At 40.3% G+C, this 72,089-nt stretch overlaps 1 pseudogene; it reads left to right on the forward strand.

Annotated features, from left to right (window-relative positions):
• Positions 1–4,763: 4,763 nt before the first annotated feature.
• Positions 4,764–49,770, forward strand: LOC101438281 (nucleophosmin pseudogene; annotated as a pseudogene).
• The last annotated feature ends 22,319 nt before the right edge of the window (positions 49,771–72,089 follow it).

The raw sequence follows: 72,089 nt of genomic DNA on the forward strand, positions 1-72,089 counted from the left end.
ATTTTTCAGGACTTTCTAGATATACAATCATAGCATCAGCTAAAGCAGAAGTTCTACTTCTTCCTTTTCGATTTGGGTGCCTTTCATTTCTTTATCAAGCCTAATTCCTCTAGCTAGAGCTTCTAGCACAATATTGAATAACAGTGGTGACAGTGGGCATCCATGTCTTGTCCCTGATCTCAGTCATTAACCATTGAATATAATACTAGTTGTAGATTTTTCATATATGCCCATTACCATACTGAGAGAGTTTCCTTCTCTTCCATATAGCAAGGATGCTATATGTTGTCAAATGCCTTTGCTGCATCAGTGGTGGGGGTCATGTGATTTTTCATCTTCAATTAATTAATGTGGTTTATTACACTAATGATTTTCTTATATCGAAAAACCCTAGCATACCTGGATAAAACCCAACTGATTGTGATGTATAATTCTTTTAATATGTTTTTGGATTCAGGTTACAAGTATTTTGTTGAGGATTTTTGCATCTATATTCATCAGGCATATTGGTTTATAATTTTCTTTTTCTGTAGTATGTCTAATCTGGTTTTGGTTTTAGGGTGATGTTGGCATCAGAGTATGAGTTTGATAGCATCCTTTCCTGTTCAATTTTTGGATAAGCTTGAGCATATATAAACAAAAAATATGTATAGTAAAAGTTGTGAATTTACAAAACAAACATGCATAACATCATTCAGGGTTCCTGTACATCACCCTACCACCAATACCTCATATTTTTGTGAAACATTTGTTACAAATTATGAAAGAATATTGTCAACATATTACTCTGACTGTAGTCCATACCTTATATTTGGAGTATTTTCCCCCAACCCACCCTATTATTATTATTTTTTTAAAGATTTATTTTATTTATTCCTCCCCACACCCCATTGTTTGCACTTGCTGTGTCTGTTGTCTTCCTTATTTCTTTAGGAGGCATCAGGAACTGAACCCAGGACCTCTAATGTGGAAGGGAGGTGCCTAATCACTTGAGCCACCTCTGTTTCCTGCTTTGTTGGGTCTCTCATTGTGTTTTTCTTCTTGTGTCTCTTGTGTGTCATCTTGTTGCATCAGCTTGCCATGCCTGCCCATCGCCAGCTCACTGTCTTGCTTTGCTCCTCTTCTTTTGGAGGCACCAAGAACCTCTGCTCCCTGCTTTGTTGGGTCTCTCATTATGTTTTTCTTCTTGTGTCTCTTGTTATATCATCTTGTTGTGTCAGTTTGCTGGCACCTGCCTTCATACCAGATCGCTGTCTTCTTTAGGAGGCACTGGGAACCGAACCATGGACCTCCCGTGTGGTAGGCAGGAGCTCAGTCATTTGAGCCACATCCACTTCCCTTATTATTATTTTTAAAATATTTATTTTATTACAAAAGTTGTGAACTTATAAAACAATCATGTGCATGTGTAGAATTCCCATATGACACCATATCTCCCTCTAGTTTTGCCAGATGTTTCCTCATGTATTTTGATACACTCTGGTTAGGTGCATAGATACTTACAATTATTATTTCTTCCTGGTGGACTGTCCCTTTTATTACTATATAATGGGCTTCAGTATCACCTATCACTTTTTGCATTTAATGTCTGATTTGTCTGATATTAGTGTAGCTACCCCTGCTTTTTTTTTTTGGTTACTCATTGCATGGAATATCTTTTTCCACCCTTTCACTTTCACCCGTTTTAAATCCCTGGGTCTAAGGTGAATCTCTGACAGACAGCATATCAATGGCTCATGTTTTTTCTTATCCTTGCTGTCTGTCTACATCTTTTGATTGGGAAGTCAAATCCATTCACATTCAATGATATTTCTGTAAATACATTATTTACTCCCCCCATTTCATCCTTTGACTTTCATATGTCATATCTTATTTTCGTCTTTTTACTCTTTTGGCTATCCTTTCTAATACTCTTCCCTTCTACACACTCCTCCAAGCCTCACCTTCCTGTCTTTTTCCTTTTAGTTGTAAAGCACACTTTAATGTTTCCTGCAAAGCCAAATTATTATTTTTTAATGAATTCTCTTAGTTTGTTTATTTGTGAATATTTTAAATTCACTTTCATATTTGAAGTACAATTTTGCTGGATAAAGAATTCTCGGTTGGCAATTTTTCTCTTTCAGTGTGCTGATCGTATCATACCACTATCTTGTATCCATAGTTTCTGATTAGAAATCTGCACTAAGTCTTACTTGGCATCCCTTGTATGTGGTGGTTTGCTTCTCCCTTTCTGCTCTCAGAATTTTCTTTTTATCTTTGGCATTTGACATTCTGAGTAGTATGTGTCTTGGAGTAGGACTATTGGGATTTATTCTGGTTGGGGTATGCTATGTTTCTTGGACAGGTAAATTCATTTCTTTCATAAAAAGTATGACATCTTATGCCATTGTTTCTCAAATACACTTTCTGCCCCTTGTTCCTTATCTTCTCCTTCTCTAACTCCCATGACTCTCATGTTGTTGTGCTTTGTGCTATATCGACCAACTTTCCCTGAGTCAATTTTTTCCACCCTTTTTTTTCCTACATAATTTTACTTTTAACATATCAAGTTTACTGATACATATTAACCAAGCATACAATTCATCTAGCGTGACAATCAGTAATATTTGGTGTGATCACATAGTTGTGCATTTATCACTTCAATCATTATTAGAACATTTTCATTATTTTGATAATATTAATAATAAACAAAAAAAGGACCAAAAAACAAGAAAATTCCTCACCTCTCTATTTTCCATTCTTTTGTCTCTCTGTTTTTACCTCTTCAATTTCAGCTGTTCTGTTTTCTGTATCACTTACTCATAACATTTCAAGTCTGCTGTTGTAAACCTCTAATGTGTTTTTTGTTTTTTCTTTTTAAGAGTTATTTAATTATTCCCCCCTTCCCCCTTTGTCTGCTCTCTATGTCTGTTTGTTGTGTGTTCTTCTGTGTCTGCTTGCCTTCTCTTTAGACAGCACTGGGAAGCAGTCCTGGGACCTTCTGGAGTGGGAAAGAGGTGCTCAATCTCTTGCACCACCTCAGCTCCCTGGTCTGCTGCATCTCTTATTGTCTCTCCTTTGTGACTCTTTTGGTTGCATCATCTTGCTGCTCCAGCTGTCTGCTCCGGCCAGCTTTGCTGCACAGGCCAGCACTCCTGCATGGGTGAGTACTCCGCTTGGGCCAGTTTGCTATGTGGTGTCACTCCGCATGGGCCAGCTCTCTGCTCAGGCCACCTGTCCACTCAGACCAGCTTGCTGCATGGGCCAGCTTCCCTTCACCAGGAGGCCCCGGGGATTGAACCCTGGACCTCCCATATGGGAGATGGGAACCCATCTCCTTCCCTCTAATGTGTTTTTTATCTCATTTATCGTGCCTTTCATTCCTATGAGCTATTATTTTCTATTCAGGTTTTCAAATTCTTCTTTGTGCTCCCTTAGTGTCTTCTTTTTTTGGGGGGGTTAAGATTGATTGATTGATTGGTTTCTCTCCCCTTCCCCCCCACCCTGGTTATCTGTTCTCTATGTCTATTTGCTGCGTCTTATTTGTTCACTTCTGTTGTTGTCATCAGCACAGGAATCTATATTTCTTTTTGTTGCGTCATCTTGTTGTGTCAGTTCTCCGTGTGTGCGGCACCATTCCTGGCAGGCTGCACTTTCTTTCGTGCTGGGTGGCTCTCCTTACGGGACGCACTCCTTGCACGTGGGGCTCCCCTACACGGGGGACAGCCCTGTGTGGCAGGGCACTCCTTGCGTGCATCAGCACTGCGCATGGGCCAGCTCCACACGGGTCAAGGAGGCCTGGGGTTTGAACTGCGGACCTCCCATGTGGTAGATGGATGCCCTATCCACTGGGCCAAGTCCGCCGCCCCTTAGTGTCTTCTTGGTGTCCTTTTTTTTTTTTTAAAGATTTATTTATTTATTTAATCCCCTCCCCTCCCCGGGTTGTCTGTTCTCTGTGTCTGTTTGCTGCGTCTTGTTTCTTTGTCCGCTTCTGTTGTTGTCAGCGGCACGGGAAGTGTGGGCGGCGCCATTCCTGGGCAGGCTGCATTTTCTTTTGCTCTGGGCGGCTCTCCTTACGGGGCGCAGTCCTTGCGTGTGGGGATCCCCTATGTGGGGGACACCCCTGCGTGGCAGGGCACTCCTTGCACGCATCAGCACTGCGCATGGGCCAGCTCCACACGGGTCAAGGAGGCCCGGGGTTTGAACCGCGGACCTCCCATGTGGTAGACGGACGCCCTAACCACTGGGCCAAGTCCGTTTCCTTTCTTGGTGTCCTTTGCTTCTTTAGCCATATTGTCTTTCAACTTGTTGATTTGATTTAGGAGATTTTTTATGAACCTCGTTGATTGGTTGTCTCAAACCCTGTGTCACTTCTGGTGCTTTGATATATTCCTTTGCTTGGGCCATATCTTCCATTTTCTTAGTATGGCTTGTACTTTTTTGCTGATGTCTAGGCATCTGATTATGGTGGTGAGTTTACTCTGATGCTCAATTTCTCTCTCTTAGGGAGTTAGTCATGGAAGGCTGTGTGTAATGTTGTCCTTTGATCCTTGGTTTAACCTGTTCTTTAATTGTCCCTGTTGGTTGCTCAAATCTGGATCCTTGGCCCAGTAATAGGGTGTGGACCCGCTTCTTAGGGCCTTGGGTAGAGAGGCCTCAAAGGCCAGAAAAAGCCTGGCTTATTTACTTTTAATTTCCTCACATGCACTTCTTTGGACTGCCAGCAGATGGCGTATCTTGGCAGCCCTCTCAGTTCAGTGCCTGGTTGGAGTGTGTGCTGCAACATGAAAGGATTCAGTGTGATAGAGGATCCTGCCTGGAGGCTATTCAAAGCCTCAGAAAAGCTGTTCTCCAGCCTTTACCAGCAGCCCCCTCCTTTTTCCCAGGTAGGAAATAATTCCACTCTCCTCTGTGTCCTCAACAACAGTCCTGCCTGTAGGGATGGTGTTTGCGAGAGCTGGATCTCCTTCATTCCCTGTGGCTCCGAGGACAAACAATGGTGTGGCCCCACCCGGCCTGGAGGGGCTTATGGGACACAGCAGACCAAACTTGCTGGCCAAAAGCTGAATCGGCCTTAGGCTGCATCCTTCTTTCTTTCCCCTTTCCTGGGGAGTTGGACCCCTACGGCCCCCTTTGTCTATAGCCACCAGCCAGAGGCAGAATTCAAAGCTGTCTATTCCAAGAATTAGGCTGCAGCTTTTACTCACAGAGTTTACCTGTCAAGATTCTTTTCCTGGGGAAGTGGATTTAGCTCAACTGATAGAGCGTCCACCTACCATATGGGAGGTCCAAGGTTCAAACCCAGGACTTCCTGACCCATGTGGTGAGCTGGCCCACGTGTAGTGCTGATGCCATGCAGGGGTGTCCCCCGTGTAGGGGAACCCCACAAGCAAGGAATGCACCCTGCTAGGAGAGCTGCCCAGAGTGAAGAAAGTGCAGCCTGCCCAGGAGTGGCGCCACACACGGAGAGCTGACACAGCAAGATGATGCAACAAAAAGAGACAGGTTCCTGGTGCCGCAGGCAGAATGCAAGCAGACACAGAAGAATACACAGCAAATGGACATAGAGAGCAGACAAGGGGAGGGGGAAAGAAAGAAATAGAAAATCTTTAAAAAAAAAAAAAAAGATTCTTTTACTTTGCCCCTCTCTTTCAGGCTGGTATCAGGCTTCCCCTAGTGTTCTAAACCCTAAATCATTTTTTCAGGCCATTTCTGCATGTCATCTGGCTATTTTTCTGGGAGAGAAGTGAGTTTTGTGTTTCTCTAATCTTCCATTTCCCAGAAGTTGATATTATTCTGAGGAGACATAGAATCTTTACCTTATAGGCAGATTATTCAGATGGTTAAGGAAAGTGTTTCATACTAGCAGCAGACCAATAATTCAAGAAATCTTCGTCATTTTAACAGAAAGGAAACCAATTTCTAATTTTACATGAAGATACTGTCTAATAAGAAAACTCTTAAATACTTTATAATCCCATCAAATCTTACCCACACTTGACCATGACAAATAAAATTCCCTTTCTGCAAACATTTTATATTCAGGTTTTGTCCTACATGTTCCTGTTTTTCATTCTATAACAACCAGTCATTTTTAGACAAAACTACTCTCTTTTCCCTTTACAAAAACATACCCCGCATATCTTACATACTTAAGTTACCAAAAAGATCTTGGAAATTGTCTTCAAGCTGACATCCTATAAAACATAATTATTCTTAAAATAAAGTTTGTCAGAAAAATAAATCAATTTGGTTAAACGCACATTTACATTTTTCATCATGGTAAAGATCTAGGAGACATAACGCTAGCTTATTTTATCAGTAAAGCTGTATAAATTTAGGGAGAACATACCCAAGCAGAGTTAAATTTTGCTTGTATTGTACATAACATTTATAACTCAGAATTCATAGCTGTTTTATTTAAACAACAGTATTAAAGTAATCCCATTTATCAAAGGTTTATCTCACTTAGGTGAGCTTGAATTTTTAAAAAACATTTGGATATAGTTCTAATGAATACTCTTCTTTTCATTGAAAATATTGAAAGTTTGGTTTCCTTCATTTCTAAGATTTCAGGAGTATTAGTTTATATATAAGTCCTTATTTATCTTTAAGGCAAGTTGAGTAGAGTTCTTTTAAGGAGTTTTATGTTAATTTGGTAATACCCTCAGAAGGTATGAAAATATACATCAAACATAGAGACAGACACAAATAGAGAGCTTATAGCTTCAGTTACATATTTTTCAGCCATGAGTTAGATGTAAAAACACAGAAACATAGGGATATAAAACTCACTAGTTTATATGCTATTTTAGAATCTTGCAATTTCTTAGTAGACTGAGTACCAATTAAAATTGGCATCACATTGGCCTAATACAGGAGGCCTGTTTCTCAAGTGCAATCTCTAAATTAAGTAAATTTGTCTAATTCAAGGGTTCTTAAACAGGTGTCAGTGAGCTTGAATTGAAAAAAATCAACTTTTTATTTTCTCTGACTTCTAACTGAAATCTAGTACTTCTAACTGAAATCTAGTACTTCCTTCACTTATGAATGTATGCAATAAATAAATTACAGTAGTATTCATTATACCTGACGTCATGGCAAAGGGGTCCATGTAACAAAAAAGGTTAAGAACTCCTGTGGAACATTCCCCATAATGGCTGTTGGAACGCTAGATCGTCTTTTGTGAGCTTTTGCTATTTGGTTAGATAGGCACAGTTTCTAGCCCCATAATTTTTGAACATGTGATTGCCAAAGTGCCATAGAATTTGAGAATCTAATTTTTCTCATTTCACTTGTTGCCTTGTGCACAGAATAAAGAAGCCAACCGTAGCAAAATGAAAGTGCGACTGAACCAAAGACTAGGGATGCAGACTCAAAATTTAAGCCTGTTTGTCAATAAGATTGGCCCATTAACCTGGGCAAAGCACTTTTTACTTTGTGCATGGGACAAAGACCTTCTTACCTTGTGCACAGAACAAAGTGACCAGCAGTAGTGAATGAAATTGCAAGAACCAAAAGAGTAGGGATTGCAGGCTCAAAATTGGAGCTGTCTCATCAACAAGAATGACCCACTAACCTTTGGACTAAAACTAGTGAAATCTGAAGCTCAAACACAAAGAGAACAGAACTGGAATCTGAGAGGCGCTCACCCAGGACACTTGGAGATGACAAAGAAGGCAGAAAACTCAAAGGGTTCATGGTGCATTTGCCTGTGTTTCTCACTGTCTCCAGAGCCATCACTAGTCACTTTCTGTCCTTGTCACCAAAACTGACAAAAGAAAGTCTTCTCATGCAATTTAGGATCTCATAACTTTATTGAGTGATTCATGAATTGGACAGCATCCTACTCAGAAAGCAGAAGGGAGCTCCACCAAGGGGGTGGGAAGGGAAAACTCATATAGCGCAGATATGGAAGCAAGTGAGGAAATGTTCTGACTGGCAAACAGTAAGCTTCCATACTACATGGGGGAGGGTTTCTTACAAAGTGGGGAGCAGATATACATTCATTGGCATGGTGTGCTGTTCCATTCTGATAAGCTCTTGCTACCAGACTGAAACTAGTTTTATCACCAGGTGACCCTGTTCTGTTTTCTCAAAAAACCCTTGTAGGTCAGTTGATTTTGTCGTTTAGAAAAGGGTCTTCTCCCAGCAATGCCCAATATAGGTGGCCATTTTATTTTACTTAACAGTGTTAAAAATGAAACTGTCTAAATCAAATCAGGATGGATGGTTGCCTTGGAAGCCCTCACTTTAACATACTACAGGAGGCTGTGAATTTGCCAACTACAATTTTTTCTGTAGTAATGAATATAAATTAGTAGAATGTGCATCAGTGACTAAAATGCTGGACCACTGGAAGAGCATTCAAAGAGAATCTGAACTACTAAAGACTACTAGAATATTCGTGACAGTATTTGATTTTTCCTCTTTAGTAGGTCATTGACCAGGAATATTAATACCTCTTAAGACAGGTCCCTGATCTAAAAGCAACAGTAGAAGTTGCTCAGATAATGCCTTTAGAAGTAAAAGGACAGATTAGAAAAACCAGAAGTATCATAGACACCAGGAGCAGCAGCACCAGAATCACCTGGGCCCTCATTACAAATGAAGGGACCCACCAGCTGAAGTGCTGATTAAGCACATGTGGGGTGGGGGTTGGGGACCACTGGGAGCTGCCTTTTTAACAGGCTCCCTATTGGATTCTGATGCAAATGACACCAAAACACTTTCTGGGAGACACTGCACTGGTTCTATCATCCACGTTTTTTTTTTTCTTTCTCCGTTTATATGTTTAATTTTCTAGCAATTCTGGTTGCTGGGTAAAATACAGGACACACAGTTTAATATAAATTTCTGATAAATAATGAGCAATTTTTTATAACTACATTCCATGGGAGCATATAATAAAATAACAACAATATAATATGCTTTATGTTAGAAGCTATTGTAATATGAATAATATTGTTATTTATGTTATTAGATTACATTAATATAAGATATTTTAATCACTATTATAATAAAATATACTTTGCATATATTAGGAAAATAAGGTATTCATTATTTTTCAGAAATACAAATTTTAATTTTATTTGCTGAAGCTGGCAGCCTTGATAGCAAGGGAATTTTCAGTCACATGCTGAAGTAGAAAGAATAGTAGAATAAACCCATATGTCACCATCACCTAATATGGGTTTGTCATTTTGCATGAATTATCTTCAATTTAAGTTTGGTAGCTAACATTATACTCCCCCTATAACACTGAGGGGAGGGGGATACAGGGGGAAAATTTCCCTTAATTAGCTTATCTCCAAGTTTGGGAATAAGGTACACATTCACAAAATAATTAGTGAAGAATTAAGTGATATAGTGTGTGATATGGAATGTAAGGTCCACAACAGTTTGCAGAAGGGAGGATTAGTGTTGACTGGAGTGATCTTGGATGAGGTGAGCTGGGAGTGGAGATTGTGTTAGGTCTTGTAAAGTCTGTAAAAGTAAAGAAGAGCTGAGAGACTTTCCAGGTAAGGTAACCAGCAGAGCTAACTTTTTTAATCACTCTGGCTCTATAAAAGTACTTCCAATTTGAAAGTACTCATGCCCGTTGCTTCATATTTTCATCATCAGGACCCAGAATAGTTGTGTCCCATCAGGCTATTATTACCAAGCACCATTACAAATTACTACTTCAAGACTGATTAGCCCTTTAACTAGTCAGCATAAAGACCGTTCAACTTTCTCTGGGTGACTCATTGGTTAACCTTTGGAATATGCTGTCTTTAATGTCATTGGGTGTTAAATATTTCCTTGATTGAAAGTAGCTCTGGGGTGAAACCAGGGGAACCAGGGGAACAGACTTGGCTCAACAGATAGAGCATTCGCCTGCCATATGGGAGGCCAGGATGCAAACCCAGGTTCTCCTGACCCGTTTGGTGAGCCCACACACAGTGCTGATGTGTGTAAGGAGTGCCAGCCATGCAGGGGTGTCCCCCGTGTAGGGGAGCCCCACACACAAGGAGTGTGCACCGCAAGGAGAGCCACCCTGCGTGAAAAAAAGTCCAGCCCGCCCAGGAGTGGTGCCACACACACGGAGAGCTGATACAGCAAGATGACACAACAAAAGGAGACACAGATTCCCAGTACTGCTGACAAGAATATAAGCGGACACAGAAGAACACACAGTGAATGGACACAGAGAGCAGACAACTGGGGTGGAGGGTAGGGGACAGAAAAAAAAAGAGAAACCAAAAGTATATTCAGTTGTCCACACTTATGCCAATGCTTATGAAAGGATATTGTCTTTTATACATATGTCAAAGAATTGAGAAAAATAAAGGATGATGCTATATCTCAACTCATAAACTGAACATTGAAAATGGTTTGTTTTTCAATTTGAGTGGCAATAACAATATATAGGGTCTTACACATTTAACAGGTTTTTACTTTTTCATTCTTCTGAACTATAAATGCAACCTTAAGTACTAAGAATGCAAACTTGAAAAATATTTTATTGAAATGTAATGTAGAATTATAGATACAAATCAAGAAACATTAAATGACCTGTATCCCCAGACACCAGCTTCATGTTTCTGTATTAGTCAGCCAAAGGGTTGCTGATACAAAATACTAGAAATCAGTTGATTTTTATAAAGGGTATTTATTTAGGGTAAGAGCTTACAGATAGCAGGCCATAAAGTATATAAGTTACTTCCCTTACCAAAGTCTATTTCCATGTGTTGGAGCAAGATGGTTGCCAACGTCTGCCAGGGTTCAAGCTTCCTGGGTTCCTCTCTTCCCAGGGCTTGCTTCTTTCTGGGCTCAGTATTCCTCTCTTTCCAGGGCTTGCTTCTCTTTCCTCTATGTACTTACTTCCTGGTCCTCCAGCTTAAGACTTCAGCATCGAACTCTGACATCAAAACTTCAACATTAAGACCCCTCAACTCTGTCCTTTTTGCCATGTATTTGATCAACTCCCTAAGGACATGGCCCAATCAAAGCCCTAATCATAACTTAATCACGCTCAGGTACAGACCAGATTACAAACATAACCTAATATTTATTTTTGGAGTTCATAACCATATCAAACTGCTACATGCTTCCTTTCAGTCACCCAACCCCCCACAGCTCCAAGGAAAACCAGTATTCTGATTCCTAATACCACAGAATAATTTTGCCCCAGTTTTTTTGCTTTATATAATCATACAATATGTACACTGTTTTGTGTTGGCTTCTTTCATTTGACTTTACATTTGTCAGTTTCAAGGGATGCTTAATTTTTAAAAAAACTCATCATCATGCAAGCAATATAAACTCATTAAAAATTTTCAAAGTATACTGTAATTTTTAATTACTTTTAAAATTGTATGCATGTTGAACCCAATTAATTTAAACAAGATTATAAGCTTTTCTAGAGGTGCTGTAATCAAAGTAAAGTTGCTGGTACTTTCTTTGATTTTTATTAATCATTCTGTCCTGACAATTTTATTATTTTTATTATTTATCCACTTTCTCAAAAACTTAATCCTTAGACAGCTACAGGTGCATTATAATCTTTACTGCATATATAATAAGAAGAGATATTTAAGAATAAGACAGAGGTAGTTTTATTTTCTGGCTGTTGAAGTAAGCAGAAAGGAGAAGGTGGGGCAGACTTTGAAATGGCCTCAACTCTGAGTGATCCCCTGCAACATAGACCTATTGGCAAAGCATAGAAGCTTTACTGGCTTTGGGTGGTGAGCTTATCCTCTTTGCAATTATTAACTTACTCTAACCTACCCAGACAGATACAGTGCCTAGGAAGCCAGGCTTAAAAATATAAATAATAATACCTATATACACATACATTGAAAGCTACATACACACGTACATATATTATGAACAAGAATTTTTTATAATATATATCTGTTTATATAGGTATATAAGTGCATAAATACATGCATATTGAGTAGAGACAGCAGCAATTGTACACTGCAGTGGAGACAGATTTCACAGATTTAGCCCAAGCAAGTTACTAAACAAAAATGGGAAGCGGACTTGGCCCAGTGGATAGGGCGTCCGTATACCACATGGGACGTCCGCGGTTCAAACCTCGGGCCTCCTTGACCTGTGTGGAGCTGGCCCATGCACAGTGCTGATGTGTGCAAGGGGTGCCCCCCACGTAGGGGAACCCCACGCACAAGGAGTGCACCCCATAAGGAGAACCACCCAGCGCAAAAGAAAGTGCAGCCTGCCCAGGAACGGTGCTGCACACACAGAGAGCTGACAAAGCAAGATGACGCAGCAAAAAAAAGAAACAGATTCCCGTGCTACTGACAACAACAGAAGCGGACGGAAAAAAAAAAAAAGAACAAGCGGCAAATGGACACAGAACAGACAACTGGGGCCGGGGGTAGGGAAGGGGAGAGAAATAAATGAAAAAAAAAAAAAAAAAAAAGAGATAGAGACTCCTGTGCCACCTGGGCCTGATGAGAATGCAAACAGACACAGAAGAACATGCAGCGAATTGACACAAGAGAGCAGACAATGGGAGTTGGGGGGAGGGGGGAGGGAAGGGGAGATAAATTTTTTAAAAACCGAAAAAAAAAAAGTAGTTTAAAAAGTGATTTATGAAAGTACTTAATAAACCACTCTGGCTTTCTGTTCTGTTAAGTATCTACCTCTGTATCTGTAACTAAATTATGGCTTGCACATAAAAAATCATTAGACATACTCAGCCCATGCTTAGCATTAAAAGTGTTTGCAGTTTGACAGAAATTAGGCAACGTGAAAACACTTGTCTTCCCATAGCAAACAGCTCCAAATTCCCCATACTCAAAATAACCAAACACAATGGGAATTATCTGATTTTTTTTCCACTGGGGATAAAATAAGCCAGAGCAGCATTGCTTTGATGGCTAGAATATAGTTATTTTCTATTGTAAAAAGAAACCTTTGTTCTTTGCAGCAATTTGATATTGCTTATGAATTACAAAAAGATATTGGATTATGTTTATAAACTGGTCTATTTCTCTGGGCATATTAGATTGTATTCAGTTCAGAAGTTTCACTTTTGCTGGAGAAAACCATATGGGAGAGGAAGGAGTTTGGAGTTTAATGCTGGAGCCCTGGGAAGTAAATACACCAAGAAGCAGATATGTGAGGAAAGAGAGAAGGCTACATTAGACACAGCAGAGGCCCCAAGAAGAGAGAGAAGCCATTTGCCTGATAGGTATAGCTGCCCTTGTTATATGGAGAAGTAGGAGCCTGTGACCACCCCCACCCGAGAGGAAAATTCCACAGCCCCTATATCTCACTCGACTATAAAACCTTATCTCAAGGCCTCCTCCTATAGAAAGTTTCGTCAGCCCCTGCCAAAAGACCAACCTGACCCAGACCCTCGTAAATAACAAGAACTCTCCGAACGCTTGTCTCCCCTGATAGAATTCCCAGCGCTTGATTAACCACAAACACCTGCTTCTGTATGCGCTTGCTTGCTGAGCTATTGCCCCCCGCCCTGAACCTAAAAGCCTATACAAGCAAACTCCCCCTGAGACTCGGGACTGCTCTCCCCTCTGCGTAGAACGAGGCAGTCGCTGCGTGGCTAATAAAGCTCTCAATTGGAACTTTATTCAGAGTCTGAGTCTGGTCGATATCGCTGGTCTATTACAGTTAAGAGAGCAGAGAAACTGAGGCCAGAGAGAAATGAGCCCCGGGAGAGAAATGAGACTTATCCCAGCATATAGCTGATAATGGAAGAAGCTGGGATCACAGAGCTTTAAGAGGAAGAGGAAGGCTGAAACTTTGTGGACATTGGCAGCCATATTGCTCCAACATGTAGCAACAGACTTTGACGAGAGAAATAACTTACACTTTATGGCCTGATAACTGTCAGCTTCTACCCCAAATAAATACCCTTTATAAAAGCCAACAGATTTCTGGTATTTTGTATCAGCACCCTTTTGGCTTTTGGCCTTACATGGCATGTGTCTCTTTTCTTACATTCCCTGCAATGGTAAGGAGTGGGCAGAGAAGCCTAGATGAAAAAGTTTGGAGTGCTTTGTCTTGTAAGTCAGCAAACTACTGAAGGAGCACACGGTCACAAAAGACTGATCCACATTTTCTGAAATATTTAATATGTTCAGAGAAATACATCAGGAATTCTATGATTGAAGTGAATATAAAATAGGAGTCTTTTGCAAATTATTCATCAAATAATATAAACTAAAAAAGAACTTTAAAATTGTATAGCACATATAGCCACATTGATGGTAACTGTAACAGCATTGAAATTACTTGAATATATTTTGTTAGTTCTTAGGTTCTTTTTGTAGTTGTTTAAGTTAATAATCTTAAACAAATCATGCATTTTTGGCACTAATTTTTGGCTCAAAAACTACAGAAATAGGAACCTTGTTTTTCGAAGTTCTATAATGTGTAGTATGCTCCCATAAACAGTAGGTTATTCAATAAATGTTGTCTGCTCTAATATCTCATACTAATATCTAATATCTATTTCATTGTATTATTTGTTGTGAGAATGTCTAACACTTGGAGTGGTTTCTTCTTTTCTTTTTCTCTTTGTCTATCATAATCTCACCTTCCTGCCTTTACTATACTAACTCATGTAATGCTCATTTGCTTAATCTTTTAATGTACTTACATTTAGGATTTGGCCATCAGATTCATTCAATTTTTGTATTCCAATTTCCTAGGTAGGTGTGGCAGTTTGATATTATTTATTATTTAACTTTGAGTTGGACTCTTTAGAGCCTTATAACTGCAAGTTTTTCCCCCAAATAAATACCCTTTATAAAAGCCAGCAAATTTCTGGTAGTTGCATCAGCACCCCTTTGACTGACTAATACAGCATTTGGTACCAAGAAGCGGGGTGGTGGTTTTGCAATTATCGAAATGCTGGAACGGTTTCTTTAAATGGGTGTTTTTGGAGGAATTCTGAGATACTTGATTGAAAGGGCCTAGATTGCATTGAAGAGGTTGTTGGTAGGAATATGGATGCTAAGAGAACTTTTATGAGGCCTTAGAAGTAAATGCTGAAACTATTATTGGAAACTGGAGAAAAGGTGATCTGAGTTTTAAAAGCACCGAGACCTTATCAAGATTAACTCCTGGTGTTTATGGAAGGCAGAATTTGAAAATGGTAAACCTGGATACTTAGCTATAGAACTTTCCAAAGTAAACTTGAAGAATGTGGCTTGGCTTCGCCTTGCAGCTTATAGTAAAATGCTAGATGAGAGAGATAAGCTGAGAACTGAATTGTTGTGCACAATGAAACCAGAAACTGATTCTAGAAACTCTAGTCCTCTGGAAATCAAACCCCCAGATGATAGTGCCCCATTTGAAGACTTAACTAAACGTGTAACTTGTTAATCAGGATTGAAAATGCAGTTATCTAGGAAAAACATTGAAAGTCTCACTGTCTGATGGCTTGGATCCCTGCTTCCTGCATGTTAAACCAACAAGCTTTAAGAAAAACCATAGAAGCTGAGGCCTGGAATTAAGATGTCTCTTTGCACCAAGAGAAGGGTCCCACCCTTATGTACAGAGAGAGTGAATTTCCCTGGCATTTTAATAAGGTGGATGTTCCAGTATGCTGTTCAGGGAGAGTTTTGCCACCCAAGGGTACAGAGAGCGTGCAGCACTTTCCCCAATGGTTGGGGAGATTAAGGTCAACACCTCATAGGTCTGAAAGAGGTGGGCTTGTCCCCCATGAGTTGAGGAAGGCCAGGTCATCAACTCATTGCTTTGAGAGGGTTGGACCTGTATGCCTGAGATGAGGGAGAATGTTGCTCTCACCTCACTGTACTAAGGGGGCTGAGACTGTACCTCAGGTATAGCGGAAGGTGTGGCCATCATCACATTGTTCTTGGAGGGCGAAGTCTGGAGCTCGGTTGCCACCCAGATGCTTGATGAGGATGGAACCAAGAAAATGGCCATTGGGCAACCCTGTGGAAAGGGCAGTTCCCCATGAGGCCCCAAGAATAAGAAGAAACCATGAATTTGAGAATGACTCTCAGAATATGAAATCTAACAAAGTATGCCCTGCAGGTTTTCGGAACTGTAGAGGACCAGTGTCTCATGTTTTCCTCCAAAATTCTCCTTTTGGTAATGCAAATGTTTATGCCTTGTCTGTCCCTTTGCATATTGGAAGCAGATAAATTGTTTTCTAAGAGTCACAGATCTAGTCCCAGAGGGGACTTTGCCCCAAGACAGGCTATATTTCTTTAAACTGATTGTGATAGATTTTATACTTAGCATTGTTACTGTTTTAAAGTTTTTAGAATATTGTAATATCATTTTTGGAATTTAGTGGGTGGAGTGTGGCAGTTTGATATCATTTATGAATTCCAAAAAGATATGGTTTGTAAAAGCAATCTCTTCCTTTGAGTATGAGACCCCTTTTTTCATATTCAATTCAGGGCTTTCACTTTCACTTTTACTTTATTGAATCAAGATTAGGGCTTTGATTCAACCATGTCATTAGAGTGCCACTCAGCATTGAGTCCCAGCCCCCTTGGTGGCCTGATAAAACAGACTCTCACATAGAAGTAGATATATAGAGAAGAAGAACACAGAGGAAGAGAGAACTCCAAAAACTAGGCAGAGGTCCTGGAAAGAGAGATGAGCTCGATAGTTTGCAGCTGAAGAGAACAGAGCAACTGAGAAGCCCTAAGAGATGAGTTTTATGCCAGCCTAAAGGTGAGATCAGAAAAAGCTGGGACCATGGAGCCTTAAGATGAAGAAGGCAGGCTGAAGCCTCACAGACATCATCCACCATCTTGATTCAACACTTGGCAACAGAGTTTGGTGAGGAAGAAACTTTTAGTTGGACTCTTTAGGGCTTTGGAACTGCATGTTTTTACAGCAAATAAATACCTTTTATAAAAACCTACAAATTTCTGGTATTTTGCATCAGCACCCCTTTTGGCTGACTATTATAGTAAGGGAATATTTAAATCAAAAGCAATGATTTTCCTAGGAAACTTTGTAGTTAAAAGCAAAATTAAAAGGGGCAATAGATTTTTGTGTAGCTATCTTATATGCAAGAAATAACCTATAAAATAAGCAGGTGTGAATTTTCCTATTTGACTAGGGTATTAAAATTATTTGCAGGTTTATGTTTTGTTGTATTGTTTTAATCTGCAATCTGAATGTGGAGTTGGAATACACATTTTTTTTTTTTAATGAAAAGGCTTTTATTTATTTATTTTATTGATGTTCCAGGCCAGGGATTGAACCCATGAGTGAGAAATCGGGGCTCAACCACATTGGCTCCTCTGAGTTGATTTTTCATTTCTTTGTTTTTATTTTGAGAAGGCACCAGGAACTCAACCCAGGACCTCCCATGTGGGAAGCAGGAGCTCAGCTGTTTGAGTCACATCCATTCCTCAGAATATGCCTTCTTGCTGTTTTGATTGGGGTTGGCAAATATTTTCAGTTTTTGAGAGCCATATATATGTATACCTCATTTTAGTGTGTTTGGCTTTATTGTGCTTCACATACATTGCGCTTTTACAAATTGAAGGATTGTGGCAACAGTCTTTGGCACTATTTTTCTAATAGCATGTTTCACTTTGTGTCTGTGAAGTTTTGGTAATTCTCAATATTTCAAACTTTTTCATTTATTATTAGATCTGTTATGGTGATATGTGATTAATGATCTTTGCTGTTACTATTGTAATTGTTTTAGGGTACCACAAACTATGCCCATATAAGATGATGCACTTAATAAATGTGTGTTCCAGCTGCTTCGCCAATGGGCCACACCCTGTCTTACTCCTTTTCCTTGGACCTCTCTATTCCATGACACATAACAGTTTTGGAATTAGGCCAATTAATAACCTTACAATGCCTCTAACTGTTCAAGTGAAAGGAAGCGTTATGCATCTCTCACTTCAAATCAAAAGCTAGAAATGATTAAGCTTAGTGAGGAAGGAATGTCGAAAGGTGAGACAGGTTGAAAGCTAGGCCCCTTATGTCAAACAGCCAAATTGGGAATGCAAAGGAAAAGTTCTTGAAGAAAATTAAAAGTGCTTTTACAGTGAACACATGAATGCTAAGAAAGTGAAACAGCCAAATTGCTGATATGGAAAGGTTTTAGTTGTCTACATATAAGATCAAACCAGCCACAACTTTCCCTTAAGCCAAAGCCTGATACAGAGCCCAGAGCAAGGCCCTAACTCTCTTCAAGTCTGTGAAGGCTAATAGAGGAAAGAAAGCTTCAGAAGAAAAATTTAAAGGTAGCAGAGTTTGGTTCATGGGTTTAAGGAAAGAAGCCATCTTTGTAACATAAAAGTGCAAGGTGAAGCAGCAAGTGCTGATGTAGAAGCTGCAAGAAATTATCCAGAAGATTTGGTAAGATAATTGGTGAAGGAGGCTGTACCAAACAATAGATTTTCAATGTAGACCAAATGGCCTTATATTGGAAGAAGATGCCACTAGGACTTTCATAGCTAGAGAGGGGGAGACCAATGCCAGGCTTCAAAGGACAGGGTAACTCTCTTTTTAGGGGTTAATGCAGCTGGTGACTTTATAGTGACGCCAAAGTTCATCTACCATTCCAAAAATCCTAGAGGCTTAAGAATTCTGCTATATCCACTCTTTCTTTGCTCTATGGTACAGCAATGCCTAGATAACAGCACATCTGTTTACAACATGGCTTAATGAATACTGTAAGCCCACTGTTGACACCTAGGCTCAGGAAAAGAGTATTCCTTTCAAAAAGTTATTGCTCATTGGCAGTGAATCTGTCAACCAAGAGCTCTGATGGAGATGTACAAAGAGATTAATGTTGTTTTCATATCTGCTAACATAACATCCATTCTTCAGCTCATAGATGAAAGAGTCATTTGATCAAGAAGATATTTGACTTTCATGTCTTATTTCTTATGAAATATATTTTGTAAGGCTATAGGTGCCATAGATAGTGATTCCTCTGGGCAAAGTACATTGAAAACCTCTGGGCATAATTAATCACCATTCTAGATGCAAAAGGAAATGAGTAAGTTGAGAACTGAAATCTTGGGCAGAAACGTTTGGAAAATTCTGAGTTTCAGGAAAATGAGTCCCCAGAGAGTAGTTCCCCATGTGAGGATTTGAGTGAACATGGAACCAGCCAGTCATTTCATTGTTAGTCAGGATTAGAAATTCAATTATCCAGGATCTGTGGAAGGTCTTACTGTCTGATGGCTTGGACCCCTGTTTCCTGCATGCAAGACTTATAAGTTTTTTATGAGATCTGTATGAACATAACCACTGCCAGCCTGGACTAAATGGGATATGAAAGGAAGTGATTGAAGGAAAAATGCCTTCAAAGGCAGGACCATGGAAGTCGAAGTGTGAACTTCAAATATCTTCTTGGGCCAAGAGAGGGATCCCACCCAGGTGTACGAAAAGGGTGAATAAGACCCAGAGCTTGAAGAGGGTTGGCCTTCCACTCTCTTGTTCAGGAAGAGTTTGCCACCCCACTGTGATAAGAGGGTTGATCCTATGCCCCAGAGACTAGGGAGTGTAGCAGTCACCCCCACATTCTTAGAGGGTGGTTCCTAGAGTTCAGTGGCTACTCAGATGCTTGCTGAGGGTGGAGCTGATGACATGGCCACTGGGCAAGCCCTTGGAAAGGGAGGGACTGCCTCTCCATCAGGCCCCAAGGAGAAGAAGCCAGAGTTCTATACATGACTCTCAGACTTTGAAATCTAATAGAATATGCCCTGCAGGTTTTTAAAACTGTTTTGGACCTGGGACACCTGTTTCCTTACACCTTCTACCTGTGACAGTAGGAACATTTATTTTATGACTGACCTTCCTTTGTATATAAGCAGATAACTTGTTTTGTATTTCACAGGTACACAGCTGGAGGGGAATTTTGCGCCTAGACAGACTATATACCTGTAACTGATTTTGATGAGGTTTTATACTTACTACTGTTACTGAAATGGTTTAAGGCTTTTGAAATATTGTGATGGAGTGAATGTATTTGCATACGGTAAGAACATGTCTTTCTGGGATCCAGAGGGTAGAATATGATAGTTTGAAGATGGGTGGACTGCAGAAGATCATGTCCTTAGAGCTAATCCATTCCTGTGAGTTTCTAGTTGTATGCAGGGAAGTTGAGTATTGTTAGGAGAAAAATATGTCTTTTATTGTTTTTATGTAGAGATTAAGTTTGATTTAAGATGATGTGAATGGTTGCCAGGTTGACAAGGGGTGGACTGTGATGGTAAGGTTCATGTGTTAGCTTGGCCAGGTCATGATGCCTGGTTGTTTGGTCAAGCTAGTACTGGTCTAATTGTTCTTGTGAGGACATTTCATTGACTTGAGTAACTAGTATGTTGAGTGCATCTATGGCATCAGTCAACTGAGTAGATTGCCTTCAGCAATAAGAGATGTCTCATCCAATCAGTTGAAGACCTTCAAAGGAGAAGTGACAACTTCAGCAATAAAAAGGGAGAGTTTCCATCTCTACTTCAGCCAGCCAGCTTCTGGAGAATTCAGAAACCTTCACTGGAGTTCCAGCTTACAGCCTGCCCTACAGAATGTGGACTTATGTATCCCTGCAGTCGCATGCAACAATTTTTATAAAATCTCATAATATTTACAGATATCCCACATTGGTTCTGTTTCCCTAGAGAACTCTGACGAATACACACACTTAAGAGACTATTGTGTAATGTAAATATAACTTATGTGCTCTGGGAAACCAAGACATTTGTGTGACTTGCTTTTTTGTGTTATTTGCTTAATTGTGGTGGTCTGGAACTGAACCTGCAGTATCTCCAAGGTAAAATGCTTGTGTTCTGTGCTTCAACTACTCAACACCGTAGTTGTTGCACAAAAGCAATTATACACAATACATAAACAATACATAAATGCTATGTTTCATTAAATCTTTATATACGAAAACAGGCTGTGGACTGGGTATGACCCATAGGCTATATTTTGATGACCTGTATTTTAGACATTTCATTCAATTTTCAAAATTAATTTTTTTTTCTTTAGAAATGGCATCATCATGAATATTATATAATTCCAACACTTGGTAATTTATTAGATATACAAAATGTCAATTAATTCTAATAGTGAGATTTTTAACTATCAGTAAATAGGTGAATAAATGATCAATCACAGTGGGTAGACTTAATTGGAAATGGCTTTGAAATATAAAGAGAGGAGAAAAGGAGAAAAGCAAGGAAAATTATTCTGATGATGTTATATGAAGTTAGGTTTTAAAGTTCTCCAAACTATCCCATTCTCTCCTTTAAATTTTTGGCCTTAGTCCAAAATCTTTCCATTGGAAATGCCCAATGAAGATTAGTTTTTTAAAACACAACTTAATTAAAATTATGTTCCAATAAAAGTATAAAAATATAATATTAACTCCTTTAAATATCAGTTGAATATACCATTTGTGTGCAGCTTTAAGTGCAAAGTTTTTTAAAAAGTTTGATCTTTATATAATTTTAGAGGTTGCTTTTCATTTAGTGTGGAATAGGCTGCTTAGGATGAAATTCTGTAAGGTTCTAATCCTTTCATTATTCATTAAATTACACATTTTAGCTCTACTTTTAGCAATTTGGCTCACCCTTTAAATGAAACTCAGCCTCTTTTTCTCAAACCAGAAATCATTCTGCTAATTTCTGCTAAAAAATTCCATGCTATATGAATGATTTATCATCTATAATTTCTGAATAATGGCAGTGAAGTTGAAATTTTTAGATACCTTTAAAATTTGGTATAAGTAGAAGAGGATTTGGAGATAGGAACAAATGGAATAGCCTTTTAAAAAGTAAGAGTTTTTAAAAAAGTTTTAGAGAACTTTTGGAGTTCTCCAAAACTTGGAAAACTGGATATGCATATTCACCTTATACAAAAATTAACTCAAGAGGAATCAAAGATCTAAACGTAAGAGCCAAGACCATAAAGAATGTTAGTTTATTTTTTGATAACAAAGACTGTCCAACAATGAGAATGTCTATAGGTTTTCCACTTTGTACTGTAATATTAAACAAAATAAAATAAAAAGTTACACCTAATTGTAGGATAGTTATCCTACATGATTCTTTCAAAGCTAATTTCCCAGTCCCCTTAAATACCATTCTTCTAAAGTTGGTTTTTGACTCATCAGATAAAAAGCCTGTTAGTTTTTTTGTATGTTTTTTTTTACAAATGCACATTTGTAGACATGTTTTCCTTCGGCTTTTTTTTCCCCCAAGCATATAATTATCCCTTAAATCAAGAGTTTCCAAGGAAGCAGATGTGGCTCCAACAGTTGGGTGCCTGCCTACTACATAGGAGGTCTTGGATTTGGTTCCCAGTGCCTCCTAAAGAAGATGAGTAAGACGGCAAGCTGAGGCAACAAGATGATGCAACGAAGCGACACAACAAGGAAACAAATTGAGAAAGCAACAAGTATAGAGTGGGGGTGGCTCAACAATTAGGCACCTCCCTGAGGGCAGGGGAGCAGGGAGAAATAAATAAAATAAATCTTTTTTAAAAAAGTTTTCAATGTCAGCCAGATGATTTTTTGTTGTTGGGGGGCTCTCCTGTGTGTTGTAGGGTTTTTAGCAGCATTCCTGGTCTTTACCTACTAGAGGCCAATTGCAGTCCTCCAGTTGTGACAACCCAAAATGTCTCCTGTGTAACCAAATGCCCCCCTGGGACAGTTGAGAACCACTGTTTTAATTAATACTCAGCAACTTTTGTGGTACCATAATAGCAATATGGTCATCTTTCCATGTCCCTATTTCTGTTTCCTGTCTTTTCCTCTTCAGATGTTCTATCTTCAAAGTCACTAATTGTGCATTCAGTTAATTCAAATCTGCCCCTATGTGCCTCTAATATATTTTTAATCTCACCCATTGTGTCTTGTCATTTCCATGTGGCTTACTACTTTTCTTTGTAGGCTTTCAAATTGTTCTTTATGCTCTACCAGTGTTGTCTTTTTTTTTTTTTCTTCCTGATTTTAAAATATATTATAAAGCTACAATAATTAAAACAGTGTTGTACTGGCATGTAGACATATGGAATAGAATTGAGAGTTCAGAAGTAAACGTTCGCATCTATGGCCAGTTGATTTTTGCCAAGGATGCCAAGTTCCCTCAATGAGGAAAGAATAGTCTCTTCAACAAATGGTGCTGGAAAACTCAATTTCCACATGCAAAAAAATGAAAATGGGCTCTTAACCCATGTCATGTACAAAAATCAACTCAAAATAGATCAAAGACTTAAATAGAAGAATTAAAACTATAAAACTCTGGGAAGAAAACATAGGGGAACATCTTCAGGATCTTGGGTTAGGCAATTAGGCTTTGTACCAAAAGCATGAACAGCAAAAGAAAAAATAAATGAGCTTCATCAAAATTAGAAATTTTGTTCATCAAAGGACATTATCAAGAAAGTGAAAAGACAACCCATAGAATGGGAGAAAATTTGGAAACCATATATCTGTTATGGGTGTTTTTTTAAAAAAAATTTAAATTGTCTGCTGAGACCAGCTCAGCAATAGGTTTGCACAAAGAGAAGGCAACACAGAACTGAAGAAATAAAAGGACAGAAAGAAAGACACAAGAAAGGAAATAAAGATAGGACCAGGGGACTCACAGCTTCTGAAACTGAGAGCCTCAACCCTAGTTTCCGTATTTGTTTAGAAACTAACATGCAGCTGTTTGCTATCAGAACTTCAACATCATCTACAATAAGAGGAAACAACTGCAATATCTACAATAAGGCAACTTCTACAATAAAACAGGTACAACAGTTTAATGTAATAAGGTACAAGTATTACAAAGTTCAAAAGCTTCCTCACACAAATATTTTTTTGTGCTGACCAGATGGTGTTCCATCTAGTCAAGGCCTGGCGTTCCTAAGCCCTCACTTTTTGTCTGTATTATGGAAATGCTTCAACTACAAACCATGTCTCTTACCGTTTTCCCACAACAATTGTCTTTTTTCTTTTTTTTTTTTTAAGATAAATAGATCACACAAAATGTTACATTAAAAAACATAAGAGGTTCCCATATACCCCAATCTCCACCCCACCCTGCTCTTCCCACATCAACTGCCCCTTTCATCAGTAAGGCAATTAATTGCATTTGGTGAATACGCCCTGGAGCACTGCCACACAACATGGACCATAGTTTACATTGTAGTTCACACTCTCCCCCAGTTTATCCAGTGGTTTATGGCAGGATATACAATGTCCTGCATCTGTCCCTGCAATAACATTCAGGACAACTCCAAGTCCCGAAATTGCCCCATATCACACCTCTTCCTCCCTCTCCCTACTCTTAGCCACTCCTGTGGCCACCATCTCCACATCAATGATAAAATTTCTTCCATTGCTAGAGTCACAACATTCTATAGTAGAATACCAGCAAGTCCACTGCAATCCATATTATATTCCTGCATCTTGTGGACCCTGGCATGGTGATGTCCATGCCACCTCTAAATCAAGAGGGGGTTTAGATCCCACATGACTTATGGATGTAATTCTCCTGCTTGCAGTTGTAGACACACTCGGTTCCCTGGTGTGGTGGTTGACCATTCTCACCTCCCCATCAGCTGACCTGGGTAAGTCCAGTGACCTGAAGAATAGGTGTTGCAACACTGCAGAGGCTCAGGATCCAGCGGGCAATCCAGAGATTCAAGTCTCCTGAGCATACACAAACCCCAGCACCAATCACAGGTTTAGAAAAACTGACAGAAGAGGCATGTGTAGAGAGGTCACATCTGAGTCCAACTCCATTACAATCGGGAGCACAAATTCCAAAGTTGGGCTCACTGGCAAGGTAATGAACTCCAGAGCCATCTGTCATGACCATAGAATCTGTGTGTCTCCATAGTCCTCAGGAACACCAGTACCTGGGGTTGTATCTACTTTGACTGTCTCTGGGGTCCTGATGAGATGTGTGTAAACGAGACCCCTCTGATGACCTTCTGACTCATTTTGAAGTCTCTTAACCATATAAACTCATTTGTCTTTACCATTCCCTCCTTTTATTCAAGGTCTTTTTCTAGTTGCATTACCAGCTGGTGAAGGTAGTAATCCCTCAGTGCCAGGGTAGCTTATAACTGGGAGTCATGTCCCACTCTGGGGGGAAGGTATTGCATTTACATGCTGAGTTTGGCTTAGAGAATGGCCCCATTTGAGCAACATGGAGGCTCTCAGCAGGTAACTCTTAGGCACCCTGCAGCTCTAGGCCTAGTTGAAATTTCAAGCACAGAGGCTCATAAGCATAGTCATCAGTATCAAAGGCCCTTCACTGGACCTTCCTTTTTCACTGATCATTGTCCTTGCACTTGGGGGATTGTTACTATTCCATTGGGGAATGCAACCGAGCTCCCCAGGATGGGAACTCAGCACTCCCTCGTTGTCATGTGTAATTCTATCCACTATGATAATACCCAACAAACATCCAAACATATCTATATACCCTATATGCATGTCCTGGAAGACTCCTTCCCACCTATGCATCCCCCATCAATGACACCCCTCATCAGTGCTCCTCCCCTGCCATAGTTGAACCCCTCTGTGATCCAAAACTTAAAGAATGAAGCCTAATATAGTGCCAAATTCAATTAGTAGGCAAATGAAATAGTATCGACAGGTTTAAAAATTAGAATAGAATATATAATAATTTAGAAAAACTAAAGTAAGTTAAAAAATAAATTGGGGTATTAAAAAAATGAAAAAATCATAAAACTTTGTTTTTGACATTTTGCCTTTCATCACAGTAATAGGTGCTGCCCTGCATGTACAGTGGCAAGGCAATATCTTCCATTCCTTCTGTAGTATCTACATCTTTTAAAAAAATTTTTTAAATTTTGTCTTCTAAAAAGTTTTAGATCACAGTAAAATCACATATACAATATAGGGAACTCACATATACCTAACATCAAACCCTTTTCCCCTTCTCCAGCAATGATCTTTTTGCCTGTGGATGTTATATTTGCTACAGCTAATGTACAGATATTGAAACATAGCTACTAACCATGGTTCCATTATGGCTTACATTATGGTTTATATTTTAGACTGTATACTTTTCTAAATTTTTCGTTACATTGTGGCTTACAATTTAGACTATACACTTTTATAAATTTTTGGTGAAATTTAACCTGGCTTTTATCCATTGTTGCACAATCTTATGGGACACTTCCATTGTCCCCAAGTTAACCCCTCTTCCATCTATTCTATTCCTCTCCCCCTCCCCTCAGGGCCCGCAGCGACAACCAAGCTTCACTGCTTGAAAGACAAGATTCATAGATACTTACAACAATGCTGAGGGCTTGACACTCTAGTCTGTCTTCTCCCATTGGGAGTCACCCATGCTCTCGAGAGACACCCTCTCCTCTGTTTGAGAACATCAGGCCTCCCCACGATGGGGATACAACACTCTCCCACTCATTGCATGTGTCTCCACCCACTGATATAACACATTATGATAAGATGAGCTCTCACACACTCCCTAGAAGCCTGCCTCAGGTGCACTCTGTGCCAGATGCCCCTCACCAAACACCTTAAACATGTAACCCTTCCTTTTTATATTTTCTAAAGAGTTTTCTCAACATTATAGTTTTAACCACATATCTGACAATCTCCCATGTTCACCCGCTTCCCCCAAACCATTCCCCTAATTCCATGGACCATCTGACCCATCCTCCCAACTTTAGCCCCCCTAAAGCCTGCAAAGCCCCACCCAATATTATCCCTATGCCCCTGTCTTATCCCTTCCCAGTGTCTTCTTAATATCCTTTATTTCTTTAGGCATATTTTCTAAAATCTTTTGGAGTGATTTAGGAGAGTTGTGTAATTATCACTAATTAATTATCTTAAATCCTGTATTTTTTCAGGATATTTGCTTTTTTTTTTGTCTGGGTCATGTCTTCTTTCCTAGTATGGCTTGTAATTTTTTGCTTATATGTAGGCATCTGAATACATTGGTGAATTTACTCTGATTGCCAATTTTCTCTTTTGCCTTTTTTTTTTTCCTTCACAACTCTTCTTTGATATTTGGTTCAAATTATTCTCAGTCTTTAAAATTGCCCACTTAACTTATAAAAATCAGGCCAGGGACTCACTAGTGTGGCACAGATTTTCTCCTGGGGTTTGATACAGAGTGTACAAACTGTTTTTGTCCATGCAATTTCCAGACTGGCCAGCAGGTGGCACTTGTCAGCACACCGTTCCATGGAGGTCTTTCAGTCTAGGCTTTCCTATGTTCCTTGTTGAATCTCCAGAGTGGAGGTTCATAGTGGGCTCTGCTGGCTGAATTCTCTGAAGAAAAACACCTCAACCTCCCCTCCCTTTCCCCTTGAACCAGCCCACAGGGAGGAAGATGTCTCTTCCCAGTCAACTGCAGTGAGCCAGGTGTTTTATCCCAGCTTAATATCTTGGGAATGTTGGAGAGAGCTCTTTCCAGCTGCCACAGGGACTTGGTTACTCACATCTGTCATTTTGGCTTCTTTCTCTCTTTGTCCTTCACCCTCCTGGGAGTTGTGTAGCCCTGTCCTTGTCTGCTGACCCCCAAAGCAGGTCCCTCTAACAGCTTTTAGCCCTTTCTCCATTGTTTTTGTGAGAGCATTTAGAACTGCCTGTTAGTTCATCACCATCTTCCCATAATCCTCCCCATAAGTTTTTTAACCATTCCTTTCTTGAAAGACATTTTGATCATTTTCAAATTTTTACTCTCACACATAATGTTGTTATGGCTATATTGAACAACTATCTTTGTGAGTCATGTAAATGTTTCTATAAGATTAACTCTTAAAAGAGGCATGCCTGGAAAAAAGGGTATGTACATGCAATATTTTGGTCAACACATCCTGTTTGGCCTCCCAAAAGGCTGTACCAGGTGACACCCCCACCAGGAATATATGTGTTGTTTGTGTTGTGTTTATAGAGTTAAAATTTTACTCCTCACTCATTTCTAGAACATTGCGGGAACCAAGCCAAAACGGGCTTCCTTGGCACCACTGGTCTCTGCTATCAATATCAGTGGATATACCTCAGTTATGCATGATTTTCGTGAAGAAAGATAAAAAATCTAAGGTGTCCCTGAAGTCACTGCGTTTCCTGAGGGGAAGCCTTTTTTAACAGGATTTTTCCCTAAAGTTGATTTGCTTTAGTGATTCCCTAGTTTAGGAAGTTAAAAAAAATTAGAATGTGTTTTAGATACTATAAATAACTTTTTTCTATGTGAGTGAATAAATTTCTATTAGAAAAACTTAAAATCCAAATTTGAATTTGAATGTATTTTTTTTCTGAAAACAAAACGAAATGATAGTATTTTGAAAGTCATATTCAAATCTCTGTATGGAAGGAATGCTGTTCTCATCTTCTGGAATGCGGAAGGCCTGGTGGAAGTTGACTATCTCCCTTGAGACTGGAGAAACTCATGCTGGGGTTTTCCTCTCTCTGGCTTGTAGAATGCAGCCCTTCTTGTGGACATCCTGCCTCAGGCAACAGTCTAGGGCCAGGATGCACCAGCACTGGAACACTTTCTCCATGAATTATGAATCTTAGTCAGACTTCCTTCTTTTTTTCCCCTTTTCCTCTTTATTTTCCTTTTTCGTTGTTGTCGTTAGATTTACCATTGAACATGAAGGAGAAACTCCTTAGTTTTTACCTCCCTCTTACCTGAGCTGGTTGAGAAAGGAAGTAGCTTATGTTTTCCTTTAAGAACAGAAAGTTTTGATGGATAGGCTGGATTTACTTTCTTGTTAACTTTTTCTTACAGATTTTTCTCTTTTGTTTTTTTTTTTTTGTGGTTGAGAGATTGAAGAAACTAATGGAACAAAAGAGGAAGGAGACCAGGGGAAATTTTGATCACTTGTGACTCCCTAAAAAAATATAACAAATAAGAACATTTTAATGAATAAAAAATTTGAATATTTATATCACATATGAATATATTATGAATTTTTAATGAGCAGATTGTTCCCTAAAACTATGGAGTTCCAGTTTTTCTAGTGCCTAAGAGAGTGTGCCTCTGAGCCAAGTACAGAGTAGTGAGCTGCTGAGAGACAGCTGGTTTGATAATCACCAAGAATCCAAAACTGGGCTGTTGGTATAAGAAGGATGATTATTATCATGTAATCCTTAGAAGCAATCCTAAAGACTTGAGTCCAGATGACACAACTGCTGTTTTTCTTAAGAAAACTTATTTATAAGCTGGTTTTTTTTTTTTTTTAAATGTATTTAGATAACCAGAGAAGACACAGCTTTGGATAAAAGAATCCACTGTGTCATTCACGAAGACTGCCAGAAACTAAATTGTAAGTGGTAAGGGGTGATAACATGTGTGTGACACCTGGTGCACTGGAAGGGGAAGTATTCTCTCAGTAGAGCACTGGTTGGAGACTCAGGAGAACTGGGACTACCCCAAGAGTAAATTGGATAGGTGATTGCCCCCTCTGAGACTCATTTTCCTCCTCTCTAACATGAGTGTTAGGCCAGCATAATTGTTCTGACCTTGGCTGCACATAAGCTTGAACCTTGGAGAATTTTAAACAGACCCTACCCCAGGGAATTCTGATTCAGATGAGGATAGGGTGAAGGCTAGACAGTTGAGCTCCCAGGTGGTTTGATACTCTTGTTTAAGACTTTTGAGGTCCTTCTGGTTCCAATAGTCTCTGTATTTTCTGTTTCTTCTTCCACTCTTTTTTTTTTAAAGATGTACTTATTTATTTCTCTCCCCCACCCCATCCCACTTGTTTGTTCTCTGAGTCTATTCGCTGCGTGTTCTTCTTTGTCCGCTTCTGTTGTTGTCAGTGGCACGGGAATCTGTGTTTCTTTTTGTTGTGTCATCTTGTTGTGTCAGCTCTCTGTGTGTTGCGGCGCCATTCCTGGGCAGGCGGTACTTTCTTTTGTGCTGGGCGGCTCTCCTTACCGGGTGCACTCCTTGCGTGTGGGGCTCCCCTACACAGGGACACCCCTGCATGGCACGGCACTCCTTGCGTGCATCAGCACTGCGCATGGGCCAGCTCCACACGGGTCAAGGAGGCCCGGGGTTTGAACTGCAGACCTCCCATGTGGTAGACGGATGCCCTATCCACTGGGCCAAGTCCGCTTCCCTGTTGTTCCACCCTTAACCCTTGTCTTAGAACCCAAAGGTGACATTTATTTATTTATTTATTTATTTATTTATTTATTTATTTATTTATATTTATCCCTCCTGATGGTTCTCTTGTCTGTCTGTTCTTTATTTGCTTGCCTTCTCCAGGAAGCATTGGGAACCAAACTGGGACCTCCTACATGGGAGGTAATTGCCCATTGGCCTGAGCCACATCTGCTCCCTGTGGGCTTCAGTATCTGCTATCTTGTGGCATCTGCTCGTTTTGGCATCAAGCTGGTTTGCAGTGGGTGTGACATCTAGCTCATTTGTGGCAGATATGGCATTTAGGTCATTGCAGAGGACATGGCTTCTGCTCATTTTCTTTAGGACAGACCAGGACTCAAACTTGGGACCTCCCAGGTGGTATGCGGGTGCCCAACTGGTTGAGCCACATCTGCTTCCCTCCATTTGTTTTTGTATTCTCTATTTCATTTCTCTCCATGCTCATCTTTATTATTTCTTTCCTTCTACAAATTTCTGGTTATTTTGCTCTTCTTTTTCTAGTTCTTCAAGATGTAAAATTAGTTTATTAATTTGAGATCTTTCTGATTTTTTTAAACTTACTGGTATAAATATCTCTCTGAGACTACCTTTGCTATATCCCTAAGTTTTGACAAGTAGTGGTTTTTTTTCATTCATCTCTAAGAATTTTTGATTTCCCTTATGATTTCTTCTTTGATCTACTGGTTGTTTAACCATTCTTTATTGTTCACATATTTGTGAATTTTCCATTTCTTCCTATTATGATTTCTAACTTCATTCATTGTGTCAGAGAAGATATTTTGCATGATTTTGATCTTTTTAAATTAATTGAGACTTGTTTTGTGACTAAACATATGGTGTATCCTGGAGAAAGATCCATGTGTACTTGAGAATGTGTATTCTGTTGTTGTTTTATGAAGTGCTCTGTATATCTGTTAGATCCAGTTGGTTTATAGTGTGTTTCAAGTCCTCTATTTGCTTATTTTATTGTCTGTCTAGATAGTCTATCCATTTTTGGAAGTGATGTGTTGAAGTCTTCTACTATTAATGTAGAACCTTCTTTTTTCTCCCTCCATTGCTGTCAATGTTTGCTTCATATATTCTGGGCTACCTTTGGTTGCTGCATCTTTGTATATAATTATTATATCTTCTTGATGAAGTGACTCTTTCATCAATGTATAATCTTCTTTGTCCCTTGTAACAGTTTTGGACTTAAACTCTATTTTGTCTAAAATTAATTTATCTACACAGCTCTCTTTTAGTTACTATTTGCATGGAGTATTTATTTATTTATTTATTTATTTAATTCCCCTCCCCTGGTTGTCTGTTTTCTGTGTCTTTTTGCTGCGTCTTGTTTCTTTGTCCGCTTCTGTTGTCGTCAGCTGTACGGGAAGTGTGGGCGGCGCCATTCCTCGGCAGGCTGCTCCCTCCTTCGCGCTGGGCGGCTCTCCTTATGGGTGCACTCCTTGCGGGTGGGGCTCCCCTACGCGGGGGACACCCCTGTGTAGCACGGCACTCCTTGCGCACATCAGCACTGTGCATGGGCCAGCTCCACCCGGGTCAAGGAGGCCCGGGGCTTGAACCGCGGACCTCCCATGTGGTAGACGGACGCCCTAACCACTGGGCCAAAGTCCGTTTCCCTATATGCTATTTTAGAACCTTGCAATTTCTCAGTAGAATCTGAGTACCAATTGAAATTGGCATCCCATTTGACCTAATATAGGAGCCCTGTTTCTCACGTGCAATCTCTGAGTTGAGTAAATTTGTCTATATGGAACATTCCCTAGATTCACTATTGCAACTCCAGATTGTCTTTAGTGAGATTTTGCTATTGGGTTAGGTAGGCACAGCTTCTAGTCCCATAATTTTTGCACATGTAATTGCCAAAGTGCCAGAGTTTTTAGAACTTCAGGTTATTGTCTTTTATCATTTCACTTACTGCCCTGTGCCCAGAACAAAGAAGCCAACAGTAGCAAAAATAAAACTGCAGGGTGAACCAAAGACCAGGGACTCAGACTCAAAATTTGAGCCTATTTGTCTATAAGATTGACCCATTAACCTAGACAAGGCATTTTTAAAAAAAATTAACAGACTTTATTTTTAAAACAGTTGTAGATTTACAGAAAAATGAGTAATTGTTCAGAGAGTTCCCAAATACCCTCTACTTGCCATTCAGTTTCCCCTATTATCAACATCTTACATTAATGTCGTATGTTGCTACAACTGATGAACCAATATTGATGCAGTATTAGTAATGAAAGTTGTTCATTTCCTTAAGCTTCAAGCTTTGTGTTGTACAATTTTATGGGTTTTGGCAATTAATAATGCCGTGTACCAGTTATTCCTGCCATTCCTGTATAGAATAGTTTCACTGCCCCCCAAAAATCAGTCGTGCTTCATTTTTTCATCCCTACCCTGCCCCTGAACCCCTGGAAATTACTGATCTTCTTACAGTCTCTATGGTTTTGCCTTTTCAGGTGTCATATAGTTAGAATCATACAATCTGTAGTGTTCATAGAGTGGCTTTTTTCACTTAGCAACATGTATTGTAGGTTCCCACGTCTTTTTGTGGCTTGATAACTCATTTTCTTTTTATTGCTGAATAATACTCCATTGTGTGGATGTACCACAGTTTGTGTAGCAATTAACCTATTGAAGGACAACTTGGCTGCTTCCAATTTTTGGAAATTATGAATAAAGCACTATAAGAATTTGTATGCAAGCTTTCATGTGGACCTAAGTTTTCAAATTGTTTAGGTAAATACCTAGGAGTACAATTACTGTGTCATACAGTAAATTTATATATTGCTCTGTAAGAAACTGCAAAATTGTCTTCCAAAATGGCTGTATCAGGAAGCGGATGTGGCTCAAGCAATTGAGCTCCCGCCTACCACATGGGACGTCTCTGGTTTGGTTCCCAATGCCTCTTAAAGAAGATGGGAACTGCTGTGATGGGCAGGCACAGCAAGCTGATGCAACAAGACGACGCAACAAGAGACTCAAGAAGAAAACCATAATGAGAGATACAACAAAATCAGGAAGTGGAGGTTCCTGGTGACCCCTGAAAAAAGAGGATGAGCAAGACAGTGAGCTGATGGAACAGGCAGGTGTGGCAAGCTGATGCAACAAGGTGATGTGAAAAGAAACACATGGAAGGAAACACAGTGAGAGACACCACAAAGCAGGGAGTGGAGGTGGCTCAAGCGATTTGGTGCCTCCCTCCCACAGTTGAGGTCCCGGGTTCAGTTTCTGGTGCCTCCCAAAAACACAAGGAAGAGAAACAGACATAGCAAGTGCAAACAACTAAGGGGTAAGGAGAAATAAATGAATACACATACACACACACACAAACAAAATGGCTGTACCATTTTAAATTCTCACGAGCAATGAATGAAAGCAGTTGTTGCTCACATCTCTCCAAGATATACCAGCATTTTGTGCTTTCAGTGTTTTGGATTTTAACCATTCGAATAGGTTTATAGTGGTATCTCATTTTTTTTAACTAATCAATTTTATTGATACATATTAATAAAGCATAAGTACATCCAAAGTGTACAATCATGGTATTCAGTATAATCACATAATTGTGTATTCATCACCTCAGTCATTCTTAGAGCATTTCATTATTCCATTGATGATAAATAATAATAATTTTAAAAGATCACTTCTCAATGTCTCTATGCTTCTCCTGCTGTACATAGTTGCTATTCTTTTTCCTTCTTTGTAGTACATTTGTATTTATATTTTGTAAAAACAGTCTTATATATGTAATATCACCCGTATTCGTGTTTTACATGAAGTTTTACTATCTTATACAATCCCATGTTACAGTATTTGGACAAAGCACTTTTAGCTTTGAGCATAGGACAAAGAAAGCAGCAGTAGTGAGTGAAAAAGGTCTGAATTAAAAAGCTAGGGACAGGGAAGTGGATGTGGCTCAACAGATAGAACATCTGCCTACCATTTAGGAGGTCCAAGTATTCAATACCCAGGGCCTCCTGGCTTGGGTAGTGAGTTGGTCCATGCACAGTGCTGCTGTGTGCAGGGAGTGCTGGCTTATGCAGGGATGCCCCTGTGTAAGGGTGCCCCCGTGCAAGGAGTGGCCCCTGTGCCAGGAGAGCTAACCTGTGCAAAACTGTAGCCCACCCAGGAGTCACACACGGAGAGCTGATGCAGCAAGATGATGCAACCAAGAGAGACACAGATCCCCAGTGCCACCTGATGAGAATACAAGCGGACACAGCGAATAGACAAAGAGAGCAGACAGTGGGGGAGAGGGGGGCAAATAAATGAATAAATCTTAAAAAAAAAAAAAAAAAGGTTAGGGACAGTGCATTCAAAATTTGAGCATTCTCATCAACAAGAATGACCTGCTAACCTTTGGATTAAAAGCTAGTGAGATCCGAAGCTCAAACATAAACAGAGCTAGAATCTGAAAGGTACTGACCCACAACCCTTGGGGATGGTAAAGAGGACAGAGAACTCAAAGGGTTCATGGCACATTTGCCTGTCTTTCTCACTGTCTTGAGAGCCATCACTACGTCCTGTCCTCATCATCAAAACTGATAAAGAAAAACTTCTCGTGCAATTTAGGATCTCACAGCTTTATTGAGTGATTCATGAATTGGACAGCTTCCCATTCAGAAAGTAGAAGGGTGCTCCACCAAGGGGGTGGAAGGGGGAAGCTCATATAGGGCAAATATGGAAGCAAGTGAGGAAATGTTCTGATTGGCTAACAGTAAGCTTCCATTCTGCGTGGGGGAGTGTTTCTTATAGAGTGGGGAGCAGAAATACATTCTCTAGGCAGGCAGCCAAACAGTTTAAATGTTTTCCTGGGTAATCTGATATTCTTCACAGCTCATCTCCTCAGGTATGAAACTTTTTCATACCAAATGGCAGCCTTGCTTCAAATCTTCTGTAGAAGTATCACTGCATGATAGGGCCTGTTCAGAGAAATTGACTCTTCCTATTCATGAAAGAACATATGATGTATCAAAACAAATCAAGGCAAACTTGTGTTGGTGATCTTTGCCATTTCACTGGTGATGTTTCAGATGTGTCTTAAAAATCAAACCCCATATGTTGAAGTAGATGTCAAGAAAATGTTCACAGAGAGATCTTTGGATTATACTGTACAGTTCTGATGTGTAGGAAATACCATTTATTTTGCTTGTGGTTGCTTTTATACTTGTTTCGGCATAAAATATAAAAATGTTTAAATGCCTAAGACTATCTTAAAACTAATGCTAGACTTTTTTTCAATTAAAATACAATAATTAAGGTATATACTTCTAGAGGGTTCAATGAAGTGAAAATATGTATTCATAACAATTATATAAACATATCTATATTTATAAAATAGAACCTGAGAAATTATACTGATATCAAAGTTCAATAAGAACTTCAAATCAAGTATTAACTAAATGACAGGAATTAAAAGGAGAACAATCAAAAGTGTTCTTAAAGAGAAAAAACCAGGCAGATGTCTTATTGTAGTTGTGGATTTTCAGCAGTCTGCCGTTGTAAAAGCACAATTAAACCTTCAGGCCTCTGAGGTTGTGAGTGGAACAGCAAGGGCATAAGGGCCAAGTGGATCAACTGGGCCTTCAACTCTACTTTGCCAACATTTCTCTGTTGTAATCATTTTCCTTCCTTAGCTCATTGAACTTCCTCTCAGTTGAATGTGCTGCCAGCCCCCTTTCTTGAATTTTCTTCTCATAGAAGATAATCTGGTTGCAGAAGAGAGAAGTGACTCTTTCTAATTCTTTGCCCAGGTCCTCAGCCATCATCTTGTAGAGGTTGTGCTTCTGATAAGTGAAGTTCACGTTTCTGTGCACTTTTGTGAAGTCTCTTCTCTATTTCTGAGCGATATCTTTCCTCCTCAATTGAATTTTCCTGAAGTTGCATTACATGTTTTTGCTGGGCCACAGATAGTATTTGACGTTTCATGTGAGGCTTCTGTATCTCACTTTTCAGCTGTGAATTTTCAGACAGCAAATATGTTGGCTCATTTTGGAGACATTCTATTTACACTGCAAGTATGGCTTTTACTTGAGTTTCTTCACACATGCTCTTGAATGTCTTTTTTTCTCCTTCAAGCCTTTTGGAGGAAACATGGAAGTTTACCACATCAATGAGTTTGTTTAAATCAATTGATAACTGATAGACTTGTTATTACCATTTTCTGATTGTCATCATCCATGAAATCTTCTCTAAAGATACCAGGCAAATTTATTATCTTCAGCTTAGTTTCAGTTAGAGATTTTATCTCAGTGTCTTTATCCTTCCCATCCTGGTTCAGTCTTGCATTGCAGTGTTTTTATCTATTCAAGCATTTTTATCTGTTCCTTCAGTTTATACACGTTTTCCTTCCATCCTGCAGTGTTTTGGGCAAGTACTTGTACACTTTCCTGTAGACGAGTGTTTTCCTTCATAGGATCCCTTATTTCTTTCTGAAGATGGTCTACATTTTTCTAAGATGCTTTTAAGATTTTTTTTTGCATTACTCATGTGGAATTGGAAAGGTTCTGCTGCATCTTGGAGTGACCTTATCTGTCCTTGAAGGTGAACCATCATTGTTTTACGAGATGAAGAATTAGGGGCCTCACTTTTCTGTTCTTTTTCAAGAAGATCTTCTGTATCCTCAAGTGAAGAGCTGTTTAAATGTTTATTCAGTGCTGCCAAACACAAAGCCTATAAGGTCAGAGGACTGACCTTGACCCCAGCTGGCTCAAGGGCTTTGTAGGCTGGTATATTCAGGCTAATCTTCTCCTGGGCTTTATGGATGCAGGAAGAAACACTTTTGACTAGTGCTCTTTCCTTTAGTGCAGTATGCCAGCTTTTTAGTATAAAAACAACCATACCAGTACGTTATCAGGGTCTCCTAGGAAAACACAGAGAGACCTGGGAGTTGTCTCAGGCATTCAGTAAACAGCAGCAGAGCACTGCACAGCTGTACTAGAACCAGCAGGGAAGACACTTTGGTGGCTGTCAATAGGCCCTCCATGGCTCCAGAGGGAACAGTCCTTCTACCTCCTGATGTCAGTGTCCTGTGAGCCATAATTGACCTGTGGAGTGTTCTGTCTCTAAAGTAAACAAGTGCCTGGCAACCAGGACTGAGTGTCAGTTGCAAGGGAGAGAGGAGGCTCGCCAGGTTCTATGAGACAGGGCTCTCTAACTTTGCTCTGTTCCCTGCACAGATAGAAAGTGATATAAGTTGTTTAGTACATTTGGGAAAGGGGAAAGTGCTCCTTCCAGTCAAGGGAAACCAGCCGGTGACCTCTGGTCACTCTCTTAAGGAAAAAAACAAACAAAAAACACAACTTACTGGGGAGTGGATGTAGCTCAGTGTTTGAACATCTGCTCCCCACGTATGAGGTCCTGGCTTCAGTTCCAGGTACCACCTAAAAAAAAGTCTATTCCATATCTGGGTTTTGTTTGTTTGTTTGTTTTTGTTCTTAGGAAGTAGAGGGTTTGAACCTAGGACCTCTTACATGAGAAGCAGGCTCTCAACCACTTAAGCTGCATCTACTCTCCTAGAACAGCCTTTTTAATTTAATTTAATTTAATTTTTTAATTATCTTTTTTTTTTGAAGTTGATAGATCACACAAAACATAAAAACATTACATTAAAAACATAAGAGGTTGTCATATACCCCACTCCCCATCCCCTATTTTTTTTTTTTTTTTAGATTTATTTTTATTTTTATTTAATTCCTCTCCCCTCCCCCGGTTGTCTGTTTTCTGTGTCTTTTTGCTGCGTCTTGTTTCTTTGTCCGCTTCTGTTGTCGTCAGCAGCACGGGAAGTGTGGGCGGCGCCATTCCTCGGCAGGCTGCTCCCTCCTTCGCCCTGGGCGGCTCTCCTTATGGGTGCACTCCTTGCGCGTGGGGCTCCCCTACGCGGGGGACAGCCCTGTGTAGCACGGCACTCCTTGTGCGCATCAGCACTGCGCTTGGGCCAGCTCCACACGGGTCAAGGAGGCCCGGGGCTTGAACCACGGACCTCCCATGTGGTAGACGGACGCCCTAACCACTGGGCCAAAGTCCGTTTCCCCCCATCCCCTATTATTTTTCATTGTAATTTTGATGATACATAGATCACAAAAAATGGTACATTAAAAATTATAAGTGTTTCCCATATACCGCCCCCCACACACACACACCTTCCACATCAACAACCTCTTTCATCATTGTGGCACATTCATTGCATCTGGTGAATACATTTTGGGGCACTGCTGCACCACATAGATAATAGTTTACATTACAGTTTACACTCTCCCCCAGTACATTCAGTGGGTTCTGGCAGGATATATAATGTCTAGCATCTGTCCCTGTAATATCATTTAGGGCAACTCCAAGTCCCCAAAATGCCCCCACATCACATCTCTTCTTCCCTCTCTCTGCCCTCAGCAACTACCATTGCCACTTTCTCCACATCAATGATACAATTTCTTCCATCACTAGTCACAATAGTTCTATAGTAGAATACCATTAAGTCCACTCTAATCCATGTTTTATTCATCCTGTGAACCCTGGGATGGTGATGTCTACTCCACCTCTGAATCAAGAGGGGGCTTAGATTCCCCATGGATGATGGATGCAGTTCTCCTGCTTGCATTTGTAGGCACTCTTAGTTCCCTGGTGTGGTGGTTGACCATCTTCACCTCCCTGTTGGCTGACCTGGGTAAGTCCAACAAACCAGAGAGTAGGAGTTGCAACTCTGCTGATGCTCAGGGCCCAGCTGGCACATGGACAGTCCAGAGATTCAAGTCTCCTGAGCATATACCAACCGTAGCGCCAACCACAGATTCAGTAAAAGTGTCAGAAGAGGCATGTGTAGGAGGTCACATCTGAGTCCAACTCCATCACACTCAGGAGCACAAATTCCAAAGTAGAGCCCACTGACACAGCACTGAACTCCAGAACCATCTGCCATAACATAGAACCTGTGGGTCTCTGTAGCCTTCAGGAGAACCAATACTTGGGGTTGTATCTACTTTGGCTGTCTCCGGGACCCTGCTGAGGCGTGCGTAAGCACGACCTCTCTGATGACCTCCCGACTCTTTTTTGAAGACTCAGCCATATAAACTCATTTCTCTTTGCCATTTCCCCCTTTTATTCAAGGTCAAAAAGCAGTTTTTAACACATGGTCCTACATGTAGGCTGAGATATTCTGCTGGTCTGAGTTGACCCTTTTATTCAAGGTCTCTTTGTAGTTGCAGCACCAGTTAGTGATTGGTAGTAATTCCTCAGTGCCAGGGATGCTCATCCCTGGGAATCATGGGAACAGCCTTTTAAAGGGTTAAGATTTCAGTCCTTCTGAAGAAACCTACTCAGCTGAGTAGGATTTATGGTGATTGTGTTGGAATTACTAACTATGGTTATTGGATGCCATGACTGGTCCCTAACTGGCTATTTCCCCTGATATATTATATGTGAAAAGAAAATTAGTGCCTTTATACATTACAAAGCCATGTTATCAAATGTAAGAAAATGTGATCGCTAGATTAAAAAAGAGATTCCATTGTAGAAACTCGAGAATATGACAAGCAAGGCATAATATTATAATAGGAATTAAATCAATTTTTAACAAATAGATAGGTTAGGTAACCTATTTAACAGTTAGATAGGTAACATTGTTTTTTGAAATATTTAACCTTAATATACTGTGGCATATTAATCCAATAGAATGCTACATTGTTATTTAAAATGCTGCCATGCAGATTCCATGGATATATTTGAAATAATGCGTGGCAGGAAACAGAACACAATATCATTTACACACACCAGTTATAATTATGGAAAATATGAGTATTTCGGGGGGGAAGTGGCAGTGAATACAGGATAAACATGAAGCCTCTGGAATCAAACTGGTTGGATTCAGACTCCAGCTTTGCCACTAACTAGCTGTTTTACCTTGAATGAATTGTTTGGCCTCTTTGAGGCTTAGTTTCCTCATATGTAAAATAGGGCATGTTCTATTCTAAATAATTTCTAGCACCAAAATTTCTAAATTGTGCATTGGACATCAACAAAGTGAACTTATGATACAGAATTTAAGTTGGGACTGTGTAGAACCCTTGGAATGGACTTGTGATAGAGGAATGGAAAGAAGGCATTGGGAGTTGCATCAGAACTCAGCCAATTTTGGTTGGCAAGCTTCATTCTATACTCTATTTCTTTCACTCTACTTTTGAATGTATAAAATTCAAAAAATTAAAATAAATTTTTAAAAAAGGTATAAACTTTCATTCATAGAAGATTTAAATGGTTAAGTGGATTTTCTATGGTAGAGCAACTAATTGGAAGTAGAATAAAAAAACATATCATATTGGTCTTACCCTAAAACAACTACACAAATGTGAAGGGGTTATGCTTTGTACATTTCTGTCTTTCTTTACGGCCAATTGTAACAAGAGAGCTGAGCTTAACATCACACTTCAGAAGCTACAAGAAACCATTGAGCAGAGAACAAAGATATAAATAGAGGGCAGTATCCGAATCAGAGGCTGTTCTACACATACAGAGAAAAGCAAGGAATTATGCCACTGCATATTATAAGCATAAGATTTTCTTGCAAAATCAGTGGTTACTCTGGGTGTATCCCATAAAGTCTTATTTAGCTAAAAGGTAAACTTTCAAAAAGTTCAAAGAAGAAGATTTAATCTATTCAATGGGGCAAATTATAATATAACATGCTTTCTTTAGAAAAGCACTATTTCTTAATTTTATTGTGAAGAGAGGTGATTATAAATTGGGAAACAAAACAAATGATTTACTTAAAGTAGTTGTTGAATTTTATTTTGGGCAACAAAATATGTCTCTAACATACTTTGAGGTTTCAAGTGTCCATCTATTCAGCAGAGAATGATGGAGATTTCCTGAATATCACTGTATCGATTAACTTTGAAATGTAACAGTTAATCAGAAATATGACAGTCCCATGCCATCTGAGGAATGCCTTTTGCACTTGCTAGTTTTCTTTTGGAAATCTCAAGGACAGTGCACCCTGTTTTTCACCACAGCAGTAGAGAAATGGATATACTGTTGTGCTTTCCCTGGTCCCAAGCCACTCCCTAGCAAAGCTTTTGATGCCTATGGAATTGCATCCTTCCACAGGATGATCTAATGATCCCTTGGCTCCCACGAGGAAGGCAATCCACTAAGTGCCCCCTGTAGTGCTTCTCTAGGACCATTCTGGACGTGGCAAAGAACTGATTTGTGTGTAATTTCTATGGTATCTCTTTTTCCTCGTGGCTTGTTAGATAAAGTGGATGATTCAGTGTGGAACATTCAGATTGCCCATTATCTATGGGAAAGGTTATGACCAGCTGTTTCACATCCCAGCCCTAGAGAAAGAAGAGTCACTGAGGTAAGTTTTGGCTCATCACTGCTGCAAATGTGACCACAGGAGTCAAGCCAAGAATTAGGAAACCAGGTGCTGTGGTTGCCTTGGTTCAAATTCGAATTGTCTTCTTACTAACCATGGGACTCTAGGCAAAGTCTTTTATTCTCTGTATGCCTCAATTTATCAGTAATTATTTTTTGAGCAAAGGAATGATTAAATTTTTAAAAATTCAAATGGTCCCAGAAAGTATATAGTGAAAAGTACGTTTCCTTCACATCTTCCCATGTCCTTTGCCCAGATATAGCACCACTACTAGTCTCTTGAAAATGCTTTTGGAGATAGTCTGTGCATATTTAAATTATGAGTGGGTATATCCCCCTCTTTTTCATACAAGTGATAGCATACAAAACACTAATCTATGCCTAGCTCTTCCTTGCAGTATGTCTTGTAGATCCTTTGACAGAAGCTCATAGATATAACAATCTTGTTACGTGTACCAAAATGTATTTAACCAATCTCTCCATTGCTGGACTGATAAATGTTTTCCAATCTTTCACCATCACCAGTAGGGCTGCTGTGAATACCCTCGTTAGGTTGTTCTTCATGAGTCTAGTGCAACAGTCACTGAGACACCATCTGACCTTGTAGGCATGATTGCTGCTTCTTAGTTTCCTTGGTGCATGTAATTATCTCTTCCTGGCAACAGACTTATATGCCCAGTGACCCCAGAATTCATACACAGAGTTCAGAGATACCATTTTAAGAAAAACCCAGTGGAGAGGATCACAACTGCATGCTTTGTTTTCTGCACAGTTGCTTCTAAACACTTGCCGTTCTCCAGCTGTCCCTTGAGAGCAAGATTGACCTACTTCACATGTAATCATTTAGAAGACGCTCAATGCCAAATCGGCCTCCTAGGAATTCTGATGATCCTATATGCACATTTGGAAAGAAACTTTAATGTTTAGTGAAAACCACATCCTTCATGTGAAGCAGCCCATCCATGAATGGTGTAAAGTCTAGAGACTTGTCTCTTTGAGGACTAAAAGGTTTTTCTATTGAAAATGATTGGCGGTGAACTTCTGGAGTAATATGTTTTCAAATGCTTAATGCAGAAACTTGAGTCTTCCCACTGTTGCATTTTTAAAAAGAAATGAATTTGATACTACGTTTGTCTTTTCCTTGGAAACCATTTTTCAATTAATTATGACTTATTCCATCACATGGTTCTGGTTGGATTAAGTTTTTTAAAATAGATCCCTAGAAGAATAAAGATCATCTACAATGAGGGTGAAACCCAAGAACCATTGTGCTCTTTTGTTGTTGTTGTTATACAGATGAAAGCTTAATAAAAAAATAATTGTGATAGTGTTATATAGTATAAAGATAGGAGCAGAGCTGGTTTGGATGAACCCTTTGGTTCCTTAGTGGCCCTTCTTAGCCAATCCAGAAATCAGATAAGCAGAAATTGTAAAAACCCCTGTGTCCTTGACAGCTAAATGAATTGTCTGGGAATGAAGATTATATATATTTCACAGACCTACCGTTCTTGACCTGAAGCAAGGAGAACGCTTAGCACATTTAGCCAGTTGCTGTTTTGGACTTTGAGCAAATCTAATTTCCTGAATCTGATGAGTCTGGTCATTGCTCTTTAGAAAGAGAAAAGAAAGACACAAACCCCATTTTAGTCCAAGAAAAACAACTGGTTTACAGAGATGATGGAGGCGTTACCCTTGACACTAGAATCTGGCCAAGGAAATACATCATGAGGTTAGCTGAGGCTGATGTGTTGGACAGGAACCTTCACAGACTGTTTATATTTACAGAGAGCCTCTTCTGTTGAGCACCCATCCCCCTGCTTATTCACAGCTCAAACTGTGCTTTTAATCTCCCAGGCCCAGCACTGTCTTCATGCTACTTGATCTTACTGAAATCTAGGAGGAGGAACCAGGTTTTTTATACAGTTTGGGGATAACCAGGAGTCATGTTTAATGACAGTAATACTCAGGTCACTTCTAGTTAATTTCTGATTTATTTTTAGCTTGATTAGAGATGTAATAAACTCAACCCTTAGGATCCTTGTGCTAAATTGAGTTAAGAAGGCTACTATCCTTAGAATTATGAAGACTAAGAAGTTGTTATAAAGGTTTGTGAAAGAGCTTTTGGGTTGATTGTGCATTCCCTAAACAAGAGCACTCATGTATGCAATTAAAGACAGCAATGCTTTAAGCCCTTCTGAATGAAAAGATGGGTGGCTGAGGATTACTAGGTTGGGTGTTTATACTAAACAAACCGAAACAGGTGCTGCTGTCTGTGGGAATCATCAAATATTTCTTGGCCTTTTTTTTTCCCCCAAATGTCTTATTGTTTTAATTTTTTTTTTCTTCTGCCAGAACTATTGCCTGCCTCTCTTCTTTTTTTATTTTTTTTGTCTTTATTTATTTTTTTAATGTTAAGTTAAAAAAATATGAGGTCCCCATATACCAACCCCCCCTACCCCACTCCTCCCCCCATAACAACAACCTCCTCCATCATCATGAGACATTCATTGCACTTGGTGAATACATCTCTGAGCACTGCTGCACCTCATGGTCAATGGTCCACACCCTGTAGCCCACACTCTCCCACATTCTACCCAGTGGGCCATGGGAGGACATACAATGTCCAGTAACTGTCCCTGCAGCACCACCTAGGACAACTCCAGCCCCCGAAAATGCCCCCACATCACATCTCTTCCTCCCATTCCCTACCCCCAGCAGCCACCATGGCCACTTTCTCCACACCAATGCCACATTTTCTTCGATTACTAATCACAATAATTCATGAATAGAATATCCGTAAGTCTACTCTAATCCATACTCTATTTCTCCATCCTGTGGACCTTAGAATGGTTGTGTCCACTCCACATCTATATCGAGAGGGGGCTTAGATTCCACATGGATGCTGGATACAATTCTCCTGCTTTCAGGCACGAGAGGATGGGTGCTGTCATAACTGGAATGTTGGTCAAATATGGGTCCTAATGCTCTAATGACCAGGTCCTTGCACTTACTCTGTTACGGAAATATTCAGACTCATAATTTAATTAAGAGTGTTAGGCTATCATCTTTAGCCCAGGAGAACACGTTTGTGTTCAATTAGATGAACAAAAAGCCTGTTTTAGAGGCCTCCTCTGCAAAGAGAGAGTTTCTTTAGGGATGGAATTGTCAACACTTGAGACCAATTGTGGGATTTCTTTCCTCTCCCCATTACTTTAAGAAAATGTAATGAACACATCACACCACACTCTTTTTCAGCATCTGTGGGTGCTTCCTGAGACAGCCTTCTTACCTCCCTGTTATTAGAGGTAGGACTTTGCCTTCAAACACTTTTTTGGAAACTATCCCCATTTCTTTGGAACTGTGTCCTATTTGATATCCTGACAAATTTCTAGCACTGTGGAAATGGATCTCTATCTTGGAGGCCCATTGTTTTATTACCGTTTTCTTTGTTTATGGAAAGAACTAAAAATCTCAGTGAAATGACAAGAAGGATACATCCTTTAATGGGGAATTAATGCCCATTTATTTCAGAGATGCCTGTTGGTCTCCCAGTCTGTGCCAGGGCGGAGGTGACTGAGATGAAATACAAAGTCCCTGACTCAAGAAGCACACAGTCCAGTCAACCATGGAGGATGTCGCTAATAACCTGGCTTCCTTCATATGTTCAATTAAAACCATCTTGGGAATAAGAAATGGGTGACCTGGTACCTTCTCTGGGTATCCAGGTCTCAAGGCAGGGAATAAATGTTGAAAGTGAGGAGAGAGAAAACTGATAGCAGCAAAGATGCTGTTTAACTGGTATTCTTCCTTCCCTCTAGGACTTCTTTCAACCTTCAGCATCCTGGATCCAACTTTGACAGGTCTCTTCACAGGTCTTTACCCCTACTCTCTATATAAAATAAGACTATTTGATATCTATTACAATGATGGAATCTCCAAATTATTTCAATATGTGTAAAAGTTTTTGAATTCTTTTAAAAGAGACTGTAGATAGCCATAATTTTAATGAAGAAAGCTGTTAATTTGTATTCAATGTTAGGATTTTTATTTTAAAGATTGTGCAACAATGGAATGGCTTTGGGTTTTCCACTTCATATTGTATTATTAAACAAACAAAAATCACAGTTAAGTTGTAGGACAGTTATCCTGCATGATTCTGCCAGCAAATTTCCAGTCCCCTCTAAATACCATTCTTCCTAGGTTGGTGCCTAAGTGGATCTTTTTGACTCAGCAGATAAAAAGCCTTCAGACTAATTCATAAAACTGTTCCTTTCAGGTGCTATAAAGTGGGACAGTTAGCCTTATTTCTTTTCTTCTAGTTTTTCATTCTCCTCTTCTTAAAGGTGGATTTTAAGAATTTTACCACTTCCAAATCAATCCATAGTATATCTAAGATTTTTATACCACCGCTATCAAAAAGGGGATTGTTTTCCAATAAAGGTAGCTTTGATAAAGTATATTATATAAAAGACCTGTAATGTATTTTGTTTTCTTTCATATTAAAATATACTTTTGTTATTTAAAACTACCCATTTTTTAAAAATCAATTATAAAAGATGGTGGTATGAGTAGGGTTATAAAGTAAAAATGAAAATCTGCCCATATATTTCTTCAAGGTACCACTTTTAACAATACATCCTTTTAGATATTTGTCTATACATTTACAAATGTACATTTTTATACATGTGCCCCTTTGGCTTTTTTGTTTTTCAAACATATGATTATCCTTTATATTAAGAGTTTTCAAAGGCCTAGAGCAGCACTGTGCCTAAGAGTTCCCTCCTGACAGCCTCTGTGTTACTCAAATGTGGCCAGTCTTGAAGCCAAACTCAGCATGTAAATGCAATGCCTTCCCCCCAACGTGGGACATGACACCCAGGGATGAGCCTCCCTGGCACCGAGGGATCACTACCAAGTACCAGCTGATGACGTAACTAGAAAATGACCTTGAATTAAAGGTTCAACGCAGACCAGCAGAATATCCCTGTCTACATATAATAACAGGAGTTAAAAATGCTGTTTGACCTAAAGTAAGGGGGAAATGGAAAGGATAAATGAGTTCATATGGCTATGAGTCTCTAAAAAAAAGTCTGGAGGTCATCAGAAGGATTGCCCTTATGCACACCTGAGCAGAGTCTCAGAGACAGATAAAGTAGATACAACCCCAGGTATTGGTCCTTTTGAGGGCTAAAGAGACCCACAGGTTCTATGGTTATGGCAAATGGGTTCACTGCCATGTCAGTTGGCCCTTTTTTGGAGCTGGTGTTTCTGTGTGATGGAGCTGGACTCAGATGGGATCTCTTTTCACAAGCCTTTCATGCTACTTTACTGGAATTATAGTTGGTGCTGGGGTTTAAGATATATCTAGGGGATTTGAATCTCTAGACTGACAATATGATAGCCTGGCCCTGAGGCTCAACAGACTTCAGCCCCTACACTCTGATTTATTGGACTTACCCACTCAGCTAACATGGAGTTGAAGAATGTCAAGCACCACACCATGGAGCCTAGAGTGCCTACAACTGAAAGCAGGAGGATTGTATCCAGTATCCATGTGGAATCTAAGCCCCCTCTTGACATAGATGTGGAATGGACACAACCAAGCCAAGGTCCACAGGAAGGAGGAATACAGTAAGGATTAGAGTGGACTTAATGATATCCTATTCATGAACTATTGTGGTTAATAATCGAGAAAATGTGGCATTGGTATGGAAAAAGTGGCCATGGTGGCTGCTGGGTGTGGGGAATAGGAGGAAGAGATGAGATGTGGAGGCTTTTTCGGGACTTGGAGTTGTTGTGGGTGGTGCTCCAGGGACAATTGCCGGACATTGTATGTCCTCCCATGGCCCACTGGATGGAACATGGGAGAGTGTGGGCTATGGTGTGGGCCACAGGCCATGGGGTGTAGCAATGCCCAGAGATGTACTCACCAGATGCAGTGGATGTGTCATGATGACGGGGGAGAGTGTTACTGTGGGGGGAGTGGTGGGGTGGGGGTGTTAGGGGTGAATGGGGACCTCATATTTTTTGAATGTAATATTCTTTAAAAAATGAATAAATTGAGTAGAATTTGGAAAAAAAAAAGAGTATTCAATATCAACACTATTGGAATTTGGGGCTAGATGATTCTGTGTTGTTGGGGGGATGTCCTATGCATTGTAGGGTGTTTAGCAGCATCCCTGGCCTTCATTTCATAGAGGCCAGTAGCAGACCCCCGAAAGTATGTCACAGTATTACCAAATGCTCCCTGGGACAGTTGAGAACCACTGCTTTAATTAATGCTCAACAACTTTTGTGTACCAGAATAGCATGGCATGATCATCTTTCCATGTTACTATTTCTAAATCTTATTTTTTTTAACATCTGCCTGGTATTCCATGTTATGGATACTTAACATAAGTTTTTTAATCATTCCTTTCTTGATGGGCATTTTGATTGTTTTCATCATTTTGCTGCCACACATAATGTTAAGGCTGTATTTGAACAACTATCTTTGTGAGTTATGTGAATATTTCTGTAAGTTTGAATCTTAAAAGAGGCATTGCTGGATAAAAGTGGATGTACAAGTAATGCTTTGGCCAACACAGCCTGCTTGGCTTCCCAAATGGCTATACTAGGTGATACTCCCGCTAGGAATATATGTGTGGTTTGTATTGTGTTATAGAGTTACAAGTTCACCTCTCACTCATTTCTAGAACATTGGAGGAGCCAAGCTGCAGTGGGCTTCCTTGGGGCTACTGATATTAACTGCATAGATATCTTAGTTATGTATTAATATGACTCTCATGGAGACAGATCAAAACTCTAAGTTGTCTCCAAAACACTGCATTTCCTGAGGGGAAGCTTTCTTTAACAGGGCTTTTTCCTGAAGTTGATTTGCTTTAGTGATTCCCTAGTTTAGGGAGTTAAAAAAAAATTAGAATGCGTTTTATATACTATATATATGAATAACTTTTTAAAATGTGATTGAATAATTTTGTATTAGACAAACTTTTAAATTCAATTGAATTTGAATGTGTTTTGTTTTAAAACAAAACAGTCCCTGGAGTGATTGTGTCCTGTGTGACTGTTCTTTGGAACAGTGGTTGCCTATCTCAGTCTGCCTTCTCTCCCATCTGAGTGAGTGCCACTACCCCGTGGAAGATCTGATAGACATGGACATGAGCCCCCTGAGATCCAAAACTATCTTTTCACTTGTAAACTAAAGGCTGACAAAGATTATTACTTTAAGGTGGATAATGATGAAAATGAGCATCAGTTATCTTTTTTTAAAAAAGATTTATTTATCCCCCCCCCCAATGTTTGTATTCTGTGTCTATTCAGTGTGTGTTCTTCTGTGTCTGCTTGCATTCCTGTCAGGTGGCACTGGGAATCTGTGTCTCTTTTTGTAGCATCATCTTGCTGTATGAGCTCTCCATGTGTGCGGTGCCACTCTTGGGCACTGTCTTTTTTTTGCACGGGGTGGCTCTCCTTGCAGGGCGCACTCCTTGTTCGTGGGGCACCCTTATGTGGGGGTCACCCTTGTGTGGCACAGCACTCCTTGCGCATGGGCCAGCAGGCCCTGGATACTGAACCCTGGACCTCCTATATGGTAGGCGGACCCTCTATCAGTTGAGTCACATCCGCTTCCTGAACAACAGTTATCTTTAAGAACAGTTAGTTTAGGGTCTGGAACGAAGGATGAATTGCACATTGTTGAAGCAGAGGAAATGAATTATGAAAGCAGTCCAATTAAAGTAACACTGGCAATTTTGAAAATGTCTGTCCAGCCAGCAGTTTCCCTTGGGAGCTTTGAAATAACGTCACCTATCTTACGGTTGCAGTGTAGTTCTGGGCCTGTGCATATTAGTGGACAGCATATAGTAAATGTAGAGGAAAATGCAGAATCAGAAGATGAAGAGGAGGATGACGTGAAAAACTTAAGCACATCTGGAAAGAGATCTGCCCCTGGAAATGGTAGCAAGGTTCCACCTTGATGACAGTTATGATAACGATTTTGATGATGAGGAAATGGAAGAAAAATCTCCAGTTAAGAAATCTGTCAGAGAATCTCAAGCCAAAAATGCATGCAAGTCAAACCAGAATGGAAAAGACTCAAAACCATCAACACCAAAATCAAAAGGTCAAGATTCCTTCCAAAAACAGGAAAAAAATTCCTAAACCACTGGAAGGGCCTAGTTCTATAGAAAACTTTAAAGCAAAAATGCAAGCAAGTATAGAAAAAGGCGATTCTCTTCCCAAAGTGGAAGCCAAATTCATCAAATATGTGAAGAACTCCTTCCAGATTACTGACCAGTAGGCTATTCAAGATCTCTGACAGTTGAGGAAATCTCTTTAAAAAAATTATAGTTTCAACAGTTTGTTAAAATTTTCTGTCCTTGGAGGGATACTGGTATGGGATACCAATGACAGGTGATATATGGCTGGCAGGGAGCTGTACAGAACATATGTCCAGGGTGCATGGTAATGATTGGATATACTCATAGTGGCAACAATTAAAAACCCAGCAGGGGGGGTACTGGGTTCCTGGCCAGTGGTGCTCTGTCGTGGTCCCTAGGGGAGCAGCGATAGTCTCCCAGGTACAGCGGCGGGGACCGGGAGGGAGTGAGGGTTCAACAGTGAGCCCCTGATGCTAATGACTATGCTTGTGAGCTGATAAACCTAAAATAAGAACAAGGCCTAGAGCAACATTGTGCCTGGGAATTTCCTCCTGTCAGCCTTCATGTTACTCAAATGTGGCCAGTCTCGAAGCCAAACTCAGCATGTAAATGCAATGCCTTCCCTCCAGCGTGGGACATGACACCCGGGGATGAGCCTCCCTGGCAACGAGGGACCACTATCAAATACCAACTGATGATGCAACTGGAAAAGGACCTTATATGGAAGGTTCAATGCGGATCAGCAGAATATCCATGTCTACATAAAACAACATGACTTTAAAATGCTGTTTGACCTAAAGTAAGGGGGAAATGGAAAGGAGAAATGAGTTTATATGGCTACGAGTTTCTAAAAAAGAGTCTGGAGGCTGGCAGAAGGATTGCCCTCATGCACAACTGAGCAGAGTCAGAGAGACAGATAAAGCAGATACAACCCCCAGATATTGGTTCCTATGAAGGCTAAAGAGACCCATGAGAGTTATGGTCATGGCCGATGGGGTTTACTACCAGGGCAGATGGCCCCTCTCTGGAAATGGTGTTTATGTGTGATGAATCTGGACTCAGATGGGATCTCCCTTCATAAGACTTTCATACTAATCTGCTGGAGGTGCATTTAACGTTGGGGTTTAAGATATAGTTAGGGGATTTGAATCTCTGGACTGATAATGTGATAGCCAGGTCCTGAGCCTCAACAGACTCCAGCACCTACAATCTGATTTATTGGACTTACCACACTCAGCTAAGATGGAGTTGAAGAAGGACAATCACCACACCATGGAGCCTAGAGTGATTACAACTGAAAATGGGAGGATGGCAGCCAGCATCCATGTGGAATCTGAGCCTCCTCTTGACATAGAGGTGCAATGGACACAACCAATCCAATGTCCACATAGAAGAGGTGGCATTGGATTGGGAAAAGTGGACATGGTGGACGATGGGTATGGGGAAGGGCAGGAAGAGATGAGAGGTGGGGGCGTATTTGGGACGTGGAGCTGCCCTGGATGGCGCCTCGGGGGTGATCACCGGACATCGTGGATCCTCACAGGGCCCACTGGATGGAATGGAGGAGAGTATGGGCCATGATGTGGACCATTGTCTATGAGGTGCAGAGGTGCCCAAAGATGTACTTACCAAATCCAATGGATGTGTCATGATGATGGGAACGAGTGTTGTTGGGGGGGGAAAGGGGGGGTGGGGGGGTGGGGTTGAATGGGACCTCACATATATATTTTTAATGTAATATTATTACAAAGTCAATAAAAAAAAAAAGGAAAAAAAAAAAGAGCAAGGAAAAAAAAAATTTTCTGTCTTATTTCATTTCTGTAACAGCTGATATCTGGCTGTCCTTTTCATAATGCAGAGTGAGAACTTTTCCTACCTCGTCTGATAAATGTTGTCCAGTTTCCTTTGCCAAGAATGTGTTGTCCAAAATGCCTGTTTAGTTTTTGAAGATGGAACTCCACCCTTTGCTTGGTTTTAAGTATGTATGGAATGTTATGATAGGGCATAGTAGTAGCAGTGGTCAGATGAATGGAAATGGTGGGGTAACAAAATATACATGTGAAATAAGCTCATTATTATAATAAAGTAAAACCAATAAACCAAAGCAAACAAACAAACAAACCCATAAACAAAACAAAAGGATATTGTTTTGGAAGACATACTCAAATCTTTGTAAGGAAGGAGTTTACTTCTCCCCTTTTGGTATGAGGAAGGCCTAGTGGGAGTTGGCTGTCTCCCATGAGGCTGGAGAAACTCATGCTGGGATTTTCCTCACTCTGGCTTGTAGAAAGCAGCCCTTCCTTCCTGTGGAACGTCCTGCCTCAGGCAACAGTGTAGGGCCAGGGTGGAGCAGGACTGGAGCACTTTCTCCGTAGTTATGAGTCTTAGTCAGACTTTCCTCTTTCTTCCCCCTTTTTCTCTTTATTTTCCCTTGTGTTGTTGTTAGATTTACCATTGAACATAAAGGAGAAACCCACTTGGTTTTTGCTTCCCTATTACCTGAGCTGGTTGAGAAAGGAAGTAGGTTATGTGTGCCTTTAAGAACAGAAATTTTCGATGGCTTGGCTGGATTTAATCTTGTTAATTTTCTCCTAAATTTTTTTCTCCTTTGTTTTTCTTTGTGGGTGGGAGAAGGAAGAAACTAATCGAACACAAGATGAGGGAGTTCAGGGGAGATTTTGACCACTCATGACTCCCTCAAAAAATATAACAACAAATAAAATTTTGAATAAGAAAATTTGAATATTTATATAATATATGAATGTATTAGGAATGTTTAATACAAAAATTGCTCCTTAAAGGTATGGAATTCCAGTTTTTCTAACCCCTAGGAGAGAGTGTGCCTCTGAGGCAAGGGCAGAGTAGTGAGCTGCTTAGGGACGGAGCTGGTTTGACAATCTACCAAGAATCACATATCGGGTTGTAGGTATAGTAAGGATGATTATTATCATGAAATGCTTAGAAATGATCCTTATGAGTGAGTCTAGATGACACAACTGCTATTTTTCTTAAGAATACTTATTGATAAAATGTTTTTTTTTCCTATTTAGGTAACCAGAGAAGACAAAGAACTGCATAGAAGATCCACAGTATCATTCAAGAAGACTGCCAGAAACCAAATTTTAAGTGGTAAGGGGTGATAACATATATGTGACACCTGGTGCCCTGGAAGGGCCATCTCCTCTCAGTAGAGCACTGGATGGTGACTTAAAAGACCTGGGCCTACCCCAAGAGTAAATTGGTGGGTGATTGCCCTCTCTGAGCCTCATTTTCCTCCTCTCTAACATGAGTGTTAGGATAGCACAAGTGTTCTCACCTTGGTTGCACATAAGCTTCAACCTTGGACACTTTTTAAATAGACCTACCCCAGGGAATTCTGATTCAGCAGGGGATGGGGTGGGGGCTAGAAAGCTCCCCAGGTGGTTCTGATACACTCATCTAGGACTTCCGATGTCCTTCTGGTTCTCATAGTGATATGGGCTGTGTGGGGAGGCTGTGTGTTTCTTCATAAATAACCTGGGCTGTGTCTGTAAGTTAAATGTGTTGATTCAAGCTTACCTGGAATGTGGAAGATATGTGTTAATTCAAACTTACCCAGAGAGTATGTGTTAATTCAATACCTATCTGATACTCAGATAAAAAACTTGAAACTCTAAGAAACTAACAAAAAGTCCTTTTGCATATAAGCATCGTTTGACTCCCTACTCCTATATCCTCTGTATAAAAGGAACCCAAAGATCCTCTTTGGAGCTCAGGATTTGAACAGGAGTCGCTGAGCCCAGCCGGTTGTTAATAAATTTTCCTTCCCAAGAATATTATTGAGTCCTGGTCTTCCATATAGGATCACTGAATCTCTCTGCTTCCGCAACAATAGTCTCTCTGGTTTCTGTTATTTCTTGTTCCATTCTTGTGCCTTGTTTTAGAACCCAGAGGTGACATTTCCATCTCTTCTAACATCAAGGCCCTTCAGTGTTGGGAATAATGGGTCTAGACATTAGAACTTGTGAATGATATAATGCAGCCATTTGGAAACAGGATTGGCAAAGGTGTGTTTTGGAAGATCGTTGGTTTTAGTGGAGTTAGGTCAGCCCCTAAAGGTTCGCAATTCAAACTGTCAATCTCTGACACTAGCTAGAAAGAGACCAAAATCAATAATCTTATCTTTAAATCCTTCTGTAAGCTGGTCAGTCCTAAAGGTGACTCTTCTTTTACAAACAATGCTAATATTGTCCTCAGTCCTTCATTTATGGAACTCAGCCCCATTTAGCCTTTAAAAACTGATGGTGTCACATCCCTGGTTTTCTGGCTGTCCTTTGGCTCATTCAGAACAATAAGAACATATTTTCTTTAGTACAGAGAAAAGGCCATCTGCCCATAATTTAAGGAGCTTTTTTAGGGCAGTGAAATTAATCTTATCTTTAAATCCTTCTGTAAGCTGGTCAGTCCTAAAGGTGACTCTTCTTTTACAAACAATTCTAATATTGAATGTTGCCATATACTAACAAATGACATCATAAGGCAAATAGAAAGGGTTATTAATGTCTTCAAGTTCATGTCTTCTGATCCTGGGTTCTTTCTTTCCAGAGAAGTCCCCCTTCAGTCCTTCCAGCCCACACATCCTGGGGCCTGGCCTGCTCCAGGCTGAGTCAGCGGGTGGAGCTGGGCCAGGTCCTCAGTCCTTCATCTATGGAACTCAGCCCTATTTAGCTTTTAAAAACTGATGGCGTCACATCCCTGGTTTTCTGGCTGTCCTTTGGCTCATTCAGAACAATAAGAACATATTTTCTTTAGTACAGAGAAAAGACCATCTGCTCTTAATTTAAGGAGCTTTTTAGGGCAGTGGAATGTGGGAATATCCATCAAAGAAAGGATGAGAGGCTGCTCCTGAGATAACCTTCCTGCTCTCATCCTAGTGCCCAGGCCCCCTGGCCGGCTTCTCATTGTGATCTGCATTAGGGCAGAATCTATTGAAACAGGCCTAGGGCCTGGTGAAGCAAATGAAAGGAACCAAACAGCCTCTGTGACCTAGGAACCATAAAAGTGGAGGATTCATATCTACTTCCAACCCCCAGGCTGGCTCCTGCTCTGGTGAGTGTGTGTGTCAGGTGGAGAGGCTCTGCCCCTCTATCTGGAATGTGAGCCTGCCTCTGCAAGCCAGAAGCTGATTGCCTGGAGCTAGTAAACTACAGGAGTTGAATTCTGGAGTATGAGAAACTGAAGATGCCTATTAAAATAGTCTGTAGTGATGCAGCAACGACTTTTCATGGGAAATACCTATGGCTTTGAAAAATTCTTTTGAATAACAATATATGCAAATGGTAAAAGCCAATCAGTGCAAAAGTCCCTCCCAACCCTGGTTTCCAGGCTCTGTGTTTCCCTCTCCAATGCTGAGGTCTTTACTAGTTTCTTGCATATCCTTCCAGAGATATTATATACACTTACAAGCATATTCTTAGACATTCTCCTTTTTTAAACAGCTCAACTAAAACCATACGATTTGGAGTATTCCACACTGTATTTTTTAAATTCAGTCCTTAGCTTTTATAGATCACTTAGCAATGGTACTTATGAAAGTGCCTCTGTCTTTTAAATAGCTGCACAGTATTCCACTGTAAGTATAGATAGTTATTTAACCATTTCCCCATGGACCTTTAGTTTATAATCTTTCATACAAGGCAGTATTGTATTTTATTTATTTAGATGATGGGTGGAATGAATATCTCAGGAAAGGCTAAACCTGCAAAAATAAAAAGTCGGTAAACATCAGGCCTGTTTTAAGTCTCTGAAGGATTGATAACAGATCCACCTGAAGCAAGGCAGCATGGCATAGTTGTGCAGAGCTGGACTGGGTTTGAATCCCAACTTTGCTACTTTAGTAGGTAAATCTAAGTCTGTGCTCCATTTCTTCATATGCAAAATAGGGATAATAATGGCACCTACATTATGGGTTGTAATGTATTGGTTTTTATGAAATGCTATTAGAAGTGTACTTAGCTCATAGTTAGGGCTATCAAATGATTAAATAAAAATAAAGGTCCATTTCCTAGTGACACAGGTAATAGCCCTTAACTCTGCATGGAGACCCAGAGGTTCACTCTAGAAAGGTCCATGTGTACTTGAGAAGAATGTGTATTCTGTTGTTTGGTGAAGTGCTCTCAATATGTCTTTTAGGTCCCATTGGTTTATTGTGTTGCCCAAGTCCTTTCTTTCCTTATTTTGCCTGTCTCGATATTCTGTTCATTTTTGAAAGTGATGTATTGAAGTCTTCTGCTACTAATGTAGAACTTTTATTTCTTTCTCCTTAGTGTCAATGTTTGCTTCATATATTCTGGGGTGTGCTTAGCTGGGGCATAATTATTATATCTTCTTGATGAATTGACTCATTTATCAATGTTTAATGTCTTCCTTTGCCCCTCTAACAGTTTTTAACTTAAAATCTATTTTGTCTAAATTACTTTATCCACACAGCTCTCTTTTGGTTACTATTTGTATGGAATACTTTTTCATTCTTTTCACCTTCAACCTACTTGTGACTTTGAATTTAAGGTGACTCTATTTTTATTTTTATTTATTTCTCTCCCCTTTCCCCCACTGTCTGCTGTCCATTCGCTGTGTGTTCTGCAGCCACTTGCATTATCAGGCAGCACTGGGAAACCGCATCTCTTTTTTCTTGCCTCATCTTGCTGCATCAGCTCTCTGTGTGTGCGGCACCACTCCTGGGCAGGTTGTGCTTTTTTCACACAGGGTGTTTCTCCATGTAGGGCACCCCTATGCAGGGGCACCCCTGCATGGCATGGTGGGCCAGCTTACCACACAGGTCAGGAGGCCCTGGGTATTGAACCCTGGACCCTCCATATGGTAGGCAGACGTTCTATCAGTTGAGCCACGTCCACTTCCCAGGTGACTCTTTAAACAGCATATTTTTCAGTGATGCTCTTTAAATTCATTCTGCCAATCTCTGCCTTTTAACTAAGGAGTTTAATCTAGTTCACCTAAAGTAACTACTGATAATGCTGGACTTAATTCTCTCATTTTGCTATTCATCCCTATATAGGGAACCTATTTGCCCTATTCAAGAGTTAGGACTTGAATTCAGGTCATTTGGACTCCAGAGTCAACTGTCCATCCACCACTATTTATCTCCTCCTTGATCAGTACTACACACATAGTATGATCAGTCAGTCTTGACTGATTAAATGCTGACAAATAGCCAGTAAATGTGGAGTTTAGTGAGAGTGGCAAGTTTTCCAATAGTAATCCTATCATGGGGAATAATGAGTTGATGGCAGCCACTAGGGGTCAGAATTTAGTAAGTATTGGTTAGCTCAGGAATGCTAAGTGGACCTTAGAGCTGGAAGGGACCTCAGATTTCCTGCTCCCCATATATGAGAAATCTGAGGCTTGAGGGTACCATAATTTGCCCAGACCCACAAAGATGCAAAGAATCCCAAATTATGATTTACTCAATGCTGGGATACCTCTTTGTGTACCTTCTTGCAGATTAAAGCATTTTATCATCTGAAAATAACATTAAGTGACCATGTTGAGCCACTTTTGCATGCTAGGTGCTGGGTATACAATGATAATAAGGCAAACCTGCCTCTGTCAGAGAGAATTTTTTTTTTAACTAAGTACCGGAGATTGAACCCAGGACCTTGTACATGGGAAGCAGGTGGTCACCCATGAGCTACATCTTCTCCCCTGTCATAGAGCTTTAATATGTGAACATTTGGGAGAGTTTATTTTTAATGTTTAGGTTTGACTTTGATGTAGAGTGAGAAGTGCATTTTATTTTACATTATGATCCAACAACTGATACGAAATGCTAGTCACAACCCACTAAACCAATCTCAGGACCCACTGATGGTCACAACCCTGAATGTGAATAACACTGCTCTAAATCACTGACTTCAGCTAGGAAAGAGTTTACTAACCCCAAACTTTATTCACTGTATACCAAGTGGTCATGCTTTAGTATAAGTACAAGAGGATACTGGAATACACCTGCCACAGTCAAGCCTCCTGGGAAACCTAATCAGAGAGGAATGAGAATCAGTCAACAGTAGGCATTCTTTCCTCACCATGGTGGTCCCATAGAATCATCACCTATGGAAAAACATATGAAGGCCCCTAGAAACCAGTTTTGCTTTGAATCTGAAGAGGGCTCCCACCTGGGAAGTTAGGAGTTCAGCTCTAAGTGCACTTACATGTATAAGTACAATACAGAAAAAGATTGAGAGGGACTGAAAATCCACAGGGCTATGGATATAAAGTTATTGATTGGGGCTCTTTGGAGGTCCAAAATTTGAGTCTCTGAGAAATGGTGGGTCCATGTCATTGTGGTGAAATAGGGTACCTGACAACAGGCGTTTGTTTTGTTTTGTTTTTGCTCATCATCTACAGAGGTTTGTCTCAAACTTAAAGTGCATGAAATTCATATGGGGATGCTGTTAAAATGCAGGTTATGACTTGAGAGGTGTGGTGGAAGGCCTGCAATTTTGCATTCCTTTTTTTAAGATTTTATTTATTTATTCCACCACCCCTCCCTGCCCTCGTTGTTTGCACTCTCTTGTCTCTTCATTGTGTACTCTCAGTGTCTGCTCGTCTTCTTTTTAGGAGGCACTGGAAACTGACCCCAGGACCTCCCATGTGGGATGGAGGTTCCCAATCACTTGAGCCACCTCAGTGTATTTCTTTTTGTGTCTCCTCATCGCATCAAATCATTGCATCATCTTGTTCTGTCAGCTCACTGCACTGGCCCATAGCATTAGCTCGCTGTCTTGCTTGTCTTCTTTAGGATATACTGGGAACAGAACCTGGGACCTCCCATGTGGTAGACAGGCTACCAACTGCTTAAGCCACATCTGCTTCCTGCAATTTTGCATTTTAAAGCAAGTTCCCAGGTATGCTATGCTGATGCTAATGGCCCACACTATGAATAGTAAGCAGCATTAAGGGAGAAGACAAGGAGGTAGTCTGACAGGCATGTCCAAGCTTAGCCAACTGCCTGTTTTCTGCAGATGTTGAAAAGGACTGCTACTTCCTGCACATCTTGGCCTGTGCTTGCTGTGCCTCCACCTAGGCCTGAGTAAAGCCATGCTGATGTAGGTGCTGTTGTCCTGAGAACCACAGAGGCATTGTTAGCACAATAGATTCAGAGGACAGACAGACAGGGAGCATGGGGAGAAGCTGGTGCTGCCTGGGAGAGAAAAGGGGTGTTCTCTCCAAGGCTCTGATTTGAAACATCATTCAGGGACTTCTATGTCTAGAGGCAATTCCCTAATAATAAACTCTAAAACATGTTCATTTGGGGCATGAGATTTGGTATAAATGCTGTAAGATATCTTCCTCCTGCTGTGTCCCTGGGATAAAATGGCTTTTATCTCAGACATGATATACATGAAAACCCTTCCATCTGCCCTTCTGGGTGGCCTGGACATCAGTCATGTTGCAGAAGAGGGAGAAAATGGTGTTGGTGGTTTAATCGGAGTGTTTGGGGTTCGATGCTCTATCATGGTAAAGAGACATGACATGGTAAAGGTACACGTACCACAGACTTTGAGGAGCAGAAAGGCAGACAACACAATTCTAAACCTTCTTGAAACTGCAGGCTATCAGACACATTCATGGGCCTCTTGATGATTAGATGGTTAAGAACTGGTAGAGGGGAATGGCTGTGGCTCAAGCATTTGAGCACCTGCTTCCCACATGGGAGGTCCCAGGTTCGGTTCCTGGTGCCTCCTAAAAAAAAAACAAACAACAAGCAAAACAAATGAAAAATACAACTCAGGGGACCCGATGTGGCTCAGTGTTTCAATGCCAGCTTCCCACATACGAGGTCCTAGTTCAATCTCTGGCCCAGGTACCTCAAAAAAAAAACAACAAAAAAAGAACTGGTAGAGAGGAGTAGTTCTCCTTCACGAGTGCCACTCTTCTGCACTGTCTTGGGCTCAAGCACCAGTGGTGGGAGCTGGCCCCGAGTCCTGGGTTTCACGCTCTTCTGAGACCCCAGCCAGAGATGGGAATTAATGGGGATCCAAGGCATGGCTCTGTGCTTGTCATTTTCCTTACTTTCCTTCTGAATCAAAAAGTATCTCAGTATTTTCCCCTACATTTAAAGGCATGCATGATGAAATATATTATCCCTTAATGCCCCTGAAGATTGTGGACTTATTAACCAGTTGCATGGCAGACAGTAGATATCATTTTCAAGGTTCCTATAATAGTTTGGTATTATTTATGAATTCCAAAAAAAAGACACGGCATTATGTTTTTAAACTGACCTGTTTGCACATTAGATTGTATTGGATTTGGATTCAGGGGTTTCACTTTTAATTGATTAAATAATGATTCAGGATTTGATTGGCCAGGTCAGTAGGACAAAGGGGGTGGGGACTCATAGATAAAAGTACATGGCAGAGCAGAGGAGTTAGTTGGAGTTATGATTCTGGAGTTTTTGAGCTATAGCTCAGGCAATAAGCACACAGAGAAGCAGAGGAGCTGAGTGCAGAGAGAACTGAGTCCCAGGGAGAGAGAAAGAGCCAGTCACCTAATAGTCTATAGCTGGCCCTTTGGAGAGAGCAGGGCAGGTGATCCCAGAGAGAAACAAGCCCCAGGAAGAGAGGAACCCAGGAAGCCTGAACTTTTGGCAGACATGGCAGCCATCTTGCTCCAACACACGGCAACAGACTTTGGTGAGGGAAGTATATGGCCTGGTAACTGTAAGCTTTTACCCCAAATAAATACCCTTTACTAAAAACAAACAATTTCTGGTATTTGCATCAGTGCCCTCTTTGCTGACTAATACAATTGCCCTTGAGTGTTCAGGATGTGCTGATACCATCCAGACAAAGACTTGGTATATACCTAGACAGGTATGTGCCCAGACACTCATGCTTTTGCTTGAGATGAAAAGGTAAACAGGGAAACAATCTGAGGTATGTAGTAGGCATGTTCTAATAGCAAAATGATGAATTCAGCCAGAAGGGAAAAAATGTGGAGAAATATTTGGCATTAATTACAGTCATTACATAAAGATACATTTGCCATTTTCTGCTGCCTGTAGCCATGGGTGCCATTTGTTCTTGACATAATAAGCTCTAAGTGGCTCTTCTGGGGATCTCACTGGCCTAGAAGAGTTGCTCTGCTCCATGTAGAAGCGGAACAGTTTTTACACTCGGCATTTGGATGGAGCCTGAGATGTGAGGCTGAGAGTACTCCTGGCTGGGTGCAGCCTATCATGGCTTCTGACTTGACCCAAACATCTGCCTGATTTCTAACAGGTAGTTTAGCCAGAAGGCTGCCCTGGGCCTCTCTGTCAGATGGGTCCCTGTAGAATAAGATCTACCTGGAATGTGGAATGGCCTTCCAGCAGTTCTTCCTTAGGACCAGTGATTGTTCCATACTGAATATGTCTTTGAGGATTGGGGCTGCCCCTAGAAGAGTCTAGAATCACAGAGTAAAAGGGGTGGACCCTTGCACACATCAACTCAATGTCTAGGAGTGATCCCAAGGAAAGGATCACACAATTGTGATGAATGCACAAGGTGCTAATTGCTATATAATTATACATTATGAAATTGGAGAAAAATTTTTACCTTAGGGAAAAAGTTAATTATGGTACATGCATGCAGTGAAATACTAGGCAGCCATCAAAAGTGACATATATTTTTATCATGGAACACTATTCCCAATATATTTTTTAATTATTGTTTTTTTTTCTTTATTTTTAAAGAAGCTTTAGATTGCATAGATGTTATGTTGAAAATATACTCCACCCCTTCCCCTCCCATATTTTCCACATTAACAATGTCTTTCATTAGTATGGTCTTGCTTACGGTTGGAGATACCCCATTTTTGGGGTATGGGCATTGTCTATCATCATCTTTTTGTTAGTTTTCCTGGGTGAATCTGATGAACTGGAGAGAGGTGTTGGCTGCAACTCCATTGAGATTCTTGACACAGCAGGCATATGAACAGCCCAAAGATTTAATTTTCCTGAACAAATATTTAATGGATATAGTGCTAATTATAGGTTCAAATAAAAGGGGCAGTAGAACCAAGTGTAGGAAAATTATAAATGAGTCTAACTCTGATACATGAGGAAGATAGGTTATCATTTATTCCAAGGTAAGGGCCACCAATGGGTTGCCAAATTCCTGGGGTTGTCTGCTATGCTTATAGTGTGAGATGTCTCTAGATCCCTCAGGACCACCCCTGCTTGAGGCACTGTTTCCTGTGGCAGTAAGATCTTCCTGAGACCTGCATAAGCATAACCTCTGGAATGAACTCCCAACTCACTTTGAAATCTCTTAGCCATAAGGACTCATGTGAACTTAAAATTTCCCCCTTTTGGTCGAAGTCTTTTTCCAAATGCATCACTAATTGGTGCTTGGTAATAATTCCTTGGTTCTAGGGAGGCTAACCTCCAGGAATCATGTCTCACACTGGGGGGTATGCAGTGAGCTTATATGCTGAGTTTGACTCAGAGTAAGGTCATGTTTGAGCAACAAGGAGCCTTTCAGGAGGTAATTCTTAGGCAATATATACTAACTATGCTAAGTTAATTTTCACAAGGATAAGGTACTTAAGTACAAGCCTCAATAACAAGGACCTGGTATATTGGTCTGTCCTCCTTCACTAGGAACTGCCCAGTACTCTCGAAATTCTTGCCACTATAGTAGAGAATGTAGTGGAATTCCCCAGGATGGAAATTCAGCATTCCACCTGTTATTTTACATGTCTCCACCCACCAAGACAACATCCCATGACCACATGAACACATTCATATTCCACAGAAGCATTCCCCAGGTGCACCCCTCCCCACACAGCCCCCCCACCCCACCGACATCCCACACCAGTCATCATCCCCTGTCACAGTTGGGACCATACTGCAATCCAAAACCTTCCCAAAAACAAAGCCAAAAACATTTTTTTTCATCATCATTCGTTCTGTTATCTCTTAAGTATATTGACAATTTCTTCTGTATGTTCCCCCAGTGTATTTCATTTCATTTTATTATTTTATTTTCAAAGAAGCTTTATGTCACAGATAAGTCACAAAGAAACTCTAGGGGATTCCCATATAGCGCACCCTCCCTCACATTTTCTCTTATTAATTACATCTTACATGAGTATGGTATATTATTGTGAAGCACTAGTGCTAACCACAGTCAGTGGTTTACATTATGGTTTATACTTTGCACCCTACAGTTTTACAAATTTGACACAATGTATAATGGCCTGTATCCATCATTGCAAAATCATACAGAAGAGTTTCAATGCCCTAAAAGTGCCCTGTGTTCCATCTCTTCCCTCCCTCTCCTCTTGGAACCTATGATAACCAGTAAATTTCAATTTTTGAAGAACAAGGTTCCTAGTTATATGCATTAATATTGAGGACTTGACATACTAGTCTGTTTTATTTTATTATGCGCTGCCTATGTGCTTGAGAGATTCTTGCCCTATATTTGAGAATGGAGCAGGACTGCCTAGAATGGATGTTTAATATTCCCTTGTTTATTGTGTGGGTCTCCACCCACTGAGATAACACCCTTTGACAAGATGAACACATTCATATTCCATAGAGGCATGCCCCAAGTGCACCCTTTCCACATATACCCCCACCACCAACACCCTGCATCAGTGAGACCCTCTCCTGACATATTTGCCAAAAGAACATTCCCACCATTATATCTTAACCCACTGACCTACAAATCCCCAGAGTTCATCTGTTCCTTCCTCACCCTCCCCTCAGTTCCATGGATAGTCTACCTAAGTAATTTCCCTCACCAAAGTCTGTTGCCCTATGTTGGAGCAAGATGGCTGCTGATGTTCAGCCTTCTTCTTCCTCTTAAGGCTCTGTGGTCCCAGCTTCTTCCAATATCAGCTCTAAGCAGGGATAAGTCTTGTCTCTCTCCAGGGGCTTGAGTCTTCCCAGGCTCAGCTGCTCTGCTCTCTCCCATGTATTTACTTCCTGGGCTCCAGCTCAAAACTCCAGATATATCTTCTGCCATGTAGTTTTCTCTGTGAGTCCCTGCCCACCAAAGGGGTAGGGACTCAACGTCCTACTGACCTGGCCCAATCAAAGCTGTAATCATAATTTAATCATGCCCAAAGGAACAGACCAGTTTACAAACATAATCCAATACCTATTTTTGGAATTCATAAACATCAAATTGCTATACACACACACACACACACACACCATAATTTGCTTATCCACTCATCTGTTAGTGGATACTTGGTTTGCTTCCAACTTTTGGCAATAGTGAATAATGCCACTGTGAACATTGGTGTGCATGTATCTGTTCATCTCCCTGCTTTCAATTCTTCTGGGTATATACCCAGCAGTGGGATTGCTGGATCATATTGCACTTGTATAATTAGCTTCCTGAGCAATTGCCAAACCATTGTCCACAATGGCTGAAACATTCTACATTCCCACTAGCAGTGGATGAAGGTCCCCCTTTCCTCCACATCCTCTCCAAGAACTGTAGTTCTGTTTTTAAATGATATCTCATTATAGTTTTGATTGCTTTTCTGTAATAGCTAGTGATGCTGAACATCTTTTCATGTGTTTTTTAGCAATTTATATTTCCTCTTTGGAAAAGTGTCTATTCATATCTCTTCCTCATTTTTAAAATGAGTTGTTTGTCTTTATATTTTAGGGATATATAATTTCTTTATATATGCTGGATATTAGACCCTTATCAGATGTGTGTTTCTGAATATTTTCTCCTATCCAGTAGGCAGCCTTTTCATTTTCTTGACAAACTCCTTTGAAGTGTAGAAGTTTTAATTTATTCCCAATATATCTAATGGGAAGAAAATTAAGTTACAGAACAGATTATATAGTATAATGCCATTGATATAAAGCTGTGCACATACATAGCTACATATAGAACGTGTTTCTGCATGAATGTATACAAATTCAGCAGATTTACATATATAATAACGTGGACCACTCCCTCCTCCTAGAAATACTTCCTCCATTTTGCTCTTAGGACACCACACCTTCTGGCTTCTTCTTCTCAGTCTCCTTGCTCAATCCTCCATGTCTGTGGGTGCTCAGGGCTCAGTCCCAGGACCTCTTTTTCTATCTATCTTGCTTCTCTGGTGATCTCAATACTCTCATGGCTCCTACCATCTAATATGCTGAACCCCCCACCCACTTTGAACCTCTCATCTGAACTCCAGACCCCTGTATCCAAATTCCTACTAATATCTCTGTGGAGGTGTCTAGTAGATATCACAGAGTTACTTTGCCCCAACCCAGGCTTCAGTTATCCCTGTCCCAAGCTTGCTCATTCTGAAGTTTTCTGCATTTCAGGAACAGGCAGCTCTATTCTTCTGGTTACTCAGGCCAAACACATTAACTTCTTTCTCTCATATCCATATAATCTGTCAGCAAATCATCTTGGCTCTACCTTTAAAATATTTCTAGAATCTATCTCACTCATCCACTGCTACTGCCCTGGCCTATTTATGTAGCCTCCTGTTTTTCCTGCTTCTACTCTTGCCCTTCTTCAGTGTGTTCTCTGCACAGCAGCCAGGGTGACCTTGTTAACTAAGTCAGCTCTTGTCATCCTCTGCTCCACTACATCTTGTGTTTCAAGCTCACTTCAGGAAGGAGCCTGAAGCATCACAGCAGTTCAGCAAGGTTCTCCTGCTCCTCTCCCCCCTCCCACTTTACTCAAGTGCAGAGGCTTTGCTGTTCCTCACATCACCAGGCACATTCTCACCTTAGGGCTTTTGCACTTGCTGTTCCTGAAATCTGCCTGGAATGTTCTCCCAAACTTTCATATGATGTGCTCCTCCCCTCCAGGTTTTCGTGTCGCCATCTCTGTGAGGCCTGCTCTGCTCCTTCTTTGCTTTTTGCAGCCAACCCTTCTCCCTCCTTCCCAGAACTCCTTACCTCACTGCCCTGCCTTAAGGCTGTTCTGCCCACCTGTAAGGCTGACAGGAAGTGCCAGGGAATTGACACCCCTTGGTGTTATGCCAAGGAGCACTGTTCCAATAGACGTAGTGGAAGAAAGACAAGCTACAGTATAGTTTATACAGTAAAAATGCAAACAAATGAATGATATTTGCTTGGGCATTTATAACCTTAGAGAAGGTTCCTGTGAGGCACATATTATGCACTATTTTCTAGAGTTTCTCTGTGGGATTAATTTCAGACACTCCAGTTAGCAGCTAACTTGACAACTCTTAACTGGCTGCCTTACCCTTCTTGTCTTACCTTCTACTCACCATTTACTGTTTGTTGCACCTTCCCAATAAATTGCTTGCTTTTCAATCCCTGCCTCAGTGTCTGTTTCTGGAGAAACACAAATAAAACCATGCCCACAAATATATTTTTTAATGTTTTATGAATAATTATATTCACCAAACAGAGCTTACTAGGAATGGTCACCCAAGTAATACACTGGTCATCTCTGAAAGGTACAATATCAGGTGCTTTTTAAACTACATATCTATGCTTTGATTTTTTTCTTACAATTAGCAATTAGCATTTCTACAAAAACAATAAAGCTGTTTCTTATTCCCTAACCACAGGCAATCTAAATCATGAGTGTACCATGAACGAGATAAGACACTGCTCAACAGCAACATAAGAACGAGAAGATGAAAGGATCTCTTGGAAAACTCAAGTGAAGCCATTGCTAGTATACTGAAGATGGATCATAAGGCTCTCTTTGAAAAGAAGAGAAACTGAGGAATCATTCTTTCACTATCCCCCTGTGTCCCTGTTTAGGGAACTGGGAACACTGCATACAGTTTATTTAGACTAGAAGAGAAATAGTGCTACTGGCCAAGGATTTATTTGAAGATCCAGCTCTCTGACCACCTTTCCAGCCATATAAGTCACTTCTTGCTAGCATTGATATCAGTTGTAGAAGCAGCACAGAGGCTGGCCTGCACACCTGGAGGAAACATCCTAAAGAACTCAAATCTCAAGATAACCAACTTGTTATTTCAAGGGCTTGGGCACATTCTTGTTCAAATATTACATATGCTATAATCCAGTACCTTGGCAACCATTTTAAAACCAATAACCACATGGTATCTTTATTTCAACTTCACATGGACCAGGTGCCATTCAGCTCTGGTTCAGTGACACTAAGCTGAATCAGATAAAGAGAAACACTTGGGATGTTTTAAATCTTGTTCTAAGTGAAGACAGCTTTACTAATAGAAAAGGTCTTAATGCTGCTTGCACTTTAATCAAAGTGCCTAAGTACCATAACAAACTGATGCTTACAGTTTACATTGGATGTACTTATACAGTCAACTGAAGTATTGGACAATACCACATTCTGATAAACTTGGCTAAAAAGTGTTTTCTCAAGGAAGAGTTTCATTTTCATTCTGAAGACAATCAGGGAATGGAGGAAAGAAAGCAGAGTGTTCTTCCATTTGTTTGTTTTGTAGCACAAAGTGATGGTGTTGCATAAGCTATGGTGTGAGGCACAAGTAATTTGTGATAAGTGGCTAATGTACTGAAATTATTCAATGATTAGTTTATTCTAAGATAAATTATGTAGCAGGATAACATACTGAACTGTTGGCACAGGTTCTGCTCTTCTTGTATTTTATTTCTTCCAAGAAGGAAGCCAGCCCTGTGTCAGGGTGCTTTGGTTTAGGGGCAGAAAAAGAGAAGTTGTTTGTTCAGACAACCTGGCTTCTGTTTTCTGGAGGCCTGCAGCCTGGGGAGTGATTGACATAAGTAGATCCTAGGCATTGTAGAACAGAATCTGCTCCCTGACAGGGCCAGGGCTGAAGCAGTTCAGTAGGACTCTATAGAGAAGTTCTGTGGTCCCTCAGAAGGTTAAAGGCCTGGACTAGGGGGAGGCGGGGCAAGATGGCGTCTGAGTAAGTACACCATCATCATCTCTCTTACAAAAAGACCGGCTGTGTGGTGACAGAGTCCTAACGGAGCAGGCTGTTTTAGGAACTTGCAGGGTAGGAGGTGTCTGGACATTGATCTGAAGAGACTGCAGCAGAATTGGTGTTTGCTCAAGGTAGAACTGCGGGTTTCTAACACTGAACACGGAAGCCATGGGAAGGTATATCCTTACCCCCCCTAGGGCTAAGAGCCACAGCATTCACTGAGAACTGCTGTTCGTGGGGCACAGTCTCCAAGCCCCGTGTCCCCCAAATGCGTGAACCTCAAGCCTGTGTCCCCTGAACCCCCACGGCCCATGCTAAATACCTCAAGTCCACATTCTCCCAGGTCTCTGTTTCCCGAGCCCAGCACTCCCGGAAATCCGGCATTGCCCTACCCCGCCGGATGTGGACTGACTCCTGAAGTGGGAGAGTTTAGGTGGGAGGTGCAAAGGGGCCAAGGAGTGTAGGTTCAATTTTCTGGTTCCCCCCTTTTTTATTGAGTTTGGAGGAGATATTAGCTGACTTGGGGAGACCCTAGGAATAGAGAAGAGGCAAATCTGGTGAGAGAGCCCAATTTACCTAAACGCCCTGGGGTAGGAAACTTGGTCTGAGAGAAGGTGGAGTCAGAAAATTAACCAGCCCCTTTATAGCACACCTAAGGGAGAGGGACAGTAGGATGTGCTCTGCAGGCTTCCAATAGCATATTTAGGGTTTCTGGCAAGGGGTAGGTGCTCTCTCGAGAAATTAAGTCATTATTTTCTCAGGTGAGTTGGTTCACCAGGGACCCATTCGAATTTCCTATAGGAGCCCTCACACAGCCTTCCTGCTGCCTTGGGAGAGAGGGAAGTGAGGAAGGGAGAAAGGGGGAAGGTCAGACTCCTAAGCATTTTATTCAATTGCAAAGAGGATTCCTTGCCTGAGGCCTTGTCTGGTCTTTTTTGTTGGTCTGTTTTCTTGTTTTTCTTCCTCTTTATCCCCACCACCACTGTTTTTTTTTCTTTTTCTTTTTTCTCCCCTCTCTCTGCTTTTTTTCCCCTTCTCTCTTTCTTTCTCCTTCCCCCTCCCCCCCCCGCTTTTGTTCTTTTTTTATATTAGTGCTGCAGGCAACATTTCTTATTTGCTGTGCTTCCTCATCCTCAATTTTCTCTTTTCTGGGCGTACTGATTTTGACTTCCAATGCTATCCCCTTTCCTTTACATCATTCTCTCCTCCATCATTTATTGTTTCTCTTACATTCCACCTCTCTCTGTTTAGCCCCCAATATTTCTGACCTTTTATCTCTAATCCCTTTAATCTGTTTTCTATCATTTATTCACTTTTTATGTTATTGTCCTCTCTTTTCTTTTTCCCTCTCTCCTGATCACACTGACCTTTTAATTCATATTTAAATTATGAATTTAATATCTCATTATATTTAATATCTCATTATAGGTACTCCATTTTTTTATGGTTATAACTATACACAGCTTCCATGGTTCTATATCCATTTTCCTAGATCTCATATGGTTCTTCTGCTAACACTATCAATACTATTATTATATTTTTCTTTACTTACCCCTTTTACTTTTGCTGGACCTAATATTTTCCTTCAAGGGAACTTAGCCAACAACAAGGAAATAGAATAAGAAGAGAAAAGTGACAAAGAGAAGACTTAACACACACACAAAAACAACTAATGAAACCCCAAGGCTAGAATAAGAAGATTATCAACAGAATAAACCCAACAAGATAAAATGATGACCAGACAGCAACAAAAACCTACAGACCATACCAATAATCAGGAAAACATGGCCCAATACAATGACCAAATTAAAAGCCAAGAAGAGAAATGGAACACCGAACAAGTAATTAAAGCTCTCAAAACATGTATCATGGACCAATTCAATAAAGTGAAGGAAGAGATTAAGTATATTAAGAAAACACTTGGAGATTATACAGAAGAAATTGTGATCATGCACAAAAAGATAACAGAGATGATGGGGATCAATAGCACAATCCAAGCAATCAAAAATACCCTCTCAGTGAATAGCAGCAGATTTGAAGAGGCAGAGGAAAGAATTAGTGATGTGGAAGACAGTACATCCGAAATCAAACAGATAGTAGAATTAATTGATAAAAAGACAGAAAAAATCCAGCAGGGACTTAGGGACCTGAATGACAATGCAAAACGCACAAACATATGCATTATAGGCATCCCAGAAGGAGAAGAGAAGGGAAAGAGGACAGAAGGGGTGTTGAAGGAAATAATGGCTGAAAACTTCCCAAACCTATTGAGGGAGATGGATGTACATGTCCAGGAAGCACAATGCACCCCGAACAGCATAAATCTGAACAGGCCTACCCCAAGACATATATTTGTCAAATTACCCAACACACAAGACAAAGAGAAAATACTAAAAGCAGCAAGAGAAAAGAGAACCATCACATACAAGGGAGGCTCCATAAGATTAAGTGCTGATCTCTCATCTGAAACCATGGAGGCAAGAAGGCAGTGGTATGACATAGTCAAGGTACTAAAAGAAAAGAATTTCCAACCAAGAATACTCTATTCACAGATAAACAGAAACTAAGAGAGTATGCCAACAAGAAACCTGCCCTTCAAGAAATACTAAAGGGACCTCTGCAGGAGGAAAGAAACAAACAGGAGAGACAGGGTTAGAGGAGAGTGTAAGAATAACTAAAACTACAACAACAAAAAAATCAAACAACATAAGACAAACACAAATCCAAAGAAAACATGGCTAATATAAGTAATTCCTTGGGGTGGTGGACTTGGCCCAGTGGTTAAGGTGTCTGTCTACCACATGGGAAGTCCACGGTTCAAACCCCGGGCCTCCTTGACCCGTGTGGAGCTGGCCCATGCACAGTGCTGGTGCACGTGCAAGGAGTGCTGTGCCATGAAGGGGTGTCCCCCGCATAGGGGAGCCCCATGTGCAAGGAGTGCACCCTGTAAGGAGAGCTGCCCAGCATGAAAGAAAGTGCAGCCTACCCAGGAATGGCGCCGCACACATGAAGAGCTGACACAAGATGACACAACAAAAAGAAACACAGATTCCCATGCCGTTGACAACAACAGAAATGGACAAAGAAGACACAGCAAATAGACACAGAGAACAGACAACCAGGGTGGGGGAGGCGGGGGAAGAGGAGAGAAATAAATAAATAAATCTTAAAAAAAAAAAAGTAATTCCTTGAAAGTAATAACACTAAATGTCAATGGATTAAACTCACCTGTTAAGAGACACAGATTGGAAGACTGGATAAGGAAATATGACCCATCTATATGTTGTCTACAAGAAACTCATCTTAGACCCAGGGATTCAAGGAGGTTGAAAGTGAATGGCTGGAAAACAATCTTACAAGCAAACAATAACCAAAAAAGGGCAGGAGTAGCTATTAATATCAGACAAAATAGACTTTAAATGCAAAACAATTGAGAGACAAAGGTGGACACTACATATTAGTGAAAGAGATAATCCTTCAAGAAGAATGAACAATCATAAACATTTATGCTCCTGACAAGGGCACCTCCAAATACATGAGGAAAACACTGGAAAAACTAAGTGAATAATAGATGCCTCTACAATTATAGTGGGGAACTTTAATACACCACTATCAACTTTGTACAGAACATCTCAAAAGAGAATCAATAAAGAAACAAAAACTTTGAACAGTATATTGGAGGAGCCGAACATAATAGACATATACAGAACATTACACCCAAATACAGCAGGATATACATTTTTCTCAAGTGCACATGGATCGTTCTCCAAGATAGACCATATGGTAGGCCACAGAGAAAGTCTCAATGAATTCAGAAAGATTGAAATCATACAAAATAATTTCTCTGACCATAGTGGAGTAAAGCTGGAAATCTGCAAGGGCCAGAGGCCCAGATTTCACAACAAAGATATGGAAAATTAAACAGCAAACTCTTAGAAAAACAGTGGGTCAAGGAGGAAATCTCAAAAGAAATTAATAACTACCTTGAAACTAATGAAAATGATAACGCAACATACCAAAACTTATGGGATGCAGCAAAAGCAGTACTGAAAGGGAAATTTATAGCCATAAATTCATACATCAAAAAAGAAGAGCTAAAATTGAAGAACTAACTGCACACTTGGAGAAATTAGTAAAAAAACAACAAAGTAACCCCAAAGGAAGAAGAAAGAAAGAAAGAACAAAGATAAGAGCAGAACTAAATGAAATAGAAAATAAGAAAGCACTTGAAAAATAATTAAACCAAAAGTGGTTCTTAGATAATATCAATAAAATTGAGAAATCCTTAGCTAGACTAACAAAGAAAAAAAGAGAGAAGATGTAAATACACAAAATAAGAAATGAGAAAGGAGATATCACCACTGACCCCACAGAAATAAAGACTATCATAAGAGGATACTTTGAAAAACTATATTCCAACAAGAAGGCCAATTTAGAGGAAATGGACAAATTCTTAGAAACTCATAAGCAGCCTCTATTGACAAAAGAAGAAACTGACAATCTCAGCAAACCAATCACAAGTAAAGAGATAGAAGCTAGAAGTAGTCATTAAAAACCTCCCAACTAAGAAGAGCCCTGGGCCAGA

Source organism: Dasypus novemcinctus, chromosome 6, assembly GCF_030445035.2.
Source record: "Dasypus novemcinctus isolate mDasNov1 chromosome 6, mDasNov1.1.hap2, whole genome shotgun sequence".
Lineage (NCBI taxonomy): Eukaryota > Metazoa > Chordata > Mammalia > Cingulata > Dasypodidae > Dasypus > Dasypus novemcinctus.